Source organism: Rosa rugosa, chromosome 4, assembly GCF_958449725.1.
Source record: "Rosa rugosa chromosome 4, drRosRugo1.1, whole genome shotgun sequence".
Lineage (NCBI taxonomy): Eukaryota > Viridiplantae > Streptophyta > Magnoliopsida > Rosales > Rosaceae > Rosa > Rosa rugosa.
In genome coordinates, this window is record NC_084823.1 from 44,062,875 (window position 1) to 44,134,963 (window position 72,089).

Consider the following 72,089-nt stretch of genomic DNA (forward strand, 5'->3'; position numbering starts at 1 on the left):
GAAAAAACTGTTGTGTGTAGAGTTCAAATTTTGATATTGGTGAGCTTGTTCTGAGAGGGAATTATGAGCTCAGAATGGAGGGAAATTAGCTTCCCATTTACACAACAAAAACGTCTTAACTCAGTTGTGCAATATCTTCCTAAGTTTTTTTTTTTTTTTTTCAATTTGCTTACATTCACACAACAAAAATAGAATTGCACCGCTGTCTGACAGAGGTTGTGTTAACACACAACAGCACATTTCTGTTCTGTTGTGTGATGAGTGTTGTGTATTTCGATTTTTGTAGTAGTGCCTTTTCTTTTTAAACAACAAACTTGTTCATTAGACGTCCATTACATTACTAATATAGCCTTATTCATATAGTTTGTATACAAAACATAGAATTTTTTTTTTGATCATGTAAATAACTCAAATGCTACAACTAGTCTTTCGTGAGTTGAACTCACAACCTCCAACTAGTCTTTCATATAGTTTGTATACAAAACATAGAAATTTTGTAATATATAGAAACTTGAGGTGAATTTACTGACAATAACTCCAAAAATTACTTTTTCTTTACAATTTTTTTTTTGTGCATCCTCCATTTTGAGAAAAGTTCAGCTACCGTCCCCAAACTATTTTGCCAAAGCCAATTTGATACCCGAACTCTCAAAAGTATCAATGTGATACCCAAAGACCTAAATTGGCATCAACGTGATACTTCCGTCCAAAATTTATGACGGCGTCGTTTGTTTGCTGACGTGGCAAGCACGTGGGTAAAAAAAAAAAGGCAAAATCAACTTTTTACCCTTTTTTTGTTAATTTTCATTTTTTTTTTTAGAAAATTTCAGCTACCGTCCCCAAATACCCAAACTCTCAAAAGTATCAATGTGATACCCAAAGAAGTATTTTGACATCAACGTGATACTTCCATCAAAAATCTCTAACGGCGCTATCTGTTTGCTGACGTGGCAAGCACGTGGGCCCTTTAAAAAGTGAAATGACCAATTTACCCTTCTTTTTTTTTGTTAATTCATTTATTTTTCTTTTCATTTATTTTTCTTGTTCTTGTTCTTGTTCTTCTAGGATATTGTTCTAGTCAAACCGCCGCAAGCTCCGCTCTCTTCTCCACCCAAGAATCAAAGAAAAATGGCTTATGCTTCTTCTTCAACCTCAGTCCTCTTCTTCTTCTCTCGCCTCCTCCTCTCTCTCATCTCCTTCCCTTCCGCCCAAACCATCACCAACACTGCCATCATCCTCTCCAATTCCTGCTACAAATCCATGTTCTTCGCACTCAACTCCCAGCGGACGGACCCAAAACGAAAGTTGGGTGACACGATTAACAAAAAAAAGAAATCAAATCTTTCTACGCCTAGAAAACTGCTCTGGGCACCCAGAGACGCCCATGTCTTCTTCTCCGCCAAAACCGATTTCCTTCTTCTTCGCCTAGCAGCTTTCCTCTTTCGGGTTAACCAACTGGGAAACTGGTTCGCTGCACACCAAATTCTGGTGAACCTTAGCTCCACCAACCATCTTCTTTCTTCGCAAAGACCGTCACCCATTCGCTAATAGAACCTCCGTTCATCAAACGCCCTCCTCCACCGCCACAACCTCAGCGTCATCTTCCTCCACCGCCACCGTCATGTCAGTAACAACAGATATCAGATACTCCGATCAAAATCACAATCACAAGGTCAAAGCAACATATAACTATGAATTCATGTATACAAGAACTAAAAACAAACCCAGCATAAACCAAAAAAGCAAAACCAACCCAGATAGCATTTGAGCACAATTAGATCAAGAAAAAGACTTGGCAATTGGTACTTGGTACCTTTGGTTTCTCCCACACACTGTCAATTGCTCGATTTGGGTAAATGGGTCATTTCACTTTTTTTTTTTTGGACCCACGTGCTTGCCACGTTAGCAACACAAACGACGCCGTCAGAAATTTTAGACGGAAGTATCACGTTGATGCCAATTTAGGTCTTTAGGTATCATATTGATACTTTTGAGAGTTCGGGTATCAAATTGGCCTTGGCAGAATAGTTTGGGGACGATACCTGAATTTTTCTCCAAAAAAAAGAAGGGTAAATGGGTCATTTCACTTTTTTTTTGGACCCACGTGCTTGCCACGTCACCAAATAAACGGTGCCGTCAGAAATTTTGGACGGAAGTATCACGTTGATGCCAATTTAGGTATTTGGGTATCACAAAGTTCGGGTATCAAATTGGCCTTGGCAGAATAGTTTGAGGACGATAGCTGAATTTTTCTCCTCCATTTTTGTTGTACCTTCATGACTTTTGATTTCTGATGCAAAATGACACGCTAAAAGTAGCGCGTGTCAATCCCCGGCAACGGCGCCAAAAATTGGTGCGCTAAAAGTAGCACGTGTCAATGCCCGGCAACAGCGCCAAAAATTGACACGCTAAAAGTAGCACGTGTCAATCCCCGGCAATGACGCCAAAAATTGACACGCTAAAAGCAAGCGCGCAATTTAACCCTGTAAAATGTCATCGTTAGGATAGAATAAATAAGGATCGTTCAAACCGGGGATTGAGGGTACACCTGTAATTGTGTAAACAAATTAAGAATTAAAATAATAAAGTAAAAAGTATTATGTACAAAAATAAATCAAAGAATAGAAATATATACAAGTTAATGTAAAAAGGGGGGATTAAGATTTTTAAAATCAAAAATTAAAATAAATAAAATAAAGAAAATGTAAAAACACATATACAATGGTGGAATGCAAGGAACAAAGATCAAAACCACAATCATATGAATGAAATCTAATTACAATTCCTATAGTTGATTATCTATGTCATGAGAAATAAGTTGACCATGTGAAACGTTAGTAAGCAAACAATTTCCCATATTTTACTTTCCTTGAATAATTAATCTAAGTGAAAACACCTAAGTCAATCCTATTGAACATGCAATCATAGTCTAGAAAGCTAGCTAATCAAGAACACATTCAATGCATGAAGAACAAAGAAAGGATGTCAACCAAAGTGCACAACCTAGTTATGAATAAGTTCACCTATTTGCAATCCTCCTTAATTGATTTCGACTTTTGTCCAAAACTTTTACTACTTAAATCTAGCTTCAATTACATGCATATATCCTAAGTTGGCAGCCAAAGAACACATACATATAAAAGTTTTCTATAATCCAAAATCAATTAAGCAATCTCACATAAGCAACATAAAATCAACAAAGAAATCACAACTTTTATCCAAACATAGAGACGGGCTTTAAACTTTGCCCTTAACATTATTTGTTAACTAGAATTCATAGTTCTACAAATCCAAACAAAGAAAACCAAAAGAAGTTACAAGGAAAAAGATAGAATTACACCGTGAAGGGAGTGGATGATGAAGAGCTTGAGACGACGTTGATCTTGAATCTTGAAAGCAAGACTTCACTATCACGGCACAAGGTGGATGATGACGGCTAGGAGGCTTCATGGCTTCTTCTTCTCTTCTTCTCTTTGCTTGAAAATGCATAATCTTGAAACTAGAGAATGGAGAGAAAAATGGAAAGGAAATGGAGAGACAAAGAAGATGAAATGGATGAAGGAATGTCTTTCTTCTTTGTTGTAGCCTCTATTTATAGGCTACCAAGCAAAACTATTTGGCTTTAAACAAATGATGATGGGTTAGGTTTGAATACTTAAACACTAATGGAATTTGTTAGGTTTGAATACTTAAACACTAATGGAATTTGTTAGGTTTGAGTCACTTTCTACTCATTTTTCCTTCAATTAATTCTCCACCAAGACTTCAGATTTTGCCCGTGACTTCTTCATATGAAATGATCCACAATGAGTGTAGATCATGCTGTAAAATTGTAAGAACTTTTTTCCATGCCTTTTGGCCGGAATGGCTGCTGGACTCCATACAGGTCCAGTTTTCCAGTTTTGCTTCTGCAGAAAATTGGGCTGACTGTTTGAAGGTCTTCCACTTCTATTTGGCTCTTGCACTCTTCATAAGAAATGTTTCTTAGGATGTCTAGAATGGATCTGGAAGATTTCAGCTCATTTGAAGTTCATTTGGTCAGGTGGTCGCTCCTACTTCCTTGATTGGCTTGGTTTCTCCTAGCCGGAGTAGGAAAATGTGTAAAGTTGACATTTTTAGTGCATTTCCATTTTTCTCCATCATTTTATGGACCTAACACTTATTTCATCATCATCTACTCCAATGTACCTAAAAAATAGAAATTGAGTTAAAAAAACGATTTGTTAAGGAATTAACTAAGCAAAATATGAGGAATTAACTATTAAAATACCACATTAAAATGCTCCTATCACAAAACTATTAGTTGTCTTGCAAACTCAGTTCAAAATGTTCCTAATGCAAAATTCTTAAGGTGAAATTTTTTTCAACACATGCAAACTTCTTGATAGATGTCAGTCTTTTTTTTTTTAATGTGCCTAGGGCATATAAAGCCAAAACCCTTTTCTCTCGTTGCCCTATCGCCGTTCGGTAAAAGTGAGCATTTATCATATGAAGCATAAAATTGAGGAAGTCATCGAGAACAAAAAAATGAATAATTATAGAAAATTTAATTCAAATCTGCAGAAAGTTATATATTCTCACAATGAAGAATCAGATTGCATCATAAATATACCACTTTTAAGTGAAAGAAAAGAAACACTATATCAACTAAGAGGGCTTGAACCACCATATGTGGTCAAGTTGGTAAGAGCCTCCAGGTGTGGAACCCTCACATGCAAGTTCGAATCCTGTCGATGTTGATTTGAGTTAAATTTTAATATATTCTTGGTGGCCAGGGGAGAACGAAGCGTTATGACATGAACCCTCGCACAAATTAGTCTCTTGACCCAAAAAGCCTTTAAGTATACCGTGTGATCTCGATAAAAAAAAAATTATAATAATAAGAGGGCTTTGCTCCGAAACAGGCAAGTCACAATTTCTTTCAAATAATGATCACAACTTGACCCCAAATTTCCCTTATGTATACAGAACAGCCCCCCCTCTATTTGTTCCTTTTCACTTTGAACATGATCTCTCCAAAAATTCAATTCCACCTAGGGGAGGGCGAAATAGCCTAAAAAATTGAGCTGAACTGGTCGATTCGGTCTAATTTGATCCAGGTTTTATAAAATAAAAAAAATTAACAAATCGGACGGATTCGGACCTATTTGGGCCCGGGGCCAGTATTTTAAAAACTAAAAAAACACGTTGGGCTCGTTTATTTTTTTTATTAGTCCATCTTTTTTTTTTTTTCTTCAGATTTGACTAATATGTTACTCTGACTCCCTCGCGATCTTCTCTCCTTTCTTCTTCGTTTCTGCTCAAGCTCGGAGACTGCCACTCAACCCACCTCCGCCGCTTCCCTCCGACATCCCACGACGTGACCTCGTATGCAAAGCCACCCAAATCATCCTCGCCTGCTCTGCCTCCGATCCTCGAATTCCTAAACGTCGACGCTGACCAACGCCATCCCAATTTCCCAAACGACTCATTCTCAGATTGGTAATCAGGCCCCACTTTTGTTCTCCCTTCCTCCGCCTCAGTCCCACGACTCTCACTCTCTCTTGTTAAAGGATGGCGTGTGCTCAACACCGGCTCTCCCACCACTATAACCATTGCTTTGGTTTGTGCTTAGTGGTTTTCAATGGTTGTTATTCGATTTGATAAGCAATGTATGTTAAGATTCGATAATAAATTTTTGGCTATAATTTGCTGGGGTTGATTTATGGTCCCTGAATAGATGTAAATGGTCTGGTTTTGGTTGATTCCGGGAAGAGCTCAGGCCATAGAGTAGGGTGGTGTGGTTCGACGGCCGATTTGGTTTTGGTTGATTTTTTTTTTTTTTGGAAAATGATCATTTACCCAATTTTTGGGTTAATTAACCCCACTTACCCAAACACTCTAAGAGATTGCTCACTTATCCAAATACTCTAAGAGATTATTTCCCTAATACCCAATTAATTAATTTTTTATTCCTTTTTATTTATTTTTGGGACAATTTTGCCCTCTCCTTCTTTGTCACTTAGAGAGAGAAGTCATCGGAGACCTTACCGGACTCCCGTGACCAGTGGCCGGTCGCGGACTCCGACGACCGGTGACCGGACTTCAGCGACAGGTCACCGGAATGCCGAATCCGGCGTCTGAATTTATTGCCCCCTAATAAACCCAGTAACTATATTATTGCCCGGAGCAGAAACAGGTTTTTCAACTGTCTGGGTTGTAGTCCGGTGAGCTGGCGGCGTCGAGTTCTGGTCTGGAGTCGGATTTCAGGCGTAGGGGAGACGAAATCAAAACTAGGGGAGTTCTGAGGCAACTGGAAAATGTAGTCGGAGGCTTCGAAGGCGCAATCATCATGAGAAATAGTGTAGAGTGAGATCTGGAAGCAGGAGCTCGAGGAAAATCATCTTGGTGGCCGAGTCGATGTCAGGCCAAGGAGGCCACCAACCAATTTCGCCGGCGGCTAAGTACCTGCATTTCTGTGATTTCACATACTTCTGTCTGACTGTTTTAACCCCTACAAAATCTGATCTTAGTTCATCAATACAGATATCAGGATGCATGTCCCACTCATTACCATTAGGAGAGTTTGAATCTTCTTTCCTCTTGAATGCGCCATTCCAGTAATTTTTAATTGCATTGTCAGTCCTGCCATTTTCCAATAGATATCTGTGAATAGCGTATTTTATCCAGTTTGATTCAGGCAGCAAAAGTAATTCGTGACACTCATCTGAATAAATGAACCAAAAAGAATGCAAGCTGTTTATTATTGAAGCTTTTTCTGCATGCAGGGTGATGCGTTTCTCATCTGACTGCTCCCTGTCCAGGAGTTACCTGTTTTTCATTTCCACTTGTACTTTATATCATTTACCGTATTTTGCAGGTAAAAGACCATGCATGTATTCATGTAATAATTAAAAGATATCCCCAATGTTGATCAGTCTCAATTTTATGAACTCATTATCCATCAATTTTGAATCATTACATACCTTCCAGGTAGAAACCTTGCTATTTCTGCCCACTTGTTACCATACTGTTGGTGGTAGAAAGAAAGAATTCTTTCCACTTCTTCTGTCCATGCATCTTTGTTTATAGCCAGGCTTAAATGATTGTACCACCTGAAAATGATTAATTAGCTTCAGTAATGTCTAATGAATCCATACTGTCATAGTGAGCATAGTTGGTGAACTTTATTATAAAACATTTGTGCCAACACAGCTACTTTGACATGGAGTTGAACTCTAACGAAATCAAACATATTGGGAACCTTACTGAACCATAGATGTACAGAACAAATGAAGTTTGAATAGAATTTCATGCCAAAAATCTGATGCACTGAATAGAAATCATGGTCCCCTACCTTTCTCTGCATTGCTTGCCTATTCGACCTGGTAAAAACTTTGCAATGACAGACCATCTTCTAGCACCATACTTTTCAACCAGTTTGATTATACAATCATCTTCCTGAAATCAGCCAAAAGGACTATGATCATATATCAAACAAAAGCACAGCTTCTCCATTGCTATAAAATTGCAAAGAATGTGTTATTAGTACCTCCTTTGTCCAGTATCCCTTGATGATTTCAGGATTCAAAACTTTTTGCCAGCGATGCAGGCACTGAACATCTGAACGGCCAGGGATACCTGCAGCTGCACAGTATAATAAATTAAACAGATAAATTTTTTTGCACCAGACGATGAAATCATGAAAATGAAACAATTGCTTAAGATTAGATTGATAATTATGATCTTCATGATGATTCCTGTCCTTTGGAAAAATCGAAAGAACATTGGCTACAGTTCAACATCAATGTGGCAAAGACAGTCCAATAAACTTGTTTGAGCAGGAAGATCAACATCCAGGGTCAGGAGCAATCAAAGTCAGTATCAAGCCAACAAATGGCTGGTGATGTTAAAATCTTTAACTTCTATGGCCACCACAAGCATGTCCACCAAGCACCCAACGCCTATGGCCAAGTAAGTAGGCATCTCTAATCGTGTTCCCCATCCACCTCTCATGAATAGATCTTAATACATCTTAGTGCAGAGATTAAATTTACTCTAATAACAACATTATTCAGCAGAGTGAAATAGATTGGAAAGCTCACCTATTTGCTTCCAATTACTCCCATTAAACTTTCTGACCAGCTCTACCAGAAGTTTATCCTGTCCATCAAAAGTCATGTGATTAAGAAAGTGAGAAATTTTTCGTAATTGCAGATTCCATGTGAAGAGAAAACATACACTGAAACTAAACCAGCATAAGTTATTAAGTTATCAGAATTTAGTATTTCCCTCTTCAATAACAATGTATCTAAAATTGGAATGCTGAATTATATCAGCATTAGAAGTTTCTTGAAAAGTAAGTTGTATACCCTCAACCTCCAACTAGTTTATTTAAGTAACAATTACTGAGAAACCTATATATTTAGTACTGACCTCTTTCTCTGTCCAGCATCTTGATGATCGCCTGGTTGGACCACTGGTTCTCCTAGAACAGTAAAGTGAGCATTTATCATATGAAAGCATAAAACTGAGCAAGTCATCTAGAACCAGAAAATTGACGATTATGGAACATTCAACTCAAATCTCCAGAAAGTTCTATCTTCTCACAGTGAAGAATCAGATATTATACCGCTTTTAAGTGAAAGATAATTGAAACAACATACCAACTAAGAGGGCTTGGCTCTGAAACAGGCGAGTAACAATTGCCTTCAGATAATGGCCACGACTCAACCCCAAATTTCCTGTCGGAATGCATAACAGCCTCCTCTATTTGTTCCCTTTTGACTTTCACCATGATCTCTTAAAAAAATCAATTCTACCTGACCTGGAACATATCACAAACACATGAGGTAAAGTGGGGAATTCTATCATATACCAGAAAATTCAAGATTCTGTTTGGGTCCAATTAACTGAATGCAATCAGAAACTACTATTCTCACACCTTCAAAAACAAAGCCAGTAACTACAGTGAATCTCTCTCAGACTTTCCCCTATTTCCTTACCAATCTAACAGAGCAAACATCATGACCTTCCCAAAACACAAAAGTCTCAGTTTTTTACTGACCCTGAACATTTCACAAACATCTAACATGCACCACATCATGACCAACAGCCACAGTAGAAGAAACTCCATCATACTGAACTGAAATTCAACCTTCCACTCAGTTCCTGAGGAATTCGGTTGTTTCAACAAAGCCAGTAACTTTGGAGGTGGACAACAGTAAATTTCCCACATTTTCGCACCAAACAAACACAGAGAGCAACGAATTGAAAAAGCAATCCAGAATCAAAATCCGAACCTGAAGAACTCGAGAGAATGAGAAGTGCGGACGTCCCCAAAATGAGTCTGGAAAGAACAGAGAGAGAGGAAATGGAAGCGAGGTTGAGGGAAGAGCAGGGATTAGGAAATGAGTCTCAGAGGAACTGAACCGGGTTTTTATACTGGTCAGTTGTGCAGGAGAAGCTAGTGCTCGCTCGTCTCCTGGAGACGAGTAGCTTACTACGGAAGTTAATCAACGGACTGTCATCGAAACGGCGACGTTTCAGTCATTTCAATTAACGTTTTCGAATTACGTTTTGGGCTTCGGATATGGGCTGAAAAATCAAAACTCGACACTCACAAGTGTCACCAACTCACACTCATCGAGACTCACACTATGAATAACACTTTGGATGGCTAAAAGATCTCTGATTTGATTTATTTTTTGCACATAAGATCTTTCAATGTAAATTTTAGAAAATGAACGGTTCGGATTAGGAAAGTATAAGGTGAGAATTTACGATTGGACAGACTAAACGATATTCAATTTGATTGATTATTTGTTGAGAGAATTTTCAAATGATAATTTATAGAATAATAGAGAAACCCTAGGGTTTGGTAGAGAGCGGCGGCCGAGGATCCTGAGGTTGCACGCTGGTATAGCGGCGACAGGGCTTCTTGGCGCGGGTAGCGACGACTTTGAGGCGGGCTGTGTTGGCCGGCCGGTCGGATTCCAGATCGCGGTGCTTGGACACAGGTCTTTCGGTGGTGGAGGAAGACCAGTGGATCAGAGAGGTCAACGCGAGCACGGTGCAGGGGTTCGTCTGTTCTCCTGATTCCGACGTGGAGGGGCTGAGGTTGTTTCCTCGTCGGTGGATCTGGACGTGCAGGTGCTCGAAGACTTTGCTTGGGTTGCGGCTTGAGGTCACCATGGCCAGGCAACGTCGTGGTCGGCCGCCGGAGGGTTGGACGGCGGCTTGGCTACTGGGGGTTAGGGCTAATATCTTGGCTACTCGGGTTTGGGCTTGGGCTTTTGGGCCTGGGCTCAAACTTGGGTTGCGGGGCTATAAACCTAGGCCCACTTTATGGGCTTAAGGTTTTTTAAAGTGTCAGTCCTAATTCAGATCATGGTTCTTCGGAATTGGTAATTATCTTGAGTTGGACTGGAGGAAGCGGCTTCTGGATGAGGATCTGACTCCTATTTGTTTGTTGGGAAGTGGCTCTCTGTTGGTACCGCAATTGCGCGCCTGGCTAATGGGGATGCTAGTCAATGATTTTGCCCTAGAAGACACGGAGTTGTTCTTTGTTTATGGGCTCGTTTCCAAGGCGGGCTCAAAATCGACTTGTAATGAGTTTACATTACTTAGATAAGATTGTGGTAGTTACCCTGCCATTTTTCTGTCTTTAAGTGTATGTTAGACTCTGGCTCTTTGGCTGGTCATCTAATGCAATGAACCTTTGTTTCAAAAAAAAAAAAAGATAATTTATAGATGAACGATTCAGATTATGAAATTATAAGATGATCCATAATACTTTAAAGAGAAAATTAGTTCTACACCCAATTTGACAATGATTTATTAGGTTAAACCCAGTCACTTTTCTTTTCAATATACATCATCACACATTCCTTACCGAGTAGATTGTCCAATTAATACAATTTTCATTCATTCTTTTTTGACTTTGTTAAGGGAAACCCAAAGGCTTCCTAAGCCCAAGATAAACCCATTCGGCGTCTGTGAAATGCTCCAACTGTGCATTGCAACACAGTTAGGGCTGTCAATTTCGACACGACCCGATAACACGACTCGAAACCCGCACGAAATAAAGCAGGTTGAACCCTCACGATTAAAAAGCGGGTCGGCAGCGGGTCAACCCATCATGACCCATTTAATAAACGGGTCGGCCACGGGTCAACCCGCCAACACGAAGTGAACCCGTATAACCCGATTATGCTATACTTCTTCTTGAAATTTTGGACGTTGGGAGTATTTGATCCTAGGATTGGACAATTTGAAATATTTTGCTTCATCATTATTGGATTTAATTATTTATGAATTATATATAATTATTTATATTCTTCGTCTTATGAAATTTTTAGTGAATTTAATCAATTTATGCATGTTTTTAGTTAAATGGGTAGCATTGTTAACCCTTAAATGAGTCATTTTGTCCAACACGACATGACCTATTTATTAAATGGGTTAAGCAGGTTGGAAACGGGTAACCCGTTTAATAAATAGGTTGGGTTTAAGTTTAAATTTTCGACACGATTAATAAATGGGTTGGGTTTGTCTCTTGTGACATGACATATACCTTGACCCGACACGAACCCAACCCGACACGACCCATTGACAGGCCTAAACACAGTGCCTGACCACTTTGACAGCTTCGGGGTTCAAATATAGGTTGGGGAGCACACCCAACTAGGCAAGAACCACTAGGCCACTTGCAGTGGTTAATTTTCATTCATTCTCTTTTTCCCATTGTACCATTTAGTAGCTTGTAGAAAGTCATATGGAAAGAAATTAATCTATATGCCTAAATTACATATCATTTTGAAAGTATGTGATTTATGGCTTAATTCGTGCTTTGATTTCAAATTTTCATTGAGAAAAACTTTTATATATAGCACCATGATTTCAATCTTATATAGATATTAGTTCAGTTCAAGTAGACCAAAAATTGAAAAACGATACACCCTAGGGGTCGTCAAAAAGAGCCGTTTTACATGGTACATTAAAAAAACCTATTCTAAAGCATAATAGCATTCATGCTCTTTTAGAGTTAGGCACTTTTATTGAACAAAAAACCTAATACTCTGAAGTAGATTAAATGGCCACCAGAGATACTAGTTATTTTGCGACTTTTAAAATATAAGAACTACTATAGGCCTTAGTGCCTTACAGACCCAAACCAACCATACCCACATCAAAGGGGCAGCCCAACCCATGGAAAACTCTAAATTCCTTTAAGATAGACCAAATCCTTATCGATTTGGAATGGCTACTTTTTCTAATATTGTCTTTAGCGGAATTGGACTGGAAAGGCCGAAATTAGGTAGTACTACTATCTTTTTTCTATCATCTGGTTGTACAAAATTAATTGTTTCTTTGGATGAGAAATAAGGTTGCAAACCTACAAACTAGACTCTACGCCTTTAGCTAGTCTGATGCATTAAGTAGTGGACTTATCATACTTATCTGAAGTTAATACAACTATAATCTAATAAGGATTAAAAACATTTTCCATCTAACTATATATAAGGTTAACTTCATTTTCATACATAACTATGAAATTTTAAAAGAACTGAACCGGACAGGAATAAGGTAGTAACTCTTTTACGCTCATATATTTCCTACCTCCTTTGTGGTTTTCTTCGGTATCTTAATTAGGTAGGTGATTCTTTTTTGTGGATCGACAAGAATTATTAGGCCTGTGTCTAGGTGATATAAAACTATACACAGAAGATGCGAGAAGTTAATTAATTAGTCTAAGCATCTCCAACAGAATACTTATTTCAATTTTTTAAAAAAATTTAACTAATTTTAGGTTAAATTTGATCTCCAACAGATTAGCTAAACAAAAGCTAAATTTAACTTTAACTAAAAACTCTAGCTATATTTAACTAGAAAGGAGAGAGAATTTAACTAAAACTTAAATTTAACTTTAGATTTAGGTAGTCTGCTGGAGCATACCTCAATATGTAAACTACTTATATTTTATTTTTAGCTATGAAGGTACCTACACTGTTGGAGATGCTCGAAATATGTGGTATATCATTTAATGAAAGTTAGGCCAAAATTAGGTATTTAATAAAACTTGCAATCATTTTTCTTGTGCTAGCTAGCCGGTACAATGATATACAACCACTTTTATTTTGCCTTTATCCCACAGGATTAGTATAAATACTACTCAAAATTTTAGCACAAGTAAACTCAAAACTGTCCTCATCTAGCTCTGTGAATATTCACTACTCTTTCTCTACAATGGAGTTGGATAGCATTCTAGGATATCTGGAGAGCAAGACCATCTTAGTTACTGGAGCCACTGGCTTACTAGGAATGGGTACACTAACATCTCTCTAGTTTTTTTTTTACCAATCTCAAAAGCTTAAGTTTTATTAGTGCTGTTTTTTTTAAACATAAGGGTCTTGTTTAACTAATGAGTTTTGAGTGTCGTTTACTTTCACTTTGATGATCGAAGAACAGTGCCTCACTCTCTGTACAACTATACGAAATGATAGTTTTTCAGAATCTTTTATTTTTTTTTTTGAATAAAGGGCGGTGCGGCTGCCCTCAAGCCTTGATTAATGAAATTATCGAATACAAGGGGGGGGGGACATTGAGCGAAAACCCCTGATTACAATACGCATCTAGAGAACATCCTGAAATATTATCATGAGTCTCTACTAAACAACTGTATTCAACTAGGCACCAACTAGCAAAGAACTCTCTACTGGCGACTCTATTTGCTTTGACACAGCGGTGACACAACGGAAAGATAACTCGATTACAGCATAGCATAATTTCCATACACACAGCTTTCCCATAATTTCCATAATTTCAGAATCCTATATAAACTTGAACTGTTAGGATATAAGTCAACAATTATTTATACCTTAAAGCTAATATTAAATTTAATTTGCGAATTCATGCAGTATTTGTGGAGAAGATACTAAGGGTTCAACCAAATATTGGAAAGCTCTACCTTCTTATAAGAGCTTCTGATGCCAACTCTGCCACACATCGCATGCGCAATGAGGTTTGAGAAAAACTCATACATAGGTTCCAAAAATATTAACACTTGCATCTTCTTACTAATCTTTTTTGTTTTTTTTTTGTTCTATTTTATTAAGATTATAGAGAAAGAGTTATTTAGGGTTCTTAGAGAAAAATGGGGCACAGATTTTGAATCCTTCATTTCAAAAAAAGTAGTTGCTATTTCGGGGGACGTAGCTTCTGCAGAACTAGGAGTGAAAGGATTTGAATTGAGGGAACGTATGTGCAATGAAATACAAATTATACTTCATTCTGCAGCAACCGTGGATTTTAATGACAGGTAATCCATTCTATATATAGGAAGTTATACAAACATATGTATATTATTAGGAAAATTCTACAAAATGTTAACGTATGACATGCATACAATTGCCTTAAAAGTGGTAATTTGAGTCCTCAAAATAGTAATATTAGTCCTCAAAGTGGTAACATGAGTCCTTAAAGTGATAAATTTTCTTAGTTACCACATGAGTCCTCAAAATAGTAATATTAGTCCTCAAAGTGGTAACATGAGTCCTTAAAGTGGTAAATTTTCTTAGTTTACCATATGAGTCCTCAAAATAGTAATATTAGTCCTCAAAGTGGTAACATGAGTCCTTAAAGTGATAAAAATAGTTGATGTATGAGAAATGTTAACATACTATAGCTTTACCCATATTATTAATCAATGGTGTTTACCGGTTATGTGATTAAAGAATTTGTGGTCATCTATTTTTAAATTTAATATGAAAGACAGAGATTAAAATATTGTATTGTAGACATATTTATTTCAACTAGCTTGTCTCTTGTTATTAAATTCAGAAGGTGGGTAATCATAAATTTTTTTTATCTGATAACCGGCTGAATGAGGCCAAATTAAATATATATAAGTACATACATATACCATTTTAAATGTCCAAAAAAAAAAAATCTTACATACATATTGCAAGCGATATATATATGCATACAACACACACACTATGTACATACATATACACAACATATGTATATATATATATATATATATATATATATATATATATATATATATATATGTATGTTAATTTGTACGTATGTTGTGTATATGTATGTACATAGTGTGTGTAATATGCATACGTGTGTATGTGTGTTGTAATATGCATACGTGTGTATGTGCAGGTATGATATTGCTTTGGATGTGAATACATTTGGGGTTCTGCATGTGTTGAACTTTGCGAAGAAGTGTTTGAAACTAGAAATGCTTGTTCACATATCAACTGGTTAGTCTTTGTTCTGTCTACTTTGCACCCCGAACCAATAAATGTCATTTATGAATGCCAAAAAAATAAATGTCATTTATGGATTGTTGAAAACTAGGTTAAAGCAATTGAATTTGGTCAAAATCAACACAACCCAGTAAAACCCATTAACATAAACTGAGATCTCACAATGTTTTGGAGAAATGAAAGAAAACCCCCAAATCAAAGCGAACCAGTACAATTAGGGCATTGAAATTTGGGGTAAAGCAATCTAATTTGGTCAAAATCAGCAAAACCCAATTTTTCCCAGCACCAGAAACAAAGACCTCAGAATGCCCAAAAAGGAAAAAGAAAATCCCAATAAACAACAAATGAATGCCATGACTATGGATAATAACAACAACAAATTAACAAATCAATATCGGATAATGACAGTTGCAAATCAAATTTTGGATAATAACGCACTCAAAAATTCACCGATAATGGAAAGTTTTCGTGGCGGGTATTATTATTTATGGGCTAAATACTGGTTACTATCTTGTGGTTTAGGACCAAAATCAATTCAGTCCCTGAACTTCTAATTTCATCAAAAACACCCATGTACTTTCAATTTTGATCTAATATGTCCAATTCATTAATATTCTGTTATGGGTTCAACTTATAGTTGGATTATTTGATGAAAAACTTTTTATTTGATAGATTTCTAATAGTGAGACCCACTCCTAAATTGACTATGCATGTCACCTCAACACCACATCATAAAACATAGGCCATATATGAGCCACGTTAACAAGTTAAATGACTCAATTATCGGAAGACTAACAGATTGGACCTATTAGATCAAAATTGAAACTGCAGGGGTGTTTTGGATGAAATTAGAAGTCCAGGGACTGAATTGATTTTGGACCTAAACCACAGGGTAGTAACCAGTATTTAACCCATTAGTTATTGTTTCTTAACCTATTTGATGATTCATGGGTCCATATCGGTCGGGGAATTGAACCTGACCACAAGAACATAGATATTTAAACAAGTGGGAAGGGAAGAAATTTGATTGGTGAACTGAGGCTTCAAGTCTGTGTACAGAGAGAGAGAGAGAGAGAGAGAGAGAGGCGGGGAGGAGAGTGAGTAGTCAAAGTGAGAGTGAGTCAGAGAGAAAGAGTGTGAGAGTGAGAGATAGAGAAAATTGAAAGTGCTAAATTACCCTTTAACAAATGAATAATGACATAAGAGCTAAATGCGTTATTGGCGTCGTGTATATATATTGAGTCGATCTTGCAATTTGATGTACTAAACTTTATGTTTTATAATTTCATGTACATAAATTCATAGTCGGCCTAACTTCATGTACTATTTCTGAATTTTTCCCTACTTTATCAATATAAGAAAAATTATAGGTTTGATTTGTCTAATCTATCTTGCTGTTAGTCCAATTATGTATTATTAATCTTGGTCGACTATATTAGGAAGGATCAAATTAACATTCGACTCCTAGGGTTTGAGAGTAGAGGCGGTGGCAAACCCTTGGGATTCTCCTCCAACCAGTAGAAATATAGAAGCGTCGTCTGGCGCTGTGCTTTGGAGAACGAGAACGGGGTTCCTATTAGGGGCTTCGTTCTTGTAGTTGGTTTTCTTGGAGGAGAGAGACGATCTTGTCTACTTCCTTGTATCGGATGTGATGGCTAGCATGGACGTCGGGCATCACAGAGCCTGGCAGAGCTACTGACTACACCTTCGTAACTTCGTGGAAGATCTTGTGCAAGCTTTGACTTCCCTTTGATCTCGCTTGATGGAGGAGGCGTAGAGTTCGGGTTTGCTTTATGGTATTGGGCGGTGGCGATCCTTGTGAAGTGATTTGAGTGCAGCTTGTCCCCTAGCTATTTCTAAGCTAGGTCTACTCCTCATATCTCCCTATGGCTGAGGGGAGAGGTTGTGCGCCAGAGGTGGTAGGCGGGAGGCTCTTTGGAGGAAGGCCACCAAATTGGTTTGACGGTTCTCTTGTTTAGAAGTAGCTCCTCTTGTGGGTCAGCTCTCGCTGGGCCTTGGTTGCAGGGATGGAGATTGGTGGGTTTAGGCTTTTGGGCTAGCCTGATTATCTTTCTCTTGAAGACTTAGGTTTGATTGGGACTGTGCTCTTTAGGGGGTGCAGCACATTTTGATCTTAGATGGGCTTGTGGTGGCTTTCTCTTATTTGTTCATGCTGACGCACAATAATATGTTCTTTTTTTTTTTGAAACATCTAGGCGGCTGCATTTTGCTCAAATTTAGGAGCATAAGTCTAATTTAGGTTAGGGTTTATCTTTAATTTGACTTTTTTATTTTTTATTTTTGGATGATTTAGTCCTTTAAAAAACTGAGCATGTCAGCATTTTGCTCAAATTTAGGAGCATAAGTCTAATTTAGGTTAGGGTTTATCTTTAATTTGACTTTTTTATTTTTTATTTTTGGATGATTTAGTCCTTTAAAAAAGTGAGCATGTCATATGTATTGAGTACCCTTGGTTTGGTGGGTTCTAGTTTGGCCGGTTGTGGTTTCGACACTATAAAGAATCCAATTAGGTTGTTAGGATACTGTATCTTGACTTAGTACGGTCGTATGATTTTTCAATCATGAAATTTCCCCTAAAGAAAAAGAAAAAATCTCGATCAAATGCATATATAATTATTTTCTCTTATACATTTTATCTCTTGTACATCCTTTTTGAATTTGTTGACTTATGGTGCGTACATGTATTCTAGCTTATGTGGGCGTCGGAAGGATTGGGCTTATACCGGAGGACTCCTCTCCAATGGATGAGTTGAGAAAGGAAATCACTAAATCTGACTTGAAAGTACTGGAAAGGAACATGGTGGTGGACAAATTAAATGAACTAAAAGCACAAAATGCTTCAGAAAAGGTTATTACGAATAAGATGAAGGACCTGGGCGTTGCAAGGTTTTTGAGCATTGACTTAACTCTGCTTTATAATGTTTCTAAGAGTTTTAATCTTGGGTCTTTTCCTTTTTACTGGAAAGTTATCATAGAAAACCAAATATCTTCATTTGAATCTTGGTGCATGTTTATGGAAACGTTACACACCTGCACACATATATATTGAATATATATTACATATAGTTAGTTCCCGCTAATTATGTTTGAAGAGTACATTGTGTTTTTCTCCTAATTATACTCATATGGTTAATTAGGTCAAAGTTGTATGGTTGGCCAACTACTTATTTGTTTACAAAAGCGATGGCAGAAGTATATCTTGAACAATCAAAAGGTAATTTACCCATTACCATCATACGCCCAACTGTAGTTACGAGCACTTACAAGGAACCATTTCCAGGTTGGCATCAAGGTTACAGGTAATAATTATGAATAAAGGTTTGCTTTAAGATTTTTCTTTGATAATTTATTATGATTCATGACCGAAAACTAGGCGACCAATGAAAGTCTTTTTCTATTAATCAACCCTTTAAAGTACACCTAGTTTTCAACTAATATCCCTAAAACTAGACTAATATAAGATATATATCTAATAATATGGCATGATTGATGAGGTTTGGTTAGAGGAGACTCCTGCTATTATTCAGGATGTTCTCTACGAGGATATGTGTCATTGTTCTTATGTAGCTCGGGGTTCAGGTTTTATGTCCCCCCCCCGATGCTAAATCTAAATATTAATATAATAAATGGAACCGGGCGTGGGGCTGAGCCTCCCAGCTAGGCTGGGTTCCAAACCCCTTTCAAAAAAAAAGAAAAAAAGATATATATCTAATATTGTACCGATCTAAAATTGACATTGGTCAAGTTTGATGGTTACAGAACCGTTAATAGCGTCATTGGTACTTTTTGGAAAGGGACACTGACATGCTTGCCTGTAGATCCCACAGCTGTAATAGATTTGGTGAGTTTCATACCATTTTAGATCAGTTGTTTTTTTTTCAATGAGAATTTTGGATATCTGTTGTTGATGACACAATGCAATACAATTTCTATACTATATATAGCACATTTTTCTGTACTTCGATCATTTCAGCTAGAGGTGGCAAACGGGCCGCTAAGCACGAGCACGGCACAGGCCCGGCACGCTTAAAAGAGCCCTGGCACGGCCCAAGCCCGTTAGTGGCCCGGCACGACCCGAGCACGTTAGAATAACGGGTCGGGTTGGGCTTAGGAATATTGGCCCATTAGCCCGGCCCGGCCCGAGCCTGTAATGGGCCCGGCACGGCCCGAGCACGACATATTGTGGGCCGGCCCGTTACAAACATAAAATTTCATTTTGTTTTTAAAAATATTGAAAAACCACAATGATGAGATTTGAATATTAGACCTCTTTATTTAAAATCTCAAGACAATTCCACCAATGCTATTTCTTTATATTGTCAAAATAGTAAAATAAAACATTATATCCTTGTTTTGACATAAAGTATTTTTTCTAATCTCATAATAATACAACTATAGAATGAAGGAAAGAATAATATGATACTAAATCTTCATTATATTAATAAAGATTAATCTCACAATAATATACTAAAAGCAATATATTTTGAGTTATTTTTTTCTTTCTTTCTTTCTTGTAGTGGAATATAAAAAATATTAGAAAACTAATCTTAAAAAGCTAAGATTAAGAAAAGCATTGTAGAACTTAATTTATTTTAATTTTCTAAATAGTTAAATAAAATTAATTTTTATTTGTTCAAATTAAGATTTTAAAATCGTGCTTTATAGTGGGTAGGCACGAGCACGGCCCGGCACGATATGGGCTCGGGCCATGGGCCGGACCGGGCTTAATGATTAAGTAAATGGGCCGGCACGAACCCGGCACAATAATAAATGGGCCGGCCCAAGCACGACACGAAGCACAACTAGGCCCGCTTAAAATGGGCTCGGTCGGGCCGGGCCGGCCCGTTTGCCACCTCTAATTTCAGCTATATGTATGATTTGTTAGTTGAGACTTAAATCAGATAATTTAAAATTAATAAAAGAAGAAAAAAATATAAACAATCATGTTTGCATCATTATCCACATCATCTATACTATTATTAAGAGAAAACTGATTAGGGTTTAGGGTTTAGGGTTTAAGTGTGGTAAAATGCGGGTACGTTTAACATTGTAATTTATATATAGATATATGTGTGTGTGTGTGTATATTATATTATTTTAAATTTTATTTTAAAATCTACATCTTTCATGAAAAGTTCTACAATATTAATTTATACCACATTATTTATCTTCTGATTTTTTTTTATGCCCTACCCACATTTTGATGTCAATGAGATTGAACCCGTAACCTCTACCATCAGATGAATTAAATGTGGTAGAAGAAAATGCAGATACGTTTAATATTGTTATATGATTTAATATTTACTTTTAAAATTAAATCTAACATCAAAAGTTTGAACAAAAAAAAAAATGTTAGATTTTTTTTGTGATCAAAAGAGGTCAGCCCATTATATAGATTCAGCAAGCAGTACAAAAACGAAACACCCCTATGGGGTCGACAGAAAGAATTTTTCCTCAAAGCACCCTAAGCTTCCTATTCTAAACAAGAACAAGAACCCAGTATACCCCCAGTACACTCACCTTTTAGAAAGTCCACGCACCATTATTTCAAACAAAAACTTAACAACTCCGAAGCAGGAATAAAAAACCCTCAGAGCTACTGGTTTCTGCGACCAAGATCAAAAATTAAATAAAATTAGGAGTAGAGGATGACATGTCATCATCCACTCCATCTACATTCAGCAGAGCAGCCCAAATTGAGAATCCCCAATCAAACTGAGCCCAGCAAGAGACCCATACAACACACAGGAAGTCCACCGTCCAAAAGCAAGCCCAAAAACCCCAATTCTGAGCAGAAGGACCCTCCAGGCCCAACAGTCTTAGAGCCCAGACACAAACCCTAGCAATCCTAGCGACCAAACAACCGCCACCCTCAGCAGGATCACCACCACCGCTGCCGCTACAGCCTTTCCCTTCGCCGCCGTCTAGCATAGGAGAAAAATCACCATGGAGTTCTTTCCAAAAAAATCTAACATCAGAAGTTCTATAATATTTTTTGTTGAGGAAAAGTTTCTATAATATTAATTCATACCACATTACTTTTTAACCAAGATGGGGCTGTGACCAGTTACCCATTTTTAGCCCAAAAAATGCCCACTTACTCCACCAAGAGTTTTTTAACCCCATTTACCCAATCTTACATCTATTGACATTTTAGCCCCTGTTAATTAAATTAAAACCCATCCATCTCTTATCAGTCTCTCTCTCCTTCCCAAACTCTCTCTCTCTCCCCCCGATCTCCACCTCCACTCTCTCTCTCTCTCTCTCTCTCTCTCTCTCCTCCCCATGATCTCCACCTCCGGTCTGTCTCTCTCTCTCTGATCGCCGCGCCGGAGATGCAGTCCAAATCTGAACACGACGATGAAGCTCCAGTCGGCGATCCAACGTTCTCGTCGCCGTTCGATTGATCGGCGATCCAGCCACTCTAACGTCCTCGTCGCAGTTCATCGGCAATGTGTCTACTGCCCCTAACGCTGCCCCTAAACCCTAAACTTAACACGAAGACATTATTTGGGGGCAGTAATGTGTCTACTGCCCCCCACTAAACCATTAAAACTTGCACCAGTTAAGTGAAGGGTTCTGACTTCGTATGAAGACATTATTTGGGGGCAGTAATGTGTCTACTGCCCCCCACTAAACCATTAAAACTTGCACCAGTTTCAAGGATTCACAGTGTATTGCACTTTATCACAAACAAATCAACAAGAGATGATTACTGTCTCCTAAGAAAGACATTATTGGGTGGCACTAATGTGTCTACTGCCCCCCAATAGACCATCAAACATTACACCGCTTCCTATGTTTCGCAGATTATACAAGTTATTCACACTCAAAACAACAGATAATGTCTAAAAACCCACATTATGAGGGTCAATATTCTGTCTACTGCCCCCCACTAGACTGACACAAACAACACAATTTTTTTCATTTATCAACTACTGCAATTTAACACTACATTTACTTTGGAATAGCAGTTTTCAGTTCGTCAATAAATAAAGCAGTCATCATTGGCCCCCAATACAAAGTCTACTGGGGGCACTAATGTTACAACTTTTATGGTTATGACTGCACAATAGCAGATAGCCATTTTCAGTCCGTCGTCGATTCCTTCAGAAGGTCAACCCCGGCCTCGCCGAGCTTCTCAGCGACGAGGACCGTCGGCTTGGCGTCGAGCCTGGCAGCGGAGAGCACGACGACGAGTTTCGGCGCGGCGATGGCTAGAGCAGGCGTCGTGGGCGACCTGCCGGAGCGATGGAGGGAGGGAGAGAGAGATCCGACGTCTTCTGGAGAGAGAGAGAGAGAGAGAGAGAGAGAGAGAGAGAGAGAGAGAGAGAGAGAGAGAGAGAGAGAGAGAGAGAGAGAGAGAGAGAGAGAGAGAGAGAGAGAGAGAGAGAGAGAGAGAGAGAGAAATCGGTGAGGGGGGAGGAGAGAGAAATCGGTGAGGGGGAGAGAGAGAGAGAGAGAGAAACTGAGAGTAGAGAGATTGAAGGAGAGGGCAAAAAAGTCCCAAAAATTAATAAAAAGAATTAATTGGGTAAAGGGGAAATAATCCCTTAGAGTGTTTTGGGTAAATGGGGTTTAAAAACTCTTAGTCGAGCAAGTGGGCACATTTTAAGCTAAAATTGGGTAAATGAGCATTTTCCCTTTTTTTTAATACTTAACCCGCTCATCTCTTAATGTCAATAAGATTTGAACTCGTGACCTCAATGTTACAACTCACTAAACATATTTTAAAACCAACTTACATGAGAAAATGGAAATGACATGTCATGACACATCAATGACATCATATGCAATATCATCATTCTTTGGTTAAAATCTAGGCTCAAGTGTTGGTCTAAATTAATCAGTATTCTTGCAATTTTAACCCCTAGGAAATGAATAAAATAATTTATAATGTGGCAAATGTCAGTAAAAAATTAGAAGATTTACGTCATAAATTATAATGTGGTCTAAAAAAAAGAGTCACGTCATTTGCCAAGTATGTTATAACAGATAAGTGAAAAGTATTATGGTAAATCTTATAAAAAAAAAAGTATTATGATAAATTAGAAGATTCATCAGCGATAAATGAAAAGTAGGATATGCCCACTCTGTTAGTGATAAAAGTAATACGAAATAATTTATCAAAATTTGAATTCATTAATGTTACAGTGGAAATTGTTTTGTGGAACTCATTAAATGCATGTAATATTAATAGTTGGATTATATATGCAGATTCCAGTTGATATGGTGGCAGATTCAATAATTACGGCGATGGTAGTGAATGCCAACAAATATCTTGAAAATCCTGGAATGATTTATCATGTGGGAACGTCCTTGAGAAATCCAATGAAAATGTCTGAGTTTACAAATTTCATGTTCCAATACTGCACCAAAAATCCATGGCTTTATAAGGATGGAAGCACGATCAAGGTTGAAAAGTTGAAAATGTTCACAACTATGGCTGCATTTCGTTCGTACATGCAAATCCGCTACATGTTACCATTGGAGGTATTTTTTTTTTTTCCCTTTCATGTTTTCTAATGACACTTCATGATGACAAATTGACAAAGCTAATATATCATTTTCATGACGCGCGTTTTGAAACATAGAGGAACGCTCTAAAGCTAATCGGCTTTTAGACCAACTTTTCAGTCACATATTGACATCTCCACGGTTCAATTTTTCGGTCCCTATGAATAGATCACTTAAGCAAATTTTAAGCCAAATTGATGATCGGTTGGGTATTTATAATCATAATTTACTAATTATGAACACGAACGTTTTAGGTTGAACATATTCGGTTCGTCCATTGATTTGATCTAGTTCGATAACCAAACGATCATCAATTTGGTTGAAAATTTGCAGAAGTAATCTACTCATAGAGATCTAAAAACTGAATTGTGGAGATGCCAATATGTGACGAAAAAATTGGTCTAAAAGCGGGTTAGCTTTGTATTAAGAAACTAACTGGTTAGCTCTAAAGTGCTCCTCTTGAAACGTATCTATGAGTATTATCAAAACAACGTTTCACAAAAAGAACTCTTAAACTCATTCGAGAACTGACATGTATGGTACATCAATGTGTGCACTTCATGCTTTTAAACATTGAATCTAGATATTAGAGAAGAAAAAAAAAATCTATTGATAGGAAATAATGGTATATGCATGATAGACTGATCAAGGCCTCATAAAATGGAAGGAAGAAAACAAATCTTTTGCATCTCCCCTACTTTCTTTTTCTTCCTTTTTTTGGGACAAAAATCTCCCCTATTTTCTAAGCACTGATAAATTAATGGTAACCATTTCTATTACTCCTGATGCTAGCATACTGAAGGGATACAGAAACTACTAAATTTATAATAGTGATACTTTTCTCCGCAATTTATATGTGACAAAAGTTTTCAAGTTCAACTTCTTTATTTTTATGATTAAAACAAAAATAAAAGGATAGTTTGTGTGACGTACACTAATTATGCTAGTTTCAAGTTCACCTAACATTACTCTTTTCATTTCGTATAATGTTATTTTGTATAAGTTGTTTTATTTCTGTGACGTACACTAATTATTGATGATTTGTTCATGTTCTTTCTTTTTTGAAGGGATTAAAGTTCTTGAATAAAGAATTTGACCAATATTTTAAAGAATTATATGTTAACTATAACTGGAAAATCACATTTGCGATGCGGTTGGCTGAGTTGTACCGACCATTTTCGCTATACAAGGGCACGTACGTATGTTTTATCTATGTAATTTAATTGATGATTAAAGATAAACTAAGTTATAAATCGTACGAGCTAGCAATACGCATTGATGATTAAAGTTGTACGTGCAGCTTTGACGACACCAATTTGGAGAAGTTGCAAAGGATAGCAAGAGAGAATTACAGAGACGCTGAAATCTTTAATTTTGATCCAAGGTGCATCGACTGGGAAGACTACATGATGCGTACTCACATCCCTGGCCTTAAAAAACATGTTATGATCAAGCAAAGCCAGAGCCGACTTTGAATGGTGGTGCCACCTCTACGTACTATTTCACTTATTTGAAATAATGATTAGTCAAAAGTATTATATATGTTATGCATTTGAAATTAATGTCTAGTCAGAAGTATTGTATTCGTTACTTGATCAAGAGCAAGGACACGTGCTCCGATTGTATCACGTGCGGTTTAGTTAATAAAGGAGTAATCACGCATATTTGCGATGAGAGCATGGCGAATGGCTTCTTTTTTTTATAAGGTGAAATTTTTTTCGACACATGCAAACTTCTTTCAGAGGGCTTTGCTCCGAAACAGGCAAGTCACAATTTCTTTCAGATAATGATCACAACTTGACCCCAAATTTCCCTTCTGAATATAGAACAGCCCCCCCTCTATTTGTTCCTTTTCACTTTGAACATGATCTCTCCAAAAATTCAATTCCACCTAGGGGTGGGCAAAATAGCCTGAAAAATCGAGCTGAACTGGTCGATTCGGTCTAATTTGATCCAGGTTTTATAAAATTAAAAAATAAAAAAAAAATTAACAAATCGGACGAATTCGGATTCGAACCGTAACAAACCTGTTTGGGCCCGAGGCCAGTATTTTAAAAACTAAAAAAACACGTTGGGCCCGTTTATTTTTTATTAGTCCATCTTTTTTTTTTTTTTTTTTTTTTTCAGATTTGACTAATATCTTACTGTGACAGTCTGACTCCCTCGCGATCTTCTCTCCCTTCTTCTTCGTTTCTGCTCAAGCTCGGAGAATGCCGCTCACCCCACCTCCGCCACTCCCCAAACGACTCCTTCTCAAATTGGTAATCAGACCCCACTTCTGTTCTCCCCTTCTCCGCCTCAGACCCACTACTCTCACTCTCTCTTGTTAAAGGATAGCGTGTGCTCAACACCGGCTCCCCCACCACTGTAACCATTGCTTTGGTTTCTGCTTAGTGGTTTTCAATGGTTGTTATTCGATTTGATAAGCAATGTATGTTAAGATTCGATAATAAATTTTTGGGTATAATTTGCTGGTGTTGATTTATGGTCCCTGAATAGATGTAAATGGTCTGGTTTTGGTTGATTCCGGCAAGAGCTCAGGCCATAGAGTAGGGCGGTGAGGTTCGACGGCCGATTTGGTTTTGGTTGTTTTTTTTTTTTTCGGAAGCTTTTGGGCCTGAAAAACCGGAGCTCGGCCCGAATAAAAAGGTCCGGGCCTGATCTGGTCCTAGTCTGCTGAAGTACATTATTTGGGCCCGGCCTGAAATTTTCGGACCGGGTTTGCGCCTTTCAAATTTTGCATTCAGTCCTCCCTAGAGTGTTTGTGAAACACATCAGGTCCAATACTCCAATTAGATAGTAACTGAATGCAATCAGAAACGACTAATCTCACACCTTCAAAAACAGACTGTAGTAAATTTAGTAACTATAGTAAATTTCTCTCATCAGACTGTACCGTAGTGTGCAAATTGATTAAACCACTTGGCCTTCTTTTTGAAGACCTGCATTTCTGTGATTTCACATACTTCTGTCTGACTGTTTTAACCCCTACAAAATCTGATCTTAGTTCATCAATACAGATATCAGGATGCATGTCCCAGTACTCATTACCATTAGCAGAGTATGAATCTTCTTTCCTCTTGAATGCGCCATTCCAGTAATTTTTAATTGCATTGTCAGTCCTGCCATTTTCCAATAGATAACTGTGAATACCGTATTTTATCCTGTTTGATTCAGGCAGCAAAAGTAATTCGTGTCACTCATCTGAATAAATGAACCAAAAAGAATGCAAGCTGTTTATTATTGAAGCTTTTTCTGCATGCAGGGTGGTGCGTTTCTCATCTGATTGCTCCCTATCCAGGAGTTACCAGTTTTTCATTTCCACTTGTACTTTATATCGTTTATCGTATTTTGCAGGTAAAAGACCATGCATGTATTCATGTAATAAAAGATATCCCCAATGTTGATCAGTCTCAATTTTATGAACTCATTATCCATCAATTTTAAATCATTACATACCTTCCGGGTAGAAACCTTGCTATTTCTGCCCACTTGTTACCATACTGTTGTCTTCTTCTGTCCATGCATCTTTGTTTATAGCCAGGCTTAAATGATTGTACCACCTGAAAATGATTAATTAGCTTCAGTAATGTCTAATTAATCTATAGTGTCATAGTGAGCATAGTTGGTGAACATTAGTATACTATATTCTTCTGAAGGAATAAAAACTTTTGTGCCAACACAGCGACTTTGACATAGAGTTGAACTCTAACGAAATCAAACAGATTGGTAACCTTACTGAACCATAGAAGTTTGAATAGAATTTCATGCCAAAAATCTAATGCACTGACTAGGAATCATGGTCCCTTACCTTTCTCTGCATTGCTTGCCTATACGACCTGGTAAGAACTTTGCAATGACAGACCATCTTCTAGCACCATACTTTTCAACTAGCTTGATTATACAATCATCTTCCTGAAATAAGCCAAAAGGACTATGATCATATATCAAACAAAAGCACAGCTTCACTGCTTCTCCATTGCCATAAACATTGCAAAGAATATGTTATGAGTACCTCCTTTGTCCAGTATCCCTTGACGATTTCAGGATTCAAAACTTTTTGCCAGTGATGCAATCACTAAACATCTGAACGCCCAGGGATACCCGCAGCTAGGGCTGTCAATTCCGACACAACCCGATAACACGACTCGAAACCTGCACGTTTAAAAAGCGGGTCGGCTGTGGGTCAACCCGCCATGACCCATTTAATAAATGGGTCGGCCATAGGTCAACCTGCAAACACGAAGTGAACCCGCATAACCCGATTATGCTATACTTCTTTTTGAAATTTTGGACGTTGGGATTATTTGATCATAGGATTAGACAATTTGAAATATTTTGCTTTTGTTCAAGTAAATCCAGAATATGTGTTTGGCCCAAACTCTAAGTTACTTGACCTAGTTGTAAAAGAGTTTTGAATTAGAGATATTCATAGATATCCAATTAATTGTACGATTATCTTTCCTTGTACAACTTTGATTCTATGCCTTGTAATCCTCTATATAAAGAGGCCCCTATTATCAATGAAAACACGACTCAATTCTCTCCCAATTCAGTTTTCCTTAAACATGTTATCAGCACGAAGCCCTAACCCTGAAACCCTAAATTCGTAGCCTTCAAACCCTAGCCACCACCGCCGCATATATTGAAGCCCTCAATCCCAGGATTCCAGAACCGGCGGCGGAACCACCAGAACCGGCCGGAAAACCACCGAACCGGCCACCGGAAGTATCAAACCAGCCCTCCCAGAAGAAAAAAAGGGATCCCTGCACTGGTTCACCACCTTTCGGACCTCTGATTGCTACCAAATTTTGCCACCAGCAACATCTCGATCCTAGGATCCAGAAATCGGAAATAGAACTCTAAAAACCGATCTAAAAGCTGCTGAACCGGCCTGCAGAAAAGCTGGCAGAAGAATGAAAAAAAAAGGAAAAGAAGGCAGCCCAGAAGCCCACTGATGCGGCCCACTGCCACGTCATCACCGGGACCTACTGCCACGTCAGCAGCGAACCCCACTGCCACGTCAGCTCCTGCAACTTTTCAGGAGAGATTTTTCCGGCGACTTTTTCCGACCAAATTCCGGCGACTTTTTCTGGCAATTTTCTACACTTTTCAAGGTATGTTTTAAAGGTTCCTTTAGTTCCCGTTTTTGAAGTTTTTATTGTTTTTCTCTTCTTTTTCTTGGGGACTTGCAACCTCCCTTCTTCTACCCCCTCTTTCTTCATCATAGGGGAGACCTAATTAAGCCGAACTGTGGGGGTTCGTGCTCACTAGAGCTTGGAGCTTGTTGAGATATCCAAACTTAGAGTTTGTAGAAAATTTATGATCGACCACTTACGTCATTGTTTCGATCTAATCCAATACCTCTTGGAATTGAATATTTTGGAAGCGATTACGCTCAGAAATTTTATATTTTTCGTGGTAGCTTTTTCCGCTCCGAAACTAATCATTTTTCTTGTTCTCTTTCAGGATGAGTAACCTGAACAAATTGGACTTTGTTCCATTGGGAACAACTGGCTCTGGATATCACAGGTGGGTTCGTAATGTCCGCCAGCATCTCAAGGCCGATGGATTCTTGGATACGATTCTCGAGCCTAGCCAGGACGTGCTAACTGTTGAGCAAGCTCAAGCTTTGGAAGAAAATAGAGCAGCCTTAGAGGGAAATAAGGTGAAAGCCATCATCCTAATGACTCGTCATATGGATGATTCGCTCCATTACGAATGTACGAATGAAGAAGACCCCAGAAGGCTGTGGGTCTCACTCGAAGAAAGATTTGGCAACTTCCGTGACTCCCTGCTTCCTGACCTAGAAGTGAGATGGCATAGCCTCCGTTTCTGTGATTTCAAGTAAGTTCTTGACTACAACTCGGAAGCACTTCGCATTAAATCCTTAATGGAATTCTGTGGCAAAGAGATCACAGATGCGATATTGATTGAGAAGACTCTCTCTACCTTCCCCGTCTCTGCATTGATGGTTGCTAAGAACTATCGAATCGATGTTACTGCAGGACGGATCACAAGGTTTCATGAGCTCATTGGAGCTATGAATGTAGCTGAAAAGCATGACAACATCCTTGTGAAGAACTACAATTCGAGATTCGTTGAAACAGAGCATATTCCGGAATCCAATTATAGACGCGCCCCTAAGAGAGGGCTCCAAGAGCGAAACCCTAATCATAGGGATACTTTTGGACGTCCTGGTCCATATAATTGCTCTACTTAGGAAGGTAACCGCCAAAATAGGAGAACACGAAACCGAAGTGGTCAACGTGGAAAGAGAGACGGAGGCAACGCCTCTGGCCATGTTGGTGGCGCCACCAACACTAAGAGCCATCTAAATGACGCTTTCAAAGCGCCTCAATCAATGGAGTCTGAGCAAAGAGATGAATGTTCTCGATGTGGAGTATCCGGTCATTGGGCACACATTTGTAGAGCTCGTGAAGAAATTGTCACAGCCTACCAAGCATATTGTGAAGCAAGAGAAGCTCACTATGTGGAACAAGAAGATCAAGAAGATGATCTAGAGTGAAGGGTTGAAGACTACAAATCTGGCTGGGATCAATAGATCGCTAATTCTGTTTAAGTCTTTATTTTTCCAAGGGATGTAATAGGCAATTGCCATATATTTTGTAGTAAATGCCATTGTTTTAGTTTTTCTTCACATAGGCTCATCCAAAATGAGTATGATGTCTAGGAAGGTTTTGAGATAAGTGGTACTTAAGCGAGCTTTGCTCCACCGACATCTCTCTACTCACCTGGTCTTATTTATTTTGGAGTTACTGAAAGAAGTCAAACGACTACCTTTGTTTTGCATTAGCTAGCATTTGGATTAGATTCTCCTAATGGTTAAGAGACAATGATGTACTCCGTTGGCTTATGAATAAAATTTCGAGTTCTTTTCATTATGACTCCATTTTGATTCTGAGCATATTACTTTGTGACTACGATGGCTGGGCCATCAATATTAATTCAAGGATATGGAATAGCCCAAGTTCCCCTTGCCAAATGACACCTTGATTATTGTCACAGAAACTCTCTACGCTCCTAGGGCAAATCACACCTATGAATAGCCAATGGATTCTATGCGAAACCGCATGTAGAGAACGGAAATGAGTTCCTTTGCAATACCTCTAACGATTGCAAACAAAGGCGCATCTTAGAGAAGTTTATGTGTCTCTTTAGTGGATTCTATGTCACTATTCGAGCTATTAAATCCAATAAAGTTATGAGAGCAGATCTCTTGGATTTCGACACATATTGGCTTTGTCACGACAGGATAGGTTATCCTACTCATGGTATGATGATCCGTCTACTAAAGACTTCACATGGACATCCTTTCTCTCGAGCGAAACAAAGCATGAATCAAAAATTGATTCCTGGACTAAGTGTGGCCGCCGTCGCTGCCTCTGGCACCACTGCCGTCCACCACCAACCTAGGGCTGGCACAGTCCCTATCCGTGATGCCATGGATGGCGTCCATCATGGTGATGGCCCCCTAGGTGATGCTGCAATCACTGACTTTGCTTCAAATAGCGTTTCAAACACTCAGGCCCAATCAAAATCCTTATTGGTTGCTTCTAAAGCCTCTCGCTCGTTTACAAAGCCTGTTCCTTAGGGAAATTAGGACTGAGACCTTCCTATGCAAAGGATATGAAAATACTCATTCTGTTCTTACATAGAGTCCGTAGGGATTATGTGGACTAGTTCAACCAACTTGCGGACGTTTAAATATCTCATGATGTTGGTTGACAAGCAAGCACGCTGGTCACGTGTTGTGTCATTGTCCACTTGTAATGCTGCTTATGCTACACTCCTAGCACATATCATATGACAAGGGATCACTCCCCGTATCATCCTATTCAGTCAATTGGACTTGACAATGCTAGAGAGTTTACATCGAAGACTTTCGATGGTTATTGTAATGGGACTGATGTTGGACCTCATTTTCCCATATACACACCTAAATGGTCTCGCGGAAACGACTACGATGGTAGTCCGGACATTGATAATGCGCACCAATCTCCTTATATCCGCTTGGGGTCATGCAATATCGCATGCAGCTATGCTAATTCGTCTACGACCTACCTCCACTCAATGTATCTCTGCGTTACAGCTAGTGACTGGGTACAACTATTTTGTACTTACGCACATTTGAGTGAGCCATTTATGTGCCAATTACGCCGCCACAGTGCACTATGATAGGTCCTTACAGACGAATGAGCAACTCAGTTGGATTTGAGACTCCAACAATTGTCCGCCACTTATGCCCTTGCTAGGCGATCTTTTTACCTCATGTCTTGCGGATTGTCACTTTGTTGAGACAATCTTCCCGTCGTTAGGGGGAGATAAGAACACAAGATGTTCAACAGGAACGACATGAATTGTCGTGGTCTGTCTTCACTATGTCTCATCTCGATTAGGGCTGTCAATGGGTCGTGTCGGGTTGGGTTCTTGTCGGGTCAAGGTATTTGTCGTGTCGCGATATACAAACCCAAACCCAACCCATTTAATAATCGTGTCAAAAATTTAAACCCAAACCCAACCTATTTATTAAACGGGTTACCCATTTCCAACCCTCTTAACCCATTTAACAAATAGGTCGTGTCGTGTTAGACAAAATGTCCCATTTAAGGGTTAACATTGCGACCAATTTAACTAAAAAAATGCATAGATTGATTAAATTCACTAAAAACTCCACAAGACTAAGAATATAAATAATTATATATATATATATATATATATATATATATTCATAAATAATTAAATCCAATAATTATAAAGCAAAATATTTCAAATTGTCTAATCCTATGATCAAATACTCCCAACGCCCAAAATTTCAAGAAGAAGTATAGCATAATCGGGTTATACAGGTTCACTTCGTGTTGGCGGGTTGACCCGTGGCCGACCCATTTATTAAATGGGTCATGGCGGGTTGACCCATGGCTGACCCGCTTTTTAATCGTGCGAGTTCAACCCGCTTTATTTCGTGCTGGTTTCGAGTCGTGTTATCGGGTCGTGTCGGAATTGACAACCCTAATCTCGATCCCTATTAAAGTGACGAGATCACACATCTGCTGCAAATATGCTTGCAAGGAAGGACGTCCCTACGAGAGGACGTAGCGCCACCCTACACGGAGGTAGGCATGGCGCCAACGCCAAAGAAAGTGGCATTCTGGCGTTATAGGCCATGGCCCCAGCTTGGATGCGTGGGAGGCCCGTGGGTTTGAAGGATACCTTGGCACAACCCAATTCTTTGATCATCGACACTCAAAATCCGTCTCATGAGAATCTTCTGGATTAAGGTTACCGTTGGGGGACGCCTCAAGTTTAGAACCTATTCCTGAGAATATAGAGCTCTTTGAAAATTACACTAGTGTACATGAGACATGCGATAGAAACTCCATCATAATTGATGATGTAGTCGCGCATGAGTTTGTTGAGTCCGATGATATCGAACCACGCTCCGTTGAAGAATGAATGCCAACGTAGAAAAATTTGGCCTAAATAGAAAGATGCAATCCAGGTTAAGTTGGATTCTCTAAAGAAGAGGAAGGTTTTCGAGCCAGTGATGCCAACACCTCCTAACATAAAACCTATTGACTAATGGGTCTTCGTTAGAAAGCATGTTGAGAAAAATAGATGGTAATCTTGCCTTATGGCGCAAGGCTTCTCATAAAACGCCCTGGAATAGACTACGATGAGACATATTCTCTCGTAATGGATGTCATTGCACTCCACTACCCTGTCAGTTTGGTAGTTTCTGAATAACTGAACATGCAGCCTACAAATGTGGTCACTACATATCTCTATGAGGATCTAGATATGGAATATACATGAAGGTTCATGGTGAACTTCATTTACCCAATTTAAGTGGCTCTAGACCACGGAGCGCGTTTACAATGAAGTTGAAATGCTTACTAAAGTGACTACTTGATTGGGAAGGGATATTCTCGCGCGTTTCCATAACAAGTTTCGGATTCTATCGCGGTTCATGTTGGACATGATCATCATTGGAAGCCCTTAAAGAGTTAAGGGAAACCGCTGAACACTTGAAATCCGAGTTTGAGATGAAGGGTTTTGGGAGAACAAGATTATGTCTCAATTTGGAACTTGAGCATCGTGTTGATAGATGCTTAGGCATTTTGACAAGGTCAAGCCTTCAAGCACCCCCATGATCGTCCGTAGTCTTGATTCTGAAAATGATCCTCTTCATCGAAAGGATGATGACGAAGACGTGCTAAAGGAAGAAGTGCCTTACTTAAGTACAATAGACGCATTATTATACTTAGCTCAATGCACAAGACCGAACATCTCATTTGCAATAAACTTGTTAGCTAGATATAGCTTTGCGCCAACGCGACACCATTGGATTGGTGTAAAAGATATCTTTCGTTACTTGAGATGTACGATTGATATGGGCTTGTTCTATCCCCACAGAAAGATGATGGATTCGGACCCATCACACACCAGAAACGCCGCCAACACTGGCCTGCGTCCACTATCCCCATCCCAAAACGACATGTGCTTTGGAAGGTTTTACTGATATTAGGTATCTCTCTGACCCATACAAAGGTCATTCCCAAATTGGTTAAGTGTTCACCATGGGTAAAGACCGTGATATCTTAGAGGTCTACAAAACAGACCCTAGTCGCTATATCTTTGAACAATGCAAAGATTATTGCTCTTTACGAAGTAGTTCATGAATGTTTATGGATTTGATCCATAATTATGCATGTTCAAACAATTGTGGTTTGAAGTCTACCACAGATGAGCCTATGAGCATTTAGGATAATGCTGCTTATCTTTAATAAGTGAAGCAAGGCTACATCAAAAACGACAACACCAAGGATAATCAGCAACAACAGACTCTCCTCAAGATCAAAGTGAACTAGGTTCGATCTGAGGACAGTGTGGCAAACTTGCTCGCTAAGTCATTGCCTAAATTCCACTTTCGAGAAACATGTTAGTAGCATCGTTTACGGAAGTTATCTGAACTCCCATAACCGTTGTCATCAGGGGGAGATGCCTACATGTATGGTCTCGAAACGTGAAGGGTGTGTTGTGCTTTTTTTCCCCTTCGACCGAGGTTATTTTTGTCCCACAGGGTTTTTGTTACTCGGCAAGGTTTTTAATGAGGCAACGATAGGAGCACCACGTTTGGGCAACACAAGGGGGAGTGTTCAAGTAAATCCAGAATATGTGTCTGGCCCAAACTCTAGGTTACTTGACCTAGTTGTAATAGGATTTTGAATTAAAGATATTCTTGGAGATATTTATAGATATCCGATTAATTGTACGATTATCTTTCCTTGTACAACTTTGATTCTATGCCTTGTAATCCTTGCCCCTATTATCAAAGAAAGCACGACTCAATTCTCTCCCAATTCAGTTTTCCTTAAACAGCTTTATAATTATTGGATTTAATTATTTATGAATTATATATAATTATTTATATTCTTCATCTTGTGGAGTTTTTAGTGAATTTAATCAATTTATGTATTTTTTTAGTTAAATGGGTCGCATTGTTAACCGTTAAATGGGTCATTTTGTCTAATACGACATGACCTATTTATTAAATGGGTTAAGCGGGTTTGAAATAGGTAACCCGTTTAATAAATAGGTTAGGTTTGAGTTTAAATTTTTGACACGATTATTAAATGGGTTGAGTTTGGTTTTGTCTCTTGCAACACGACAAATACCTTGTCCCTACACGACCCATTGACAGTCCTACCGACAGCTGCGCACCAGGCGATGAAATCATGAAAATGAAACAATATATTGCTTAAGATAATACATTCCAGTGTAGATATTAATTTACTTTAATAACGGCATTTAATCAGCAGAGTGAAAAAGATTGGAAACCTCTCCTATTTGCTTCCAATTACTCCCGTTAAATTTTCTGACCAGCTCTATCAGAAGTTTATCCTGTCCATCAAAGGTCATGTGATTAAGAAAGTGAGAAATTTCTGGAAACTGCAAATTCCATGTGAACACAAAACATACACTGACACTAAACCAGCATAAGTTATCAGAATTTAATATTTCCCTCTTCAATAACAATGTATCTAAAATTGGAATGCTGAATTATATCAGCATCAGAAGTTTCTTGAAAAGTAAGTTGTATGCCCTCAGCCTCCAACTAGTTTCTTAAGTAACTAGTTACCGAGAAACTTAAATTTAGTACTGACCTCTTTCTCTGTCCAACATCTTGGTGATCGCCTGGTTGGACCACTGGTTCTCCTAGAACAGTAAAGTGAGCATTTATCATATGAAAGCATAAAACTGAGCAGGTCAACTAGAATCAGAAAATTGACGATTATAGAAAATTTAACTCAAATCTCCAAAAAGTTCTATCTTCACAATCAAGATTCAAGAATTAGATTGCATGTGAGATCCTGAATTTTGAAGTTGGTCAAATTCTATTTTTGAGTTGGAAGTGGAAAGTAGAGATCGCCACGAGTTCGCAGCATTTTTTGGTGAATTTTCCGGGTTCCCGAACTATTTTTAACGAATTTTTGAAGTTTAGTTGGAAATCAAATTAACTTGCGACGTGGCGTGTCATTGTTGATCGATAGGCTTGACTTGGAGACCAAGTAGCAGAAGCCAAACGTGTCTTGCATGTGCAAGATCTGATTGACATGTGTCAAATGGTGTCATCATATCTTTGTGTGCTTGACAAGTGGCATAATCTTGTTGGTGTTTGATTTAGAAGTTGACAAGTGGTACCAAACCAACCATTCATGTCTTGACACGTGGCAGTTCTCTCCCTATAAATAGGAATTCAGCCACCCCATTCTTCCGTACCAATTTCGAAGAGATTTCTCTCTCTGCTTTCTCTCTCTAGCTTTCTCTCTCTAAAACTTCGGCGGATCATAACTTTTGATCTGTAACTCCGATTCAGGATCCGCGAAAGGCTACGGATTCGTCTTGATGTCATCTTCCTATCCATAGAGGTTTGAGTTAGATCCAAAGGTGATTTCTAGAAGGCTCGTTTTAGGAGGATCGGTTAACGATCGGTATTCTAGGAGGCGATTCGTATTATCGAGGTGAGTGGGTTTGTGTAATATGTTTCAAATATTCTTATTTTCTACAAAAATTGTGGAAAAGCATGATTTTATCTATTTACGAAATATCTCTCTATTTTCAAGTGAAGCATGTCTATTTGTGAAATATGCGGAGTTTATATATATTATGTGCTAGATCCATTGTTTGACTAGTCATGTAACATGACAACTTCTTGATTGATTATGCCGAGGTAAGGATGTGTCACACGGTGGTATAGGGCTAGAGAAGGCCATTACGGTGCCCGTGGTGGTCACTAAATTGAAGGATAATCAATAAGAAGGGATGATGCGATGTGATAAATTGCTGTGAATTGATATGTATACGATATACTACTTTCTAGCGTGTGTAAAATGACATGGACTGACATATTACATGATCTACTCACTGAGCGCGTGGTTTTGCTCACCCACCCATCTCTAATACCTTTTGCAAAGAAGTACTTAGGTTTTGACGAGCCGAAGTGGGTTGGACGAGCCTAGAATGAAGAGCCTAGAAGGAAGAGCTTATTTACATTCTGCTTTGTAACACTCACACCTCAGATTCGGGGTCGGTGCTTAAAATCCACGGATGCCGGGTCCGGGGCGTGACATTGTATCATAAATATACGACTTTTAAGTGAAAGATAATTGAAACACCATACCAAGAGGGCTTGGCTCCAAAACAGGCGAGTCACAATTGGCTTCAGATAATGGCCACGACTCGTCCCCAAATTTCCTGTCTGAATGCACAATAGCCTCGTCTATTTGTTCCCTTTTGACTTTCACCATGATCTCTCTAAAAAATAAATTCCACCTAACCTAGAACATATCACAAACACAGGAGGTAAAGTGGGGAATTCTATCATACTAGAAAATTCAACATTCTGTTTGGGTCCAATTAACTGAATGCAATCAGAAACTACTAATCTCACACCTTCAAAAACAAAGTCAGTAACTTTAGTAACTACAGTAAATTCCTCTCAGAGTTTCCCTTATTTCCTTACCAACCTAACAGACCAACATAAAACCCCAAAACACAAAAGTCTCAGTTTTTACTGACCCTGAACATTTCACAAACACCTAACATGCACCACATCATGACCAACAGCCACAGTAGAAGAAACTCCATCATACTGAACTGAAATTCAACATTCCCACTCAGTTCCTGAGGAATTTGGATAGTAAAAATTTCACACATAGAATTGTTTCAACAAAGCCAGTAACTTTGGCGGTGGACAACAGTAAATTTCTCACATTTTCACACCAAAAAAACACAGAGAGCAACGAATTGAAAAAAGCAATCCAGAATCAAAATCCAAACCTGAAGAACTCAAGGGTTTCTGAGAGAATGCGAAGTGCGGACGTCCCCAAAATGAGTCTGGAACGAACATAGATTAGGAAATGAGCGTTTTGAATCTCAGAGGAACTGAACCGGGTTTTCATACTGGTCAGTTGTATAGGAGAAGCAAAATTTTGTGCAGGAGAAGCTAGTGCTCGTCTCCTACTACGGAAGTTAATCAACGGACTGTCATCGAAACGGCGACGTTTCAGTCATTTCAATTAACATTTTCGAATTACTTTTTGGGCTTTAGATATGGGCTGAAAAATCAAAACTCGACACTCACAAGTCACAAGTGTCACCAACTCATCATACTTGTATAGACTCACACTATGAATAAGGTGAAAATACACTTGGATGACTAAACGATTTTCGATTTGATTGATTCTTTATAGATAAGATTTTTAAATGTAAATTTTAGAAAATGAACAGTTCAGATTATTAAACTACTAGCCTCATACCCATGCAATCACATGGGATATCATTGAAAGGATGGGAATGTAGATGTTTTCTTCTCATATGCTTCCCCTTAATTTTATGTTTTTATTTTTTTATTTCACCATAATAACCTTGTTAAATAATTTTATAATGATTTTTTATTTTTATGTTGAAGGGTATTGTGAGTATTTCAAATTTTGGTGAAGCCTTTGACACCAAATTTTGGCTTCCCTTTATAGTAATAAAGATAGGGTGAGAATTTACGATTAATTGGATAGACTAAACAATCTTCGATTTGATTTATTATTTTTTGAGAGAATTTTCAAAAGATAATTTATAGATGAACGATTTAGATTATGAAATTATAAGGTGATGCATAATACTTTTAAGAGAAAATTGGTTCTACTGTAATACCCCGGAAATTCGTTATTAATTCCTAAATGCTTCGGGAGTTATTAAAGTGTTCGATAACACGATTTCGTGGTTAAGGTGGAGCGGAAAATATTTCGAACAATTATTCGCTCGGAATGCTTCGTCTCAAGAGTTGACTTTTTATACGTTTGGATTATGTGAAAACTTCCTTCACAAAAGTTGTAGAGTGCGTCGATACAAGTTCATGAACATACAGAACGTGAAAATCGGAGTTTGTATGAAGGAGTTATGGCATTCGGAAAAAGTTTCCATTTTGGTTAAATAGGAAAAAAATCCGAAAAAGGAAACTCTTTCTCTCTCCTCAGTCTCGACCCGGTTTCGCCCTCTTCCCTTCGCCGGCATCGTTCTCCCTCCTCCGGCCACCATAGGACATAATTCCAACTGGGTTTTGCTCGCCTCAATCCCCTCTAGAGGTTTGTGAAAGAAATTCACCAAGATTCGAGCTGTGGAAGGAGAATCATCGACGAGAAGAGACCGCGTCGGGGGCCGAAATCGCCTCATCGGTTCTCCCTCCTCCAGTCACCATTGCCGGTGTTTCTTGAGGGGTTTTGTCACCCAGAGGCTGGGGAAGGATTCTCCCAAGGTAGCTTGCAACGATTTCACTTGTGGATGATGAATCGAAGCTTTGAAGATCTAGGGTTTCAATCGGCCGCGAGTTGTTCGAAGGTAAAATTCGATAAATTGGCTTATAATTTGACTTTGATGTAGTTGGAAAAGTTGTAATTCAAGTTGAGATGAAGATCTTTTGTTTAGGAAGTTTGGCCAAATTCTGACTTTGGGCCGCCACTGTGGTGGTGTTTTCCGGCAGGTTCCGGCTAGGCCCGGAACAGTTTCTGTTCCTCTTTTTAATCTACACATCGATACGATTGTATCGATGTACAATGCATAATTTTTGGAGATCGCATGATTAAGTTATGAATTTTAGCGTTTTAGGGTTTTCAGTTCGATTGGTTTTCGATCCGTGAGGATCTGGCCGTCCGATCGACTTGCAATTTTGTTATATTGATCGTTTTAGTATTTTGGAGACCTCGGGTGGTCTCAGATGAAGTTTCGCCTTAATTGGCATTACTTTCGAGAATTTAGGGCAAATGGGTGTTCAAAATATAATCGTTTTTGATTCGCATACTAAGTTAAGATCGTATTGTACTTAGGTAAATGAAGGAGTGTATTCGATACATTATCTGCTGTAAGAGAAGACGCAGCAGGATTTAGAGGTGAGTAAATCTCACGTGGTTCATTTATGAACCGAGTTATTTAATTGTCGGAATTGATTGATAATTATAAATCGTTTTCGAAAATAAAGATTTGTTTGAAATAATATGAACTCGATCGACTACGGTTCATAGGGCTACGACTCATAGGTAAAAAAATGAATTTAAGTATAAAATGAATTTGTTGGTTTTAATACGTGAACTATAGTTGGTATTACTATCAATCCTGAGCGGATGACTACGTATATATATATTTACGTGGAATATATATTGGTGCAGTTGTGTAATGAGGTGGAATTAACATGTTAGGTGAATTCGATATTGCTATGGTTGTGATTTAATTTTGCAAGGAAATGAATGAGTTTTGGTTCTTTTGAATGGAAACAATTATATTATTGACGTTTCATAATTGAGAGTAACTTGTTAAATTGTGTTGGTGGTTTGTGGTGTGAAAACAATATTTTGAAATTGATTTCTATATTGTTTTTGAAATGGGAGTTGAGCTTTGAAAACAATATTTGTTACAATCAATATTGTTTTGGAAAGTGTTGAGGTTGTGTAACATTTTGAGTCTTGTGTGACTTTTTAAATGTTTTGGTCTTTGTATCGAGGGCCACAGTAGTGACCGAGGGCCACAGCAGTGACCGAGGGTGGGTTATCGGAACCATGCCCTTGGCCGGGGTATGGTTACGATTCAGTTAGAGCTCTAGTCTGTCTGCCATTGTATGTCATGGTGGGTAACAAGCAGGTTACTTGCAACTCATGAATACACGTTTTTAAAAGAGAGTTTCAAGTGGTTTCTTTCTTTTATTGTCCGAGGAGGGACTTGAATTTCATATTAAATTGTGAGTTGAAAATAATATGATTTTGTCACTTTAGTGATGTATGTTACCCTTATGAGGTAAGGTTGTCGAGTTTTGAAAAAGAGTCATTGTGGGATCGTTTTAATGGAGTTGAAAGGGTGATTTCTGTTTTATTTAAATTGTTTGATTTTATTATTGATTTCGGTTTTATTTGAATGGCTTGATTTTAATGTAATCTCTTGAACTAAGTCATATGCAGGGATTACTGCCTTTTGAATTGTTTGTTTTAATGTAATTTCCTGAACTAAACTCTATGCAGGGATTACTATGATTTCTATTTGGATTGTGTGCCTCTCGGTGATCTCCTGAACTAATTTTCTATGCAGGGATTACCGGTTTTCATTTAGAATGATTTGATTTGTCACTGTAGTGACCTCTGTGTTCCTTAAAAAGAAAAGGATTCTGATGTTGGAATTAATCATTGTGTGATTTATTGTCCTTGAGTCGGAAGTGTGTTTTTGGTGTTATTTAGGTTTACTCACACGAGCTTGCAAAAGCTTACCGGGTTTGTTGTTTCAACCCGGTGCACTATTCCATAGTGTAGGGGTTATTGTGCAGGTTAGAATATCGAGTGATCGTTGTCGAAGCTGAGGAGTACGTTCGGTAGCGTGGACGTCGAAGGGTACTTTGGTTTTAGTCTTCCGCTATGTAGTGAGTGTGGTGGGTGCGTTTACTTATTGAATTGTTATTCAGTTTAATTTGTAAACTCTCGGTAATGTAATGTGTGACTCTAAAGAACGAGTCGGTATTGACATTGTGAGCTTAGTTTGTTTAGTTGCTTAATTTAAATGAAAAATTTTCTAAGTGTTTTGCTTGTACTTGTTAAGTTATCGCGTTTCGGATTTGAATTTTTGTATTCAAAATTCAGGGCGTGACATCTACACCTAATTTGACAATGATTTATGAGGTTACAACCCAATCACTTTTTCTTTTGCAATTTTACCCAATATACATCATCACTCATTCCTTACTGAATAGATTGTCCTTACTGGCATGGCAACAAAAAAGGTAACAGTGCCTGAATTCCCTTCTAAATTTACAGCAAAATCTCTAGGCTTTATTGAGACTCCAGGTGATATGTTGGTACCTAAGGAAGTGATGCAGCCTCTAGCATCTGCGCCCAAAGAAACAGCAACGGTGGAACAAGCTGCAGGTAAAAAGAATGGGGGGCAGAGATGTCGCAAGTGTTTTGTACTCGCAGAAACCTCCTAACCCTACCTCGAAGGGCAAGGAAAAAATGTAGTTTTTCTTTACATTAGCCTTTAACTATATCCTAGTTGTATCGTAGTCGATAGGCTTGCTTGAATAAGTGAGCAACGGTTGTTTAATGAATGTTCTAGTCCTATGCACCATCTTGATATCCCCACAACCTCTTGCCTATCTTTGAATGGTAGCGGAGGGGTATGTAATGGTCTTCTAGCTTGAATTAATGACAATCATTGATGAATTGATTTTAAAAAAAAATTAATACAATTTTCATTCATTCTTTGGTTTCCATTGTACCATTTAGTAGCTTATAGAAAGTCATAGGGAAAGAAATTAATATATATGCCTAAATTATATATCATTTAATTTGAAAGTATGTGATTTATGGCTTAATTCGTGCTTTGATTTCAAATTTTCATTGAGAAAAACTTTTATATATAGCACCATGATTTTTTTTTTTTTTTTAACTCTTAGCCCACCCCACTCGTACTTATGTCAGTGAGGAATTATAACTTACCAACATGTCACAGCTTACCGACCATAAACTGATACTAGTTTAGTTCATGTAGATCATAAACTGAAAAATGACACACCCTAGGGGTCGTCAAAAAGAGTTCTTAGTACACCCACCTTTTAGAGTTAGACACTTTTATTAAACAAAAAACCTAATACTCTGAACTCTGAAGTAGATTAAATGGTCATCAAAGATACTAGTTATCTTGCGACCTTTAAAATATAAAAAAATACTATGGGCCTTACCCAAACCAGCCAAACTCACATGGAAAACTCTAAATTCCTAAAGACCCAATCCTTGTCGGTTTGGAATGGCTACTTTTTCTAGTAGAGTCTTTAGAGGAATTGAACTGGCAAGGCTGAAATTAGGTAGTACGTACTATCGTTTTTCCTTCATCTGGCTGTACAAAATTTATTGTTTGTTTGGATGAGAAACAAGGTTGCAAACCTACAAACTAGACTCTAGGCCTCTAGCTAGAGTGATGCATTAAGAAGTGGACTCATCATACTTATCTGAAGTTAGGCCTAAATTAGATATTTAATAAAACTTGCAATCATTTTTCTTGTGCTAGCTAGTCGGTACATTGATATACAACAACTTTTATTTTGCCTTTATCCCAAAGGATTAGTATAAATACTACTCAAAATTTTAGCACAAGTAAACTCAAAACTGCCCTCATCTAGCTCTGTGAATATTCACTACTCTTTCTCTACAATGGAGTTGGATAGCATTCTAGGATATCTGGAGAGCAAGACCATCTTAGTTACTGGAGGCACTGGCTTACTAGGAATGGGTATACTAACATCTCTCTAGCGATATATTTTTTTTTCTACCAGTCTCAAAAGATTAAGTTGTTGTTTATTTTTTATTTTTTATTTTTTTTATCAAAAGGGTCTTGTTTGACTAATGAGTTTTGAGTCGTTTACTTTCACTTTGCTGATCGAAGAACAGTGCCTCACTCTCCATACAACTATACGAAATGATAGTTTTTCAGAATCTTATATAAACTTGAACTGTTAGGATATAAGTCAACAATTATTTATACCTTAAAGCTAATATTAAATTTAATTTGCAAATTCATGCAGTATTTGTGGAGAAGATACTAAGGGTTCAACCAAATATTGGAAAGCTCTACCTTCTTATAAGAGCTTCTGATGCCAACTCTGCCACACATCGCATGCGCAATGAGGTCTGAGAAAAACTCATACATAGGTTCCAAAAATATTAACACTTACATCCTCTTACTAATCTTTTTTTTTTTTTTTTGTTCTATTTTATTAAGATTATAGAGAAAGAGTTATTTAGGGTTCTTAGAGAAAAATGGGGCACAGATTTTGAATCCTTCATTTCAGAAAAAGTAGTTGCTATTCCGGGAGATGTAGCTTCTGCAGAAATAGGAGTGAAAGGATTTGAATTGAGGGAACGTATGTGCAATGAAATACAAATTATACTTCATTTTGCAGCTACCGTGGATTTTGATGGCAGGTAATCCATTATATATATAGGAATTTATACAAACATATGTATATTATTAATCAATGGTGTTTACCTTCATGTGATTAAAGAATTTGTGGTCATCCACTCTTAAATTTAATATTAAAGACATAGATTAAGATATTGTACTGTAGACATATTTATTTCATCTTGGCTCTTGTTATTAAATTCAAAAGGTGGGTAATCATAACTTTTTTTTATTTGATAACCGGGTGACCAAATTATATATATATACAAGAACATTCATATACCATTTTAAATGTCCAAAAAAAAAAAAATCTTACATACATATTGCAAGAAATATATACATATACATATATAATATGTAATATCTATAGTGCCCTTCTAGTGAGGAATCCTTTTTTTTTTGGCCATTTTAAGGGATTGCTCATTAGACCCACTTTTTGATCACATATTATATTTAAATCTTTACCGTTCTGTTTTTAGATATATATGAGTAGATCATCTCTGCAAATTTTCAGCCAAATTGATAATCATTAAGGCATTCATAACTGCGATTTATAATTATGAACACGACAGTTTATGTTGGACAGATTTGACTCATCCATTGATTTAATCTAGTTCAATACCTTAACAATCATTAACTTAGCTGAAAATTTGCAGAAATGATCTATACATTATAATCTAAAAAATGAACAGTTGAGATGCCGAAATACGATCCAAAAGTAGGTCCAAGAGATCCCTTAAAATGACCAAAAAAGGGATCTGTTAGTGAAAGGACCCTGGTAACATATATATATATATATATATATATAGACACACACACACACACACATATATATATATATACAGGCCCGATCTACAGCGGACATCCGCACTTCGCTAAAGTGCGGACATCGACTCTTCTGCAGCGTTTCAAGCGGCTCGGGGCTTGCCAGACGGAGGTCGGAGGCATCCCAGACCTTTCTGGGCAGCGATCGAGGTCGGAGGAGATCTAGGTTGCAAGTTCTGGGCAGCAACCTGACCTGCAGCGCTGCAACCTCGTCGCCGGCGACTCCACCGGACTGCAGACTGGTCCGTCCGACCTCTGGCCTCCGTCCGGCAACCGGCGCCGCGCCGTCGAGGCTTGAGCAGAGTTGCAGCGTGGACGTCCGCACTTTAGCAAAAGTGCGGACGTCCTCTCTCGATTGGCTCCGTATATATATATAGGATATTTCTCAGGTGCGGACGTCCGTACCGAAATTTAGGTACAGATTTCCTGTTTTCGACCACTTTCCGGCCACATTTTTACATCTTAACCGTTCAGTTTTTAGGTCCTAATGTATAGATCACCTCTGCAAAATTTCAGCCAATTTGGTGATCGTTAAGGGGTCCAAAATTGCAATTTACACGAACGGACCTAATCTGTAGAACTAGAACCGTTCGTATTTATAATGGTAAATTGCAGTTTTGGATGCCTTAACGATCACCAAATTGGCTGAAATTTTGCAGACGTGATCTATACATTATGACCTAAAAACTGAACGGTTAAGATGTGAAAATGTGGCCGGAAAGTGGGGGAAAAAGGGAAATCCGTACCGTCCGCACGGTACGGAGGTCCGCACCGTAGCCGGACTGTGTGTGTGTGTGTATATATATATATATATATATATATATATATGTTGTGTCTATGTATATACATAGTGTGTGTAATATGGATACATGTGTATATGTGTATGTGCAGGTATGATATTGCTTTGGATGTGAATACATTTGGGGTTCTGCATGTGTTGAGCTTTGCGAAGAAGTGTTTGAAACTAGAAATGCTTGTTCACATATCAACTGGTTAGTATTTGTTCTGGTCACTTTGCACCCCCGAACCAAGAAATGTCATTTATAAATGGATTGTTGATTATCATATATTTAGAATAGGTTAGCGTACGTATCAGGCGCATATTAGAAAGAAAAGAAAACAAGTCACTCTGATATTAACATGGATCGTTGATTATCATTTTGAATAATCAACACCGTGAACGTTGTTCAAATCTCATTGATATGATGAGAAATGGAATGAGTTGGGATTTAAAAAAAAATGACAAAACATAGTATAGTTCATGCTAGCTACCTCTCCACACTCTCCATTTTGTGCTACAATTAGATGTCCATTCCTTATATATATATATATATAGAGAGAGAGAGAGAGGTATAGGCCCTTTTTCTTGTTGCATGCTTGGGATTTGACTCCTCCATGGCCTTCGATCAATTTTAATTTATTTTGTTAGTATAGGTTTTGAGTCCTCCCCCGCCTCCCTCTTTTCTGTTTTGTACTGTTTCCCTTCTAACATATTTTGGACGAGCGGGGTGAATTTTCAAGTGTAATAGTCCCCTCTCAGTTAAGGGAATGATAGATGTTTCCCTTTAACTATTACTATAGAACTAAACTGTTACTATAGAACTAATATCGCATAATTACTTCTCCATTAAAGGCTTCCATACTTTTTAAAAGTATGGATGCTCTCACGTACCAAATAAGGCCGATTGACTATTCAAACAATTCATTTTAGACAATTTCCAACAGTTTCTCTATAATTTTTTTTTCTTTCCCTCTCTAGTTAAGAGAAAAGTAGGCATTTTTGGTTTCAACAATCTCCCTATACCAATTCCTATTATAGTAAAAGTGAAGATAAATAAAATAAAAGTACCTATAATACATAATACTTTATCAATATAAGAAAAATTATAGGTTTGATTTGTCTGATCCATCTTTCTGTTAGTCCAATTATGTATTATTAATCTTGATCGATTGTATTAGGAATGATCAAATTAACATTCGACTCCTAGGGTTTGAGAGTAGAGGTGGTGGCGGACCCTTGGGATTCTCCTCCACCCAGTAGAAGCGTCGTCTAGCCCTGTGCTATGGAGGACGAGAACAGGGTTCCTATTAGGAGCTTCGTTCTTGTAATCGGTTTTCGTGGAGGAGAAAAACGATCTTGTTTTCTTCCTTGTATCGGATGTGGTGGCTAGCGTGGACATCTGATATCATAGAGCCTTGCGGAGCTACTGACTACCCTTCCTAACGTCGTAGAAGCTCATGTGCAAGTTTTGACTTCCCTCTGATCTCGCTTGATAGATGAGGCGTAGAGTTCGGGCCGGGTTTGCTTTACCGTATTGGGCGGTGGCAATCCTTGTGAAGTGATTTGAGTGTAGCTTGCCCCCAAGCCATTTCTAAGGCAGTTCTAATCCTTGTAGCTCACTATGGCCGAGGGAAGAGGTTGTCCACCAGAGGTGGTTGGCCGGAGGTTCTTTGGAGGAAGGTCGGCGGATTGGTTTGACGGTTCTCTGGTTTGGAAGTAGCTCCTTTAGTGGGTCGGCTCTCGCTGAGCCTTGGTTGCAGGGATGGAGATTGGTGGGTTTGGGCTTTCGGGCTAGCCTGATTATCTTTCTCTCTAAGACTTGAGTTTGGTTTGGACTGTCCCCTTTAGGAGGGTGTAGCACATTCTGATCTTGGATGCGCTTATGTTGGTCTTCCCTTATTTGTTCATGCTGGTGTACAATAATATGTTTTTAGGGGCCTAAATTTTTCTCAAATTTGGGAGGATAAGTCTTGTTTATAGGATAGGGTTTATCTTTAATTTGATGTTTTTGTTCTTTCTTTTTGAATTATTTAGTCCTTCGAAAAAGTGAGCATGTCATTTGTATTGAGTACCCTTGGTTTGGTGGGTTCTAGTTTGGTCAGTTTTGAGCTTCGACACTATAAAGAATCCAACTAGGTTGTTAGGACATTCTAACTTGACTTAGTATGGTCATATGATTTTTCAATCAATGAAATCTTGTCATTCCTCTAAAGGAAAAAAAAATATCCATCAAGTGTATTATTATTTTATCTCTTGTACATCCTTCTTGAATTTGTTGACTTATGATGCGTACATGTATTCTAGCTTATGTGGGCGTCGGAAGGATTGGGCTTATACTGGAGGACTCCTCTCCAATGGATGAGTTGAGAAAGGAAATCACTAAATCTGACTTGAAAGTACTGGAAAGGAACATGGTGGTGGAAAAATTAAATGAACTAAAAGCACAAAATGCTTCAGAAAAAGTTATTACGAATAAGATGAAGGACTTGGGCTTTGCAAGGTTTTTGAGCATTGACTTAACTCTGCTTTATGATGTTTCTAAGAGTTTTAATCTTGGGTCTTTTCCTTTTTACTCAAAAGTTATCATGGAAAATCAAATATCTTCATTTGAATCTTGGTGCATGTTTATGGAAATGTTACACACGTGCACACATATATATTGAATATAAATTACATATAATTAGTTCCTCTTAATTATGTTTGTTACTCAGGTTTGTGCTCACTAGTCTGCATGATTAATAAAATATTGTCGTTTTTCTCTCAAAAAAAAAAAATGTTTGAAGAGTATATTGTGTTTTTCTCCTAATTATACTCACATGGTTAATTAGGTCAAAGTTGTATGGTTGGCCAAGTACTTATTTGTTTACAAAAGCGATGGCAGAAGTGTATCTTGAACAATCAAAAGGTAATTTACCCATTACCATCATACGCACAGCTACAGTTACGAGCACTTACAAGGAACCATTTCCAGGTTGGCTTCAAGGTTACAGGTAATAATTATGAATAAAGGTGTGCTTTAACATTTTTCCTTGATAATTTATTATGATTCATGACCCAAAACGAGGTGACCAATCAGATTCTTTGTCTATTAATCAACCCTTTAAACTACATGTAGTTTTCAACTAATATATCTAATACTAGACGAATATAAGACATATATCTAATGGTGTACCAATCTAAAATTCACATTGGTCGAGTTTGATGGTTACAGAACCGTTGATAGCCTAATTGGTACTTTTTGGAAGGGGGCACTGACATGTTTGCCTATGGATCCTACAGCTGTATTGGATTTGGTGAGTTAACCATTTTGGATCAGTTGTTTTTTTTTTTCAATGAGAATTTTGGATCTATTGTTGATGATGCAGTACAATACAATTCCTATACTAAATATAGCACGTTTTTCTATACTTCATTTCAGCTATATATATATGAGGTAGTTGAGACTTAAATAAGATAATCTAAAATTAATAAGAGAAGAAGAAAAAAATTTAAACAATAATATTTGCATCATTGTTCACATCATATGATTTGTGGTAGAAAAAAATGCGGTAGGTTTAACATTGTGATTTGCATCATTCGGCTATATATGTGAGTTAGTTGAGACTTAAATAAGATAATTTAAAATTAATAAAAGAAGAAGAAGAAAAATATAAACAATAATACTTGCATCATTGTTCACTTTATATCTAGATAAAGGTGTATATATATTATTTTAAATCTTCTTTTAAGATCTACATCTCACATGAAAAGTTCTATAATATTAATTTATACCACATTATCTTCCTTTTTTTTTTTTAATGCCCTACCCACCTTTTGATGTTAATGTGATTGAATCTGTATCCTCCACTGTCATATGAATTAAATGTGGTAGAAGAAAATGCGGATACGTTTAGCATTGTTATATTATTTAATATTTATTTTTAAAATCTAAAAAAAAAATCTAACATCAGAAGTTCTATAATATTTTTTCTTTGAGGAAAATTTTCTATATTATTAATTCATACCACATTACTTTTTAACCATTTTTTAATACTTGACCCGCTCATCTATCTTTTTTTTTTTTTTTTGAATAAGGCCCGGTGCGGCTGCCCTCAAGCCTTAATTAATGAAACTACAGAATACATGGCGGGGGACATAGTGCCTAAACCTCATATTACAATAAGCATAATGAGAACTTCCTGAAATAATAATAAGAGTCTCAACTAAAACAATGTATTCTAACAAATGATTTAAACTAGTGATTTAATGCTACAACTCACTAAACATATTTTGAATACCAACTTACATAGGAGATCAATAAAATAATTTATAATGTGGCAGATGTCAGTCATAAATTAGAAGATTTACGTCATAAATTATAACGTGGTTTAATAAAAGAGTCATGTCATTTGCCAAATATGTTATAACAGGTAAGTGATAAGTATTATGGTAAATGTTAAAAAAAAAATATTATGGTAAATTAGAAGATTCATTAATGATAAATGAAAAGTCGGATATGCCCACTCTGTTAGTGATAAAAGTAATACGAAATAATTTATCAGAATTGGATTTCATTAATGTTACGGTGGAAATTGTTTTGTGAAACACATTAAATGTAATATTAATAGTTGGATCACATATGCAGATTCCAGTTGATATGGTGGCCAATTCAATAATTACGGCGATGGTAGTGAATGCCAACAAATATCTTGAAAATCCTGGAATGATTTATCATGTGGGAACGTCCTTGAGAAATCCAATTAAAATGTCTGAGTGGACAAATTTTATGTTCCAATACTGCACCAAAAATCCATGGCTTTATAAGGATGGAATCCCGATCAAGGTTGAGAAGTTGAAAATGTTCACAACTATGGCTGCATTTCGCTCGTACATGCAAATCCGCTACATGTTACCATTGGAGGTATTATTTTTTTTTTTTGCCCTTTCATGTTTTCTAATGACACTTCCTGATGACAAATTGATAACGCCAATATATCATTTTCATGACGCGCGTTTTGAAATATAGAGGAGCGCTGTAAAGCTAACCGGCTTTTAGACCAAGTTTTCGGTTACATATCGGCATCTCTACCGTTAAGTTTTTTGGCTCCTATGAGTAGATCACTTAAGAAAATTTTAAGCCAAATTGATGATCATTTGGGTATTCATAATCGTGATTTACTAATTATGAACACGAACTGTTCGGGTTAAACACATTCGGTTCGTCCATTGAATTGATCTAGTTCGGTACCCAAACGATCATCAATTTGGCTGAAAATTTTCAGAAGTGATTTACTCATTAGGACCTAAAAACTGAACAGTGGAGATGCCGATATGTGACCGAAACGTTGGTCTAAAAGCGGGTTAGCTCGAAAGCGCTTATCTTGAAAAATATATATATGAGTGTTATCAAAACAAACGTTTCACAAAAAGAACTCTTAAACTCGTACGAGAACTAACATATATGATACATCAGTGTGTGCACTTCATGCTTTTAGACATTGAATCTAGAGATTTGAGAAGCAAGTGAAAAATCTATTGATAGGAAATAACGGTTTATGATTGGGACAAAAAATGGAAGCCTTCATAAAATGGAAGGAAGTAAACATTAAGGTGGCGTTCGGTAATGTTTTCAAGTCATCTTTTTCATTTTATAAAATGAAAATGGCTTGAAAATGCGTTTGTCGGTCTGTTTTCAAAAATACAGAAAATAAAAATTGAAAATGATTTTTTATTTTACTCGTAAAACAGGAAAACGACAAATAGACGTTTTTACCTTTTCATTCTCATATTTTAGAAAACACGGAGATATATGTATACATTTTCATTGTTTTTTGTATTTTCATACGGTAGTACCGGACTCATTTTTGAAAATTGTTTTCGGAATAAACTACCGGACACATTTTCGGATCTCAAAAATCCAATCTTGTTTTCTCGTTTTCATTTTCAAAATCGGTTTTTGAAAAATCATTTTTCAAAACGTTACCGGACAGGCCCTAATATTTCCATCTCCCCTACTTTCTTTTTCTTTCTTTTTTTGGGACAAAAATCTCCCCCATTATCTAAAAGCATTTCTACTACTCCTCAAATATCATTCATACAATGCTAGCATACTGAAGGGATACAGAAACTACTAAATTATAATAGTGATACTTTTCTCCGCAATTCATGTGTGACAAAAGTTTTCAAGTTCAACGTACTTCTTTATCTTTATGATTAAAACAAATACAAAACATAGTTGTTTCTGTTATTTTGTATAAGTTGTTTCATTTCTGTGACGTAAACTAATTATTGATGATATGTTCATGTTCTTTCTTTCTTGAAGGTATTAAAGTTCTTGAATAAAGAATTTGATCAATATTTTCAAGAATTATATGCCAACTATAACCGAAAAATCACATTTGCGATGCGGTTGGCTGAGATATACCGACCATTTACGCTATATAAGGGCATGTACGTATGCTTAATCTATGCATTTAATTGATGATTAAAGATAAGGTAAGCTGTGTTATTTCTTATAAATCGTACATGCAATAGGCATTGATGTTCAGAGTTGTACGTGCAGCTTTGACGACACCAATTTGGAGAAGTTGCGAAGGATAGCAACAGAAAATTACAGAGACGCTGAAATTTTTAATTTTGATCCAAGATGCATTGATTGGGAAGACTACTTGATGCGTACTCACATCCCTGGCCTTCGGAAACATGTTATGATCAAACATAGCCAGAGCCAGAGCCGACTTTGAATGGTGGTGCCACCTCTACGTACTATGTCACTATGTTATGAAATAATTTGAAATAATGATTAGTCAAAAGTACTATATATGTTATGCATTTGAAATAAATGTCTACTCAGAAGTATTGTATTTGTTACTTGATCAAGAGATCAATACATATAGTCAAGGATACGTGCTCCTATTGTATCACATGCGCTTTAGTTAAGAAAGGAATAATCATATTTGCGATGAGAGCATGTGGAATGGCTTCTTATTTTTATCACATTTATTATGAAAAAAACGAAAGTTTTTATTAGAACTTCCAAATTTTCTCTCAATAGCTCTTATATTCTTTACACCACTCTTATTAAAAAAAAAGAACAATTTCAAGGTTTGTGAGAGACAAATACATCTTAACCACATGTATTAAATTTAAAAGCTAAAATTATAACAACTTAAAACTGTGTATCTGTTTTCAACCATCAGATTTACTTTTTTCCTCTAAGTCTTTCAAAAATTGTCCCACAAGTGAGCAGGTCTCCTCTTTAGGTGAATTTACTGACAATAACTCCAAAAATTACTTTCTCTTTACAAATATTTTTTTGTACCTTCATGACTTTTGATTTTTGATGCAAAACTATTAGTTGTCCTGCAAACCCAGTTCAAAATGTTCCTAATGCAAAATTCTTGAGGTCAAATTTTTTTTCAACACATGCAAACTTCTTCATACATGTCAGTCTTTTATTTATTTATTTATTTTATTTTAATTTTTTTTATGTGGCTATGGCATATAAGCCAAAACCCTAAGCTGCATTTTCTCTCGTTGCCCTATCGCCGTCCGGTAAAAGTGAGCATTTATCATATGAAGCATAAAATTGAAGAAGTCATCCAGAACCAAAAAATTGACGATTAATTTAACTCAAATCTCCAGAAAGTTCTATCTTCTCACAATGAAGAATCATATTGCATCATAAATATACCGCTTTTAAGTGAAAGAAAAGAAACAATATATCAACTAAGAGGGCTTGACCCACCATATATGGTTGAGTTGGTAAGAGCCTCCAGGTGTGGAACTCTCACATGCGGGTTCGAATCCCGTCGTCGTTGATTTGAGTTAAATTTCAATATATCCTTGGTGGTTAGGGGAGAAGGAAGCGTTATGACATGAATCCCGGCACAGATTAGTCTCTTGGCCCAAAAAGCCTTTGAGTATACCGTGTGATCTCGATAAAAATAAAAAAATAATGATCACGACTCGACCCCAAATTTCCCCCCACCCCCAATTTGTTCCTTTTCACTTTTGACCATGATCTCTCCAAAAATTCAATTCCATCTAGGGGTGAGCAAAATAGCCAGAAAGCCTGAAAAATCGAGCTGAACTAATCGTTTCTGTCTAATTTAATTGATTCGGGTTTTATAAAATAAAAAAATAAATAAAAAAGAAATTTAACAAATCGGACCGATTCGAATTCGAACTGTAACAAACCTGTTTGGGCACAGGCCCAGTATTTTAAAAACTAAAAAACCCGTTGGGCCCGGTTTTTTTATTAGTCCATCTTTTTTTCAGATTTTTTTTTTTGAGAGCAAGACGAAAGAAGTTTTATTACTCAGAGAGTTCAAATGTTACAAAAGAAAGCAACAAGACTTCCCAAATCTGGAGGAATAGCTCCCTGCCAGTGAGCAGATAAACCTGACAACATGGCTTGCTTGGCCATTCTATGTGCAGCCGTGTTAGATTCACGGTAAGCATGCTGAAAGAAGGAACCCGACAGACTACAAAGCTGAACCTGAATATCCTCAATCACCCTCCCTAATATCTTACTTTGACTCCCTCGCGATCTTCTCTCCCTTCTTCTTCGTTTCTGCTCTAGCCCGGTTTTTAAGAAACTTTTGGGTATAATCTCCTGTGTTGATTTATGGTCCCTGAATAGATGTAAATGATATGGTTTTGGTTGATTCCGGGAAGATCTCAGGCTATAGAGTAACAAACCCGCGGTGAGGGGTTCGACTGCGGATTTGGTTTTGGTTGAAATATATATATATATATATATATATATATATATATATTTTGGGAGCCTTTTGGACCTGATAAACCGGAGCCCGGCCTGATCTAGTCCTAGTTTGCTGAAGCACAATATTTGGGCCCAGCCTGAAATTTTCGGACCGGGTTTGCGTCTTTCAAATTTTGCATTCATTCCTACCGACAACGTATCACAAATACATCAGGTAACTGTTTGGGTCCAATACTAATCTCACACCTTCAAAAACAAAGTCAGTGACTTTAGTAACTGTAGTAAATTTCTCTCATACTAATCTCAGCACCTTTCCATAATACAAACAAATAATTGGCTGGAAATAATGCACAGTTGGAGCATTTCACATGCGCTGAAGGGGTTTATCTTGGGCCTAAGAAGCCTTTGGGTTCCCCTTGACAAAGTCAAAAAAAAAAAAAAAGTATAGTGGGACTTTGACAGTCCATAGTCACCAAACTAGAAAACTCATCATGCTGTTCGTGTGAGCCCCTGAAAATTTTAGTTAATTTCCGAAAGTAATTTCTTGCCAATAAGATTTTTCCGCAAGGTGATTTAAGTGGAGGAAGTGACTTTGGAGATTGTTTTAATGTCGAGACCACCTATTGGGCCTTATGATTTAAGTTTGGGCCGAGATTCTTTCATTTGGGCCTAGAAGGTTACCGAAGTTTAGTGAGGCGACCGTTTGTTGAAGTTTCGAATATGATAAATTGAGTTGTAACAAAGTTTTGGATTTTAATTTTTACGAAATTGAGTTTTGGGCCTAGGATGAAGTTGAGAAATAATTTAGGAAGTTTCCGACGAAAAACGAATAAAAGAAGAAGTTACGAGCCCAAAACCAAAAACAATTAGCTAGAAGAGTTTCGTAATTTGTCACAAGGGCAAAATGGGTATTTCACGGACACAAGTATAAATAGGAACTTGGAAACCCTAAAATCAAAACTCTCCTCTTCCTCCTTTGTAGCCGCGTCCTCTCTCTCACCACACCGTCATCACCAATCGATCCGGCACCTAAATCCGACCCAAGCTCGAGCCTCACCACCCACATGCACCGCCGACAGCCTCCACATGCAACCAGCAAAAGCTGCGACACCACTGCCTTCCTTAATCCTTCGATTCCAGTCGCCGATTCACACCACTACTACCAGAAATTGAAGCACCAAGCCCCAGAGAGCAAAACCCGAACCATAGCCTCAAACTCCGACCACCGGAAAACGCCATGCAAGCTCGCCGGAACTCGAGGCTCTGCATGCCTTCGTTCTCCAATATCCAGCTCAAAGCAAGCTAAACCACCTTCAGAAATGGAATCAGTACCTCAAAAACCTCCAACCCTCAAAACCCCAAAATCCGGCACTGCCCCGAAATGTCACACGCGCCGCCGTCCGCGCGTGAAAGTTTGAAACTCCGCTGCCCACGACCGCCGGACTCTTAGACTGACTTAACTAGGTAATTTTCGACACCTCTCTTTGGTTGAGGCCTTTATTCTGTTATGAATCGGAAGCCCTAATTATGTGTTATTCGATTTGGAGGAATTGAGGTTTGTGGAATCTGCGTAGAGCTGGTGGGCCAGTTAAGTTGATGTTGAGGAATGGGAATCTGAAGGATTAATGGTGGTAGAGTGCAGCTTTGACGATTCGGGTTCTAATTTGGAAAAGAAGAATGGTAAGGGTCTGGGTATTTGGATATGTTTTTGCCCTATATTGTGTGTAGTCGATGAAATTATGGTTCTGTGAAATATTAGAAACGAAAGTGGTACTTGTTGTTTGAATTATGTTGGAAACCTTGCATGATAGAGGAAAAGGATGAAGTCAGTTTAATCTAGAGGAAATTGGTCTTGTGAATTAGCAAAAATTTGTTATCAACGTTGAAATGTAAAATAAGAATGTCTATATATAACTATCATTTCGGATACCACGGTTGTAAGAAAAGAAGTGAGTTGGTTATTGTTAACGAAAATTTAAATTGCACAAGTTCATAAGAAATTGGTATCCGAAATGAAGTTATATTGGCTAATGATTATTGGGCCGAACTTCTTTAGTAAATACTCTGACGATTAAAAGGGAAATTAAGGAAGCTAAGGTATACCATGAAAATAGAAAGGTCTAATGAGTTGACCTAAAATTTAAATTCGGATCATAGCTTTGTTAATTTATCCATGTCCCGAAAATTGAAAGAAATTTATTTAGTAGAATGTTTGGGAATGGAAATTGCCATTTGTTTTCTTAAAGTAAAAAGGGTAAAGAAATGAAGGTCAAGGTGCTAATTATAATCACCATATCTCAAATGGTTCAAATGCCATTCCATTTGGACTATTTGGGAATGGTAAGGGTGTTTGTTGCTTAAGAAAGGAATACTAGACAATGGTATCAGCTATTTAACCCGAACTAAATTATCGAAAGAAATATGGTCACCATATCCCGAATGAGCTTACCATTCTAAGTGAATTGTTCGGGAATGGTTTCTAATAATTATCGATCATGGCTTACTTGGTGAATTTTAAAGTGAGTTATGAATCAATTACTTATTGGCATAATTTTTGTTAAAGGACTCGAGCGTGTGCACATGAAATTGGAAGAAGTATCGAAAGTCAGAAACAAAGCTAAGTTTGGGCGAGCACTCCATATCCAGGTACGGTGAGCTATCCCTTCTTTGTTAGAGGCTTTTCGATATATGTGGAATGCTATACTAAGATAGTATGTTGCCTGCAAGTGCGTTTTTGGTCGTTCATTAGTCGATGCCTCGTGATACCTGTGTTTTCATAACTGATAATTGTTGATTGCAAAAACCGAGGCTAGACTTGCATGTTGAGATACTGTACCCATTGTATGTTTGTACTTGTGACCTGAAAGTGAATGAGACCTAGACGCGTAGAATCCTAGGGATCCCACGGTGTCGATAACCGTGAACCTCCGGAGGGGGCTGTGCTCCTATGTTTGTCGAGGAACGGTGAGTACCGACAGTGAACTAGTCATAGGAGACTCAGGGCCAGGAAATGGACACTTTCGCTACTTGTAGTCACAAGGACTACAGAGTAGTTGGCCGGTTCTCGAAGGATGACGAACCGGGTCGGTCACCGATTTGTTTTAGTTTAGTCGGCAGGTAAGTATCTCGGAGCTCCAAGTTGTGTGAAGAATGCTGCATATGTTTTATAAAAGAGAACAAATGTTTGTGGTTGCCTCTTTTTAAAGTATTTTCGATAAACGTGCACAATATTATGTAGTAAATATTTTCAAGTATATTATTTTTCAAACCTAGCATGGTTGGGTCGGCCCCTATTAGGCATGCGAGGACGAAAGCTCACCCCTACAACAGTGTGTAGGTTTCGATCATGTGGTCGGGGAGCGTACAGGGGAGGCACATGGCCCGGCTTGGCGTATTTCTCTTTGACTTTACTAAATTAAGGTCTTAGTCCTTTATCGGATTTTGAAGTCCCTTATTTATTTACTTTCTTATTGATTTTTTTAATTGTTTTCTACTTGCTTATTTACAAAACTTCGAGAGGCCCGTAACCCTAGGGCGCGTCTCTCATACTGGTTGTTACTTAGTGGTTTGTTTTCCAAATTGGGCCCCGATTATAAGCCCAAATCCTTTAGCCCACTTTAAATTCCGCTTTTGAAAATATGTTGTTCGGTTGCTAGAATGATTTGTCCAAGAAGATGTTTTGTAAACCAACAACCTAAACCCAAAAGGCCTTACGATTTCGGGTTGATGAGTTATCGGGATGTCATTCGTGACATGTCGGTTTCTCATTGGCTCGGGGTCACGGCGCTGTAGGCAAGGGCGTAGCCAATATAGGGCGAGAAGGGTCAGATGACCCCTCTCAACTTTTGAAAACTATTCCTAATTGACTTAAATTTAAGCATCTTTGATATAAAACTACACCTGATTGGCTGAGATTTTGGATTTTAGTTAACCTTTTGTGAGAAGATTCATCAGTCTAGCTGAACTTTGGGCCCACTTTCTTATGATCAGCTTCACATATTTTAATACATTTATTCTCCAACAAAGTCTTCTTTGTATCAAGACTAACTTACCTTATTCGAAAAAAAGAAAAGAAAAAAAAAAACTTTCACAATAGACCGAGTACAATAACACATTAGACTATTCTTTTTCTTATATTTTTACTAGGCATCTCAAAAAATTTTGGGATAAATCAATTCAATGTAATATGTTCATCTTTTAAATTGATGTTATTTTAGTGGACAATTGTAACTAAATGAAGTATTAATTATCCGATAATTCTTTAACATATAAGGTAATTTGGCTATTAAAATTTTGACCCTCCTCGATATAATTTCTAGCTACGCCACCTATAGGACCCCTCTCTCGGGTCACCATAGTTCGGTTCCTAAGAAAGTAAGAAATTAATTGATTACTAATTGAAAGTACTGATTTTACACCCCTTATTTTCAACAGAGCGAGTGACTAATTTTTAGTGCCATAATTTAAAGATGGGTTAATGCTCATACACCCTGAATCCATCAAAATACCTCCCAAAAACCCCAACAAATTATTTTTATTCCTCTTTACCCAGACTCCTGTCCCTTTCTTTCTCACCTACCCAACATATCTCTTTTTCTTGCCATCAGTACCCTTCTGTTGGTTCTTTGCATGTTCATATAGTTTAATATTTTTCTGTTACAATTGATGAAACGTGGTGGGCCCATTCTTAAATTTATTTGTTTAAAGAAAAGTGTTAGAATTCATCCTCTATTCTAAAAGGTAAACAGTACGTTTTAATATTCATAATTTCGATTGTCGATCGACTTGAGCTAAATGTTATCTGCAAAAATACTAGCAAAGAATTAAATCAGGAAAGAGAAAAATTGAGAAAATTGAAAGACTATAGAGAACGTCTTCCTAGAGAAACTCCCAATTATTGGGATATCCTCTATAGACTTCAAACCAGAATTTATAAATTAGAAGAAGATATTGAAAATCTTTTATATATTCTGGGCGAGGAACAAAAACCTCTTGATTATTTGAGCATTGGTTAGATCCGCAAATCACTGGTATCAGAGCTTGCAAAGAGCTCAACAGGGGAATCCCCAATGGGGACAATGGCTGACTTAATATTAGAGAAGTTGAATTCTCTATTAATATCCTCTGATGAGAAACATCAGACCCTGTTACAAGAAATATCTAGATCTCAAGATCATCTAGATACGTTACCTGATATAATCGCTCGATTAGAAAAATTAGAGCAAAAAATGGATTATATCAAAGAACTTCCAAAAACGGAAGAAGAAAAGCTAACAAGTGTTAGTAGAAAAATCAATGAACAGCAAAAAACGCTGGATTCTATGAAAAATATACTGAAGGACAAGAAAGTGCCTACAGTAAAACCAAAGAAAACTAATGGATTCAAACCATTAGAAAGACTAGATAAGAATCTTGTTCCAAACATGATTTTTCTGGATCCTTCAACTAGTTCTACTAGTATTCGGTATGAAAAGCCGAAGGAGACTCGAGATGTTAACATGTTAAGTATCTTTGGAAAAAAGAAAGGAGTACAACTCCTAAATGCTGAAGAATTTGAATACAACGAAATTGAACAGGAGGTAAAAAACTCCGCAATTCCCAAATTAGATTTCAGGCAAATCTACAAAAGGGGAACGTTTGACTTGATGGACAGCCATCATTTCAAATTATTGGAGATAACAACCCCCGCTACAGCAAGTGGAGAAACCGATCTCTTGATGATCACCCCTGCAGAAGTTGCTAGAGCAGCAGCAAAAAAATATCAATTTATGCATATTGGAGCAGTCCAAGTAGGCATAAATCTGCTGGCTCGAGAAGGCATAAACTGCTCAGTCCTATGTGTCCTGCAAGACAACAGACTGACAGACTTTCAAGCTAGTCTGTTAGGAACCCTAGAAGCATCCCTGTGTGAACAAGTAGCCTATTTCAACTGCTTCCCAAACTTCACCACCAGCTTGAAAGATGCAGCTCACTGTCTACGACTGAGAGTCAAGACAGATGGCATATCTATGAAAGAAGATATGCAAGAACTCGCAATAGTATACAGAATATACTATAGATTAATGAGCACTACAGTAGCCCCCAAGACAAGGATAACCAATATCCCAGGTCTTACTACTGGGTTCCTCACTAATCAGAAGAACCATTCACAACAGATTCATAAAGTTACTTGGAACGAGGTAACTTTTCCTATTGAATGGAAACTATCTGGCCCGAAAAAGCCGCCAGAAAGTACCAAAGCAAAAGTCTATGAAAGCCGAAAGACTGGAGAAATCAGTCTCAACTTTGACAATCACAGAAAAAGTGATGTCGGTCCTGAGAACATCAGGATAAACAAAAATCTTCTCAGAAGAAGCTACAGCACTAGAGAAGCTAGCACTAGTGGCACTAAAGCCATTATTGAAGAATCGATAACTGAAGAAGAATTAGAAGCTGATCTAAACAGACCAGTTAATATGCTTAGAGCACAAAAGCTCTATGATCTCTATGAAGAAGCAGATTCCTGCGAAATTCCTGAACGATTAGAAAAACTAATCGAAGAAATGAAAAAGTTCAATCCAGGAAAGGAAAGAAAACTCCTTCCCTACCAAGATGTTGAAATGGAAGAAGGAGAAAGCTCCAAAACTTCCATCACCAGAGAAAAAGGAAAGGTGAAACTCCCTATACAAAAGGCCCCTACGGGAAGAGATGGAGAAAGAAATTCTCAAAGATTTGTCCCAGAGGACAAGATACCCAGAGTACCAATTACCAATTTTGGTATCTGGTTAGATCTGGATAAAACTCTAGACAAGAGAAAAACTCTTGACCAATGGGTTGACAGCCTGATGATGGCATCTGCTCTCACCTTTGGAAAATTCGAAGCTCCTGATCTTCAGATGTATTTTGAAACCACTCTCACAGGAGTAGCAAAGAAATATTATTTCTCTTTCAAAGAAACGGCCAGAGGAAAAGAATGGCTTGAAGATATCAAAGCTTCAAAATCTCCGTATGATTTTGCAGTACCCCTGTACGATCAGTTCTGTGGAGATTCTGCTAATATGAGTGAAAAGGCCAGAGAAACGGCTAAATCAAATATCTATGCTCTCAAAATTTGTGACATGAGATATTTTGAAGAATACTTGAATGAATTTCAAGAATATTACTGTACAATTGGTGAACTAGAAAGCACTGATCTAGTCAACTTGTTGCACAGGAAACTCCCTGAACCATGGAGAACAGCTGTGCGAGAAAGCATAGCAGAAAAACCAATTGAAAGATTTTCAGTTGGAGGAATTGCCGACAGAATCCGGCAATTACTGAAAGAACAATGCAAAGCTAATCTTAGAGCTAAGATGGCTAAGAAACAACTCAAAGGAGTTGAAAATTTCTGTTACGGAATACTGGATATGCCAACTAACTGGGGATGTCATGAATCCAAGTTCCACAGAAAGAAGAAAGGAAAATATTACTCTAAAAAATTCAAAAAGAATAATCAAAGAAAGAATTGGAAATTCAAGAAAAGTTCCAATTACAAGAAACAACAGGAAGAAAATCCTAAAAAGAAATTCTTCAAGAAAAAGAAGAATACTCATCAGCATAAACAACAACCAAGCAAGAAAGCTTGCAGATGTTGGTTATGCAAAACTGAAGGGCACTATGCCAATGAATGCCCGGAAAAGGGTAAAAGATCTACTAAAGCTCTCTTTGAAGAATATGAGCAAATAGTAGAAATAGCAAATATGAAAGGCTACGAAATAGCCTATTCTGATGATGAAGAAGACGACAGGTCAGTTTACTCTGCCTGGTCCGAAGAAGAAGATTCATCTGAGTCTGAGACAGATTCTGAAGTAGAGTACTTCGAATCCAGACAAATGAATGTTTTGAAAATCAAAAACTGGGAAGAAAGTAAGACAGAATCGTTAATGTCTTCTTATCAGGTGAACCCTGGCACATTCGTTTGTGACTACTGCTTATGTCACGAAAAGAATGGTCTCCCTATGTTTTGTGAAGAGTCAAAAAAGACTTATCACAAAGAATGCTTCATAGCTGAAGCAAGAAGAAAAACCAAGAATGGACTTGTCAGCCAACTAGTTGACCAAGAATATGAAGAATATTTCTCTGAGAAAAAAGAGAAAGAAACTTTGTTCCAGGAAACCATGGAACCTTCTTCCTCGAAAAAGGAAGATGTCATCAAAGAAAAACTAGATGACAACTTTGAATTGGTTGAAATACCAGAAAAGATAGAACTGGTGAAGCCATCAGAACCTGTTCATCTCTTAGAAAAGCAAGAAGCAGCTATAACAGTTACTGAAACATGGGATTTACTTGGCCAACCTTCTGGCAAGTTTGATTATAAAGTCCGATATGACCCTCCGTCATGGTTCAGTAATCCAGATAGCAAAGAGATAATTCCTACAGACTGGGATGATACAAAACCTTCTAGTTTTACATCTCCCACTCAGAAAAATGTTCCAGTAGAATGTAAACCATTCATTCCAAAGGAACAAGCTCAAGAAAATGAGCTTCAGCAATCAAAAGTCGTCTCTACGAGTAGATACAGCAACTACATAGAGATTGGACTAAAATTCCCTGATCATAAAAAATATCATCTACATGCCTTTGTAGATAATGGATCAGGATTTACAGTTGCAAAAAGATTTGCAATTCCAGAAAAACTCTGGAAAGAAGAAAAGAAAACAGCTACTGGTGTTACTTTTGATGGAAGCCATCTCACCATGAATAAAGTAGCAAAAAATGTTCATATCACCATTGGTGGAGGAACATTTACCATCCATAACGTCTGGCAATCTGAAGGCCAAGGCGCAGATTTCTTGTTGGGTAATGATTTCATTCTCCAACAGAGATTTATCCAGGATGAAGAAGCAATCGGCTTCAGAAAAGGAGAACGGGTGTTCTGGGCAGATAGGCTCACTCAAGCCAAAAGCGTGGTCGGACCAAACTTTACTACCCAATATCAGAGATCGCACCAGAATAGTGGTGATCTTACTCCCTACAAACAAAAATTTGAACCCATACTCCAAATCAAACAACAAGAAGAACTACTTGTTGAAGAAACTTCTGAAGAAGAAGAAGAAGCAGAAATTAGTGAAGAAGAAGAAGCTAGTTTCATCCATGAGCATAACCTCAAGCACTTTCAGAATAAGCTTGAGTCTCAGAAAATTCCCACTCTTGAGAAAATCAAGAAACTACTCGAGCAGAACATCGATATAGATCCTCAGAAGTTTTGGGGAAAAGACCCAGTGGTCTGTGAACTAAGACTACATGACATGAATGCTATCTGTCATGTCAAAGCCATTCCTCAGTATAAAGAGGAAGACCAAAAAGAATTCAGAAAAGATATTGAAGATCTCCTGAACAAGAGATTAATTCAACCTTCCACTAGCCCTCATCATGCTCCAGCATTCTACGTGAGAAATCATGCAGAAACCCTTCGAGGAAAAGCTAGAATGGTTATTGACTATCGAGATGTCAATAAAAAGACTGTCAAAGACGGCTATCAAATTGCTCAAGTAAGAGTATTGATCAATCAGCTCAGAGGAGCTAAAGTCTTTTCAAAATTTGATGCAAAGTCAGGATTTTGGCAAGTCAAAATGCATCCTGAGAGTGTACCTCTCACTGCATTTGGAACACCACAAGGACATTACGAATGGTTAGTAATGCCTTTTGGTTTAAAGCAAGCTCCCTCAATATTCCAAAGAAAAATGGATAATATCTTCAAGCACGTTGCAGAGTTTTGCGTCGTCTACATAGATGACATTCTGGTTTTCTCCAAAAACAGAGAAGAACACATGAAACACCTCCATGAGGTTGTAAAGCTGATAGTTCAGCATGGAATTATCCTAGGTGAAAAGAAAATCTTCTTTATCCTTGATGAAGTTGATTTCCTAGGTATAAATATCAAAAATGGAGTGATAAAACTCCAACTTCATATCCTTGAGAAGATCTGGAAATTCCCAGATAGAATTCCTGATGCTAAGAGTCTAGAGAGATTCCTTGGTGTCATAAATTATGGGAGAGATTTCATCCCCAAAATCTCAGGGTTAACAGCAATGTTATCCCCAAAGACAAGTTCCAAAAGAAAATGGAACTTCACAGAAGATGATGAAAAAACTGTGAAGCAGATAAAAAATCTCTGCAAAAACCTCCCTCCTCTTCAACAACCTGAAGAGAATGATGAAATTATCCTCCAAACAGATGCGAGTGATAATTACTGGTCCGGTGTTGTTCTGGCAAAAACGCCTGGAACTAACATTGAAAAAATCTGTAAATTTTGTAGTGGCAAGTTCAGCCCTGCAGAACTGAATTATCCCACAGGGGAAAAGGAAATTTTGGCTGTAAAGAAAACGATTTTAAATTCTCCAGCTTTTCTTGGAAAACCCTTTACTGTTCGCACCGATTGTGCCAGAGTAAAGAATTTCAAAAATTTCAAGCTTGATAAAGCTGCTGATAGAGGAAGATTAGCTAACTGGCAATTATTTCTTAACCAATATGATTATGTTGTTGAACTAATTGCAGGAAACAAAAACTATCTTCCAGATGCCTTAACAAGAGAATTAGCCATGTTCAACAGAAGAGATGATGACGACGAAGGTCGCAATCCCAGAAGCAGAAGAGCTGGGAAAGAACAAGAAGACAATGAGGATCCCAAAGAAAAAATCCTCAAAAGATTCTTGCTAGGTCCAAAAAGGCCAGCCACAACTGATCAATCCCAGGGTAAAGGATTGGCTAGCCCGTCTCAAACGGCAGACGGTAAAGGCTCATCAAGATCGTTGACGGCTGTTGCTTTGCCAAAAAGCAAACCTACTCCAACTGGAGTAATTAATGTTTTTAATTATGAACTTCGAACTTTCGATACTCCTGTGTTCAGAACTGGCAGGAGATTAGCTTACCACCAGAAGGCAATTCTGGATAATCTTTTATTTGCCTTTCAGGAAAGAAGCAGTGGTTTAATGTTTCCAGCCCTATTTGCATTAACGGAAGAGCTATACGAAAATGCTAGACCACAATTCGAAGAACTACAGCAGAGTGCTGTCAAGAAAGAAAAAATTAACTTCCTTGAACATCCAGAAAGTGCTAGGGTTCCTATCATGGCACTCAATGAATCAGATTGGCATGAATTCCACAATCTGATAGGAAGGCACAATTCAGAAGACCTGGTTCCTCCAACCCTCTTCATTGTCTCAGGATCATATGTTGGAAGATACTTGGTAAATGTTCAGAGTGAACATCCACAAGAACACAAGCTTTGGCTTGTTGAAAATGGTTTTGTCCATAACCTATGGACTAAAACTAATGATGACCTAAAAGGTTTGCCGCCCATCATTATAAACACAGTCAAAAATATAAGAAAAAACGACTGCATACTTCGACTGAAGTTCAGATCCACTCCTCCAGAATGGATCCAGAAGGCAAACGGTGAGGTTGAATATATTCCCCCATATCATTATGTCAGGATTATTCAAAGAAAATATCTTCAACCAGCTTGTGTAGCATACAATGGCCAACCAAACTCAAGCATCCCATGGATGAAGGCCATGGCTCTAGACTACATCAAGAAGATCATCTCTGAAGATGTCAACAATACCTTCCTGGCAGCAGGAGAAAAAACTATCATCACTGCTTACGATCATCCTGACGTAGTCAGCAGTGACCTATTCCTATCTATTACCAGAAAAGAGATAGATTCAACAATGGCATGCATGCAGTAGGTAGAAAAGCTTGAAAATGACAACCACTACAAGATGTATGTCGACACTGATGTTGAAGACAACGCTACAACTGTTCGAATGGCCCAGACGGACAACAACTCCTTTGTCTTTGGCCACCACTCAGAGACTGATGAGAACATGTAGCATCACGGGTGAAGAAGAATAGCGCCAAAAGTGCAACTGTTACCTTTAAGACTTTTGCTTAAAGATACCATTTGCTTTTCAAAAAGAAGAAGTAAGAAACATTTCACCTCTCACCTACTGAAGCTTTTGCTTTTCCCGTACGACCTCCACCAGCAGGAGCACTCAGAAAAGCAGAAGGTCACGGAGTTATCCTGTACATTTTTTAGTTTTGAATTCTAGTTTGAGTTCCGCTCTCTATATAAGGAGCTTTCGTTTCATTTGTAAGGCATTCGAAAAACGGGAAAACATCATTCCACTATTCGAAAATAGCCATATCAGTTCTAGATTAAAACACTTTGAGAGTCCTCTCTCAACTAGTATAGCAGTGTGCTTCCCTTCCTGTTCAGTGTGCAGTAGTGAACATCATTCCAAGTAAGTGTTGCTATCATGAATAACTAAACAGCCTCGTGCTGTTTACCTAAGGAATGAGGCTCTGGATTCCTAGCATGTATTTCTATTTGAATAAATAAAACAAGGATGCCCTACTCATTTTGTCAAAAGTAGCAAAAATTAAATATCTTTTAGCTATCACTATCTGTTACATAATTTTGCATTATCACTATCTGTTGTTTGCATTCCATCCATAGCTATCAATATCCGTTTCCTATCATTGTCTGAAGTTTGAAAAGCTTTGCCTACCAAAACAAAACCAGTTTTAAAACCAAGATGAAGACGAAACAGCAGTGATTCCGCCTGTTAAAGTATCCGCTAGGCAGGGAGCCGTTAGGAGAAAAACTTAGGCATGTTGAAGGCTAGTCTTGTTTGCATTTTGTTTTTAAATAAAGTTTCTAAGGTAGACAAAAACTCTAAAAACTGAAGATAGCATAGGAAATATCCCTTTTAGTCTTTTCCCAAGCAAATAGTAAGATACGAAAAAGTTGGTGCATCTGGGCACAATACGTGGAAATTTTGGGCATACGGGAATTATCCCTTTAAAGATTGTCTGATCCAGTAGTAACTTCTGCGGCTATATACAGGGAGACCCACAATTTGTAATACCAGGCTACCAACTAAAACAGAGCAACGAATTGCAATTGAAAACAGAGCACCCGACTATAAGCTGTATTCTTTAGAAACTGTGAATCTTTCTTCATCCTTAGGTCACTTCTCACCTTTACACTAGGAGTCTATTTCGGAAATAAACGTCTTTACAATTCAATTCAAGGAATTTCCGAATTTGGGAATGAGATTTCTATTCGAATTCCAGTTTCATAGTTTTGGAGTTTCAATGTTTCATTTTCAGAATTTCTTCATCCCATTTGCATTTCATTTGTTGAATTAACGGATTCCCTGGAAATGACACAAACTTCTGAACTCATATCGTCCACAAAGAATGGTTTCAATGCCAAAGTTCATGTACATATGCATGATTTTGTTTCCTTTATACAAAAATCCCCAATTTACTGAGTACTCTTCTTCAATTTTCAAGTCAAGCCAAAGTGGTGAAAGTGCCAAACCCTTCTTGACCATGAAAAGTCCCATCATGAACACCATCCCTCTAAATCTTTCTGCCAAACCTCAAACTAGTAATCACACCTTCACCAGAAAGGCAGAATCCACCCTAATCCTAAGCGGCGAAACCTCTATATATAAACCTACGATCCCAATTCACTTTCTCCCAACCACAACCGTTAATATACAAGCACCAAGTCCCCAAAATGAGCTTCTTCATCAAACACTTGCTTCTCATCCCTCTCTTCCTCGCCATTTCTAATGCCGCCACTTTCGTTATCCGAAACAACTGTCCCTACACCGTTTGGGCGGCCGCTGTCCCCGGAGGCGGCATGCAGCTCAACCGCGGCGAATCCTGGACCCTCAACGTGAACCCCGACACCAAAATGGCTCGCATTTGGCCACGAACCAACTGCAACTTCGATCAGTCCAGTCGTGGCCGTTGCCGGACCGGTGACTGTGGGGGCCTCTGTTGACATGACATGTATCAATTAACTTTATTATGATTTATCTTTTGTATCAATTAGATTTATTTTGTATCAATTAGCGTTATTGCTATAGTTGACCTCGATTAGGATTGATTACTTTCCTTTGTGTACATGGATGTAACACTATATAAACCTCCTTGAGGGATGAATAGAAATATCACATTATTCCCATATTATTGTTCGACATGGTATCAGAGCAATAAGCTCTTGAGACCTTTGCCTATTGAATTCCGCTGCCCAGAAAATACTCGTACCATATAGTAAGAACATTGTTGTTCTTTTCACCAGTACCAGAAAAGCTTCGTACCAAATATTAATACCCATACCAAATACTCTTGCTAAATACCGAATACTCTACGTACCTAATTACTAATACCATACCCAGTACCATACTCTACCAGAAATACCCATTTCCATATACCCAATACCTACATCGTACCAAACCCAGATTTTGGTGACTTTCAACCCAGACAGAAATTCCGGCAGTGATCGGATTCCAACTTCAGTACAATCGGATCGTGACGGAACAGAAGCTGACGTCAAACTCCGGCGTCCTTCGACTCAGACCCGAACTTCGATCGTTGAACTCCGACCCATATTCCGTAACCAGGAGATCCTGACTACCTACGACCCAGACCCAAACCTTGCTCCTTGAACCGGAACCGACGAACGCCGCCGGACCTCCATTCAGATGACAGCACCAGCTCCTCTGAAGCCAACGACCAGAATCACATCGCCGAAGCTTCATAGATCGGAAAACCCAAAACTCCTTGCCGTCGACTAGCCGACTCAGAAGGCCCGACCCAGACCAGTGTGTCGTGCTTCGTGAGGCGACAATCCAGGAAACCGGAATTGCAGCGAACTAACCACACAATTTCAGACGCGACTGTTCGACCCGACTCAAGAGATCATTCGATCCGACCAGGTTTAGTTTTGACCCGGCTCCAGAGATCCGACCCGTTCTGACAGATCCGGTTTGACCCTTGTTTGTCTGACCCGACCTGCAATTGTAAAAAAAAAAAAAAAAAAAAAAGGAAAGGTTGGTTGGTTGGTTGAGTTGAAAACCCGAAAGGGCGGCTCAATCACAAGTTGTGAAGGAATATATATTTGGTGTCGACAAGATGTCACTCTCCAAAATGTCATCAATGACGAACGAGGTAAATCAGTACTTCTGCCATGATCCTGCATTTGCTTCAGCGTTCCAAGCTAATTCAGGTACACATGGCTACTCTTTGAAAAATTCAAACTTTAAATGGAAAGATATGTGGATAATTGACTCAGGTACAACTGAGCATATGACTCATGATCCAAGTGTCATCCAAAAACTATCCCCTGCCCACATGTCAGCTGTCACTAATGCCAATGGTGACGCATATCCTATTATTGGTGCTGGTTCTGTATCTTTAACCCCCTCTATAACTTTGGATACAGTTTTAGTTGTCCCCTCTTTATCCAATAACCTGTTGTCTGTGCGTCAAATTACTAAACAATTATATTGTTGTGTAATCCTTTATCCTTGGTGTTGTGTCTTTCAGGACATCCTCACAGGAGAAATTATTGGCTGTGGTATTGAGAGGGGGGGGGGGATTGTACTACATGGAAATGACACATGCTGGTTACCTCCGTGCTAGTGAAGTATATCATGTTCAAAAAGACTCCACAGGAAAGGAGAGAGATAACATATGGTTGTGGCACCAGAGATTGGGACATCCATCATTTAGCTATCTGAGGAGCTTGCTTCCTACCTTATTCAAAACTTGCAAGGAGGCTGATTTCCAATGTGAGACATGCATCCAGGGAAAGAGTCGTGTGCTAGCTATCCCATCAGCAATTCTCGTAGTGTTATGCCATTTGATTTGATCCACTCAGATGTATGGGGGCCCTGTCCAACTACTCATTCTGGTATGCAGTATTTTCTGTTATTTTTGGATGATTGTACAAGAATGTGCTGGGTTTACTTGTTGAAGCATAAAAGTGAAGTTTGTTCTGTATTTCAAATTTTCCATACCATGATCCAAACCCAATTCCAGACTCCCATCAAAGTATTCCGCACAGATAATGGTGGTGAGTATGTGAACCATGCTCTCCATCAGTATGTAAATCCATCAGTACCTAACCAATCATGACATTATCCACCAGACCACATGTCCCCAAACTCCTCAACAAAATGGTGTGGCAGAACAGAAAAACCAGCATATCCTACAAGTTGCCCGCTCCATGCTTATAGATGCCCACATGCCCGAATACTTATGGGGTGATGCCATCCTTAGCACCATTTATCTCCTAAATCGACTACCCACACAAGCCCTTCAAGCACCAAACGAGGATGCCCATATACGTCCAAAAACACCACTTGAAGCTCCTGGCCAATTCTTTACCCTACCACCACTCCATACACTTCCACCCAAGATCTTTGGTTGTGTGGCTTATAGACACATTCCTCGTAATCAGAGAACAAAGTTAGATGCTTGTGCTGAGAAATGTGTTTTTGTGGGATATGGTTCTACCCAGAAAGGATATAAGTGCTGCAATCCATCTACCAAGAAGTTGTATGTCACCATGGATGTGACATTCTGTGAGCACGAACTTTTCTTTGCCCCGAAGACTTCTCTTCAGGGGGAGAGCACATCTAGAGAAGAGTAGTCTTCTTCAGCATTGGAAGTACCAGAAATTGTTGTCGAAGAAAGAATTGTGGTACAAGGAAGACATCAAATGGATCTAAAAGAACCAGCAATAGGGAATAATGATCAACCAGAAGTACCAGCCATGAGAATTGATGATCAACCTCAGTCAATCTTGCCAAATTCAATTGAAGACCCCCCTACTCCTACCACATTGGTCCCTATTTCTCATGAGGATGCTCCTGAGGTAAGTCTTAATCCTGAACTTAAGTAAGATATTGTTAGAAATGATGAGTTTGTCCCTAATCATATGTCTAATGATGTCATACATAATGAGGCTAACCCTGAAACAGGACCCAAATATCAATTGCCAGACCGTACAACGAGAGGGAAGACTAAAGCCCAGTATGAGCCAAATCCTAGAGCCAAAGCCAAATACCCCATAAGTAATTATGTGTCAACACATAGGTTGTCCGAGTCATATGCATCATTTGTGTTTCAATTATCTACTATTGTCATTCCAAATAAAGTGCAGGAAGCATTAGCAGATCCTAAGTGGACTGCGGCAATGAAGGTTGAAATGGAAGCTTTAGAGAAGAATGATACATGGGAGCTCGTGCCAAAACCTCAAGGAAAGAAAACAGTGGGATGCAGGTGGATCTATACCTTGAAGTACGCTGTTAATGGGACATTAGACAGGTACAAAGCAAGATTAGTTGCTAAAGGCTACACACAGACATATGGTATTGATTATCAGGAAACATTTGCACCAGTAGCCAAGATTAGTACTATCTGTGTACTACTGTCTCTAGCAGCGAACTTAGATTGGCCCCTGAAGCAGTTTGATGTGAAGAATGCATTCTTGCATGAAGATCTGAAGGAGGAAGTATACATGGATCTACCCCCAGGATTCATTGCACCTTCGCAGGAAGGAATGGTGTGTAGATTGAAGATTTACAGGACTCATTTCCACGGCTCCAATCGCCACAACTCTCGCCACCTCCTCCGCTGGCGTCTC

General features: G+C 38.1%; 3 protein-coding genes and 1 pseudogene across 4 annotated transcripts; 2 read left to right on the forward strand and 2 right to left on the reverse strand.

The window, feature by feature from the left end:
• Positions 1–5,884: 5,884 nt before the first annotated feature.
• On the reverse strand, positions 5,885–9,420 carry LOC133706868 (transcription factor MYB3R-5-like). The gene is made up of 8 exons (XM_062132415.1): positions 9,282–9,420; positions 8,646–8,806; positions 8,416–8,467; positions 8,085–8,142; positions 7,532–7,626; positions 7,337–7,440; positions 6,966–7,094; positions 5,885–6,624 (listed from the first exon to the last, which is right to left on the reverse strand). Exons 2-8 carry the CDS (start codon positions 8,774–8,776, stop codon positions 6,330–6,332), a joined length of 864 nt encoding a protein of 287 aa, XP_061988399.1. The 5' UTR covers positions 8,777–8,806; positions 9,282–9,420; the 3' UTR covers positions 5,885–6,329.
• A 3,768-nt stretch (positions 9,421–13,188) lies between these two features.
• Positions 13,189–25,397, forward strand: LOC133746488 (alcohol-forming fatty acyl-CoA reductase-like). Its single transcript, XM_062174665.1, has 10 exons — positions 13,189–13,306; positions 13,899–14,002; positions 14,097–14,299; positions 15,157–15,257; positions 17,975–18,170; positions 18,422–18,583; positions 19,044–19,125; positions 23,502–23,777; positions 24,869–24,996; positions 25,102–25,397. Exons 1-10 carry the CDS (start codon positions 13,228–13,230, stop codon positions 25,274–25,276), a joined length of 1,506 nt encoding a protein of 501 aa, XP_062030649.1. The 5' UTR covers positions 13,189–13,227; the 3' UTR covers positions 25,277–25,397.
• Positions 25,398–26,580: 1,183 nt separating this feature from the next.
• Positions 26,581–27,870, reverse strand: LOC133744877 (transcription factor MYB3R-5-like; annotated as a pseudogene).
• A 15,655-nt stretch (positions 27,871–43,525) lies between these two features.
• On the forward strand, positions 43,526–52,834 carry LOC133707371 (probable fatty acyl-CoA reductase 5). Of its 2 annotated transcripts, XM_062132930.1 has the most exons (10): positions 43,526–43,640; positions 43,933–44,036; positions 44,130–44,332; positions 46,026–46,126; positions 48,220–48,415; positions 48,744–48,905; positions 49,127–49,208; positions 50,540–50,815; positions 52,217–52,344; positions 52,457–52,834. In XM_062132930.1, exons 1-10 carry the CDS (start codon positions 43,562–43,564, stop codon positions 52,635–52,637), a joined length of 1,512 nt encoding a protein of 503 aa, XP_061988914.1. In that variant the 5' UTR covers positions 43,526–43,561; the 3' UTR covers positions 52,638–52,834. The 2 variants fall into 2 exon arrangements, with proteins under 2 accessions (XP_061988914.1, XP_061988915.1); XM_062132931.1 differs by lacking the exon at positions 52,217–52,344 and having other exon boundaries at positions 43,534–43,640; positions 52,457–52,583.
• The last annotated feature ends 19,255 nt before the right edge of the window (positions 52,835–72,089 follow it).

What these genes read in the sequence shown, in the direction of transcription:
- LOC133746488 (XM_062174665.1), top strand. Translation starts at nt 13,228, where the DNA reads ATGGAGTTGGATAGCATTCTAGGATATCTGGAGAGCAAGACCATCTTA. An exon ending in CACATCGCATGCGCAATGAG is followed by an intron (nt 14,003 to 14,096) that starts GTTTGAGAAAAA and finishes TATTTTATTAAG; the next exon opens with ATTATAGAGAAAGAGTTATT. An exon ending in GGTTGGCATCAAGGTTACAG is followed by an intron (nt 18,584 to 19,043) that starts GTAATAATTATG and finishes TGATGGTTACAG; the next exon opens with AACCGTTAATAGCGTCATTG.
- LOC133706868 (XM_062132415.1), bottom strand. Translation starts at nt 8,776, where the DNA reads ATGGTGAAAGTCAAAAGGGAACAAATAGAGGAGGCTGTTATGCATTCC. An exon ending in GAGTAATTGGAAGCAAATAG is followed by an intron (nt 7,627 to 8,084) that starts GTGAGCTTTCCA and finishes TATACTGTGCAG; the next exon opens with CTGCAGGTATCCCTGGCCGT. An exon ending in AGGGATACTGGACAAAGGAG is followed by an intron (nt 7,441 to 7,531) that starts GTACTAATAACA and finishes GGCTGATTTCAG; the next exon opens with GAAGATGATTGTATAATCAA.
- LOC133707371 (XM_062132930.1), top strand. Translation starts at nt 43,562, where the DNA reads ATGGAGTTGGATAGCATTCTAGGATATCTGGAGAGCAAGACCATCTTA. An exon ending in CTACAGCTGTATTGGATTTG is followed by an intron (nt 49,209 to 50,539) that starts GTGAGTTAACCA and finishes TCACATATGCAG; the next exon opens with ATTCCAGTTGATATGGTGGC. An exon ending in GCTACATGTTACCATTGGAG is followed by an intron (nt 50,816 to 52,216) that starts GTATTATTTTTT and finishes TCTTTCTTGAAG; the next exon opens with GTATTAAAGTTCTTGAATAA.